Source organism: Sus scrofa, chromosome 1 (assembly GCF_054392235.1).
Source record: "Sus scrofa isolate SSC_HxYL_T2T_F1_AM1 chromosome 1, Sscrofa_HxYL_maternal_Yorkshire_Landrace_v2.0, whole genome shotgun sequence".
In the NCBI taxonomy this organism is placed as follows: Eukaryota; Metazoa; Chordata; class Mammalia; order Artiodactyla; family Suidae; genus Sus; species Sus scrofa.
The window spans coordinates 263508176-263580264 of record NC_139383.1 but is presented as its reverse complement, the minus strand read 5'-3'; the positions used below and the strand labels follow the sequence as shown (position 1 = coordinate 263580264).

At 42.5% G+C, this 72089-nt stretch overlaps 1 protein-coding gene across 2 annotated transcripts; it reads right to left on the bottom strand.

Moving 5' to 3' along the window:
• Positions 1-31981: 31981 nt before the first annotated feature.
• On the bottom strand, positions 31982-71192 carry UGCG (UDP-glucose ceramide glucosyltransferase). Of its 2 annotated transcripts, XM_001925267.8 has the most exons (9): positions 70671-71192; positions 52390-52531; positions 44810-44912; positions 43641-43742; positions 41277-41389; positions 38279-38457; positions 36703-36789; positions 35742-35931; positions 31982-34646 (listed from the first exon to the last, which is right to left on the bottom strand). In XM_001925267.8, exons 1-9 carry the CDS (start codon positions 70766-70768, stop codon positions 34476-34478), a joined length of 1185 nt encoding a protein of 394 aa, XP_001925302.2. In that variant the 5' UTR covers positions 70769-71192; the 3' UTR covers positions 31982-34475. The 2 variants fall into 2 exon arrangements, with proteins under 2 accessions (XP_001925302.2, XP_020923191.1); XM_021067532.2 differs by lacking the exon at positions 43641-43742.
• Positions 71193-72089: the final 897 nt, after the last annotated feature.

Sequence of the window (72089 nt, the reverse complement as noted above, 5' to 3'; positions counted from 1 at the left end):
TGGCATACAGCAAGGCGATTCAGATATGTATATAACTGCATATAATACATTCTTTTTCAGATTCTTTTCTATCACGGTTTGTTCTTGGATATTGAGCGAGAGGAAATTTCCGAGGCCAATGTAAATTCTGTTCTTGGACTAAGTGAAAGGTAAAATAAGAAAATAAATCATGCAAGTACAGAGTTGGGGTAGCAGTGGAAGAACACAGCTTAGCAGCATGAGACAGGAAGAGTGAGTCTCCAGTTCTCCAAACTGGTCACATGATGACCAGAGCATTGTGCCAGATCCAGGCACGACAGAGTTGAGCATTCAGAGAAGAGTGAATAGAGTGAGGAGAGATATAAAACTTCTCGTGTGAAGCATGGTAGCAGGAATTTGAAGGTTTTCGTAGGAGATGAAAAGACTCAAAGGAATAGAAGGTGGACCCCAAATATGTGGGTCCCTCGCACCACTCAGCCTCGGGGGGGGACCATTTACATTTTACTCTCCATAAATAGCAATGCCCAGAACTGTGTGATGCAGGTCTGCATAACCAAAGCACTATCCTTGCTCAACAAAGGATTGGTATTCCAAATAGCAGAAGCCCCTAGGATTGTATTTCAATTCAGTTTCAGCAGGAACCTCACAACTCCTTGGATAGATTCAGAGCAGACACTGGATACCTAATACCCAGCATTGTTAAGTATCCAGCGTTGCCGTGAGCTGCGGTGCAGGTCGAGCTACTGGAGGTATAATAGGGGACTCTGGCAACAGAAACGCAGGAGGGTTTTCCTGGGTGACTTTTAGTATTGTTCCAATCCTGAAATTCACAAATCCCAGAGATCAGAATTTAAATCCCATTTACAGAGTTTCTCTTTGTGGCAGGCATTGTGTTAGGTACTCTATACACCTGATTTAATTTAATCTTCAAAACCACCCTCCCAAAGGGATGCAATTATCCTTAATTTACAGATGAAGAAATTGAGACTGAGATGAATTACCGGTCCAGAGTCATTCAGTTATTAAGTAACAAAGCCAGTGTTTAAACCTGGGATGATGTGACCCCTTGTTTTCTCCTGGACCCACTGGGGATTGGGAGGAAAGCGAACCCCTTCACCCTCTCCAGGACTCATTGGGTAGCACGGTGAGCAGTGTCAATATCAGCCTTATGGACGGGGACTGACTGGTGGAAGTTCATGGGCGAGAACACGGAGCTGCGGGTTCTCTTGACTGGCCAGTGGTGCTCATGTGGTGTAATAAGACTTCATGCGTTGCCAGAGCTGACTTTACTGGATTAGAGTCATATGTTGCTCCATCCCTTGTGCTGATCCCATCCATTCGCAATGCCCCGAAGAAAACGAAGATGCTCACAGAAACACAGTCCCTGATGGAATCTCCCACTTTGGATTAAAGGATAAGAGTCAGGAATCTCTTTATCCTGCCTTTTCCCCCAGGACACTGACACTCAGGTCTTGAAGGTGCCTCTGCGGGCTCATTATCCGTCCCGGGCTTGCTTGCGTGGAGCCACTGACAGACTGGAGCAATTTCCTGGGAGCTACCACATAGCTGATAAACCTGGAGGCGTGATCTTTGACTCATCCATCCATTACACAACTAATCGGCACTACGGAGCTTGGGTGTGCACCGTGTGTCACCACATGCCAGAGCCACGCCTCTCCGTCACTGGATTAGCTGGCCCGGCTGGCTTGTGAAGCCCCGGGAAGGTGTTTGTTGACCTGGAAGAACCAGTGCCTCTCCCATTACCTCATGGGCTGTATCAAGACTGCCATTCCCACGTGCTAGTAATTCTGCAGTGTGAGAATTTGGTTGTGGGCTGATCTTGTGTTGTGAGCAATTACTTTCAATTTGTCTGGAGCCAGCCCTGTTGATATGACTTCTGCTCGCACCTAGGATTAAAGTCTACTTATTTTCAGAGGGCAAACACCTGTCCCCACAATGCACATAGCTAAGGTCACAGTCAGGGACTCTCCTTTTCTTGCAGGCTCTCAAAGGCAGATTTATTCAGAGACTGGCTATTTTTCTGTCTGAATTATCTCCTTGCGCTTAGGTGACTCTAAAGCCCCATCGTGATTCTGTTCTACCCCCCCACCCACCCCAATTTGTCAGTAAATTCAGCACAGGACCATACAAATTGGCACTGAATATAAGGGAATAAAGCAGAGGAAGGCACATCCTATTGAAAACAACAAGTGAACGCATTTTTTTTTTTTAATAGCATCGACAGCATATATGGAAGTTCCCAGGCTAAGGGGGTGAATTGGAGCTACAAGCTGCCAGCCTACGCCACAGCCACAACAATGTGGTATCGGAGCCACGTCTGTGACCTATACCACCGCTCATGACAACACTGGATCCTCGACCCACTGATTGAGGCCAGGGATCAAACCTGCATCCTCATGGATGCTAGTCAGATTTGTTTCCACTGCACCACAACAGGAAGTCCAACAAGTGAAATTCTCTTGATGCCCAATTACCATGCCCCCTTCCCTTTTATTTTTTTTCTTTATCGGCCCCACGGCACATAGGGTTTCCTGGGCCAGGGATCAGACTGAGCCACAGTTGCAGCCTACATGGCAACTGTGGCAATGCTGGATCCTTAACACACTGGGCCAGACCCAGGATTGAACCTGTGTCCCAGTGCTCCAGAGACACCTCAGATCCCATTGCTCCCTGGCAGGAACTCCGCCATGCCCCTTTAAATGGGGAACTGTTGGAACATGTGGCAAAAATCATAGAAAGTAATTGGTAAAAGGCAGTGCCTAGCCATATTTTTCTAGAAGATTCTAACCTTGCCTTGGAATTCACCAAACCAGGACCCTTATGTAAATACTAAAGGACCTTTATTTAAATACTAAATGAAATGTTGAGAATGACTGAAGGAGGGCTAGAGTATACACTGGGGAACAACCCATGGCGGGGTTCTGATCCCCGGCTCTGGCTCCTCCCCAGATGATTCCAGGGACAACTCTGAAGCAGAGAAGGCAGTTTGGGTCTAGGCCTTTGTAGGCAGCCCTGCTTCCCTGTCTCACACCGTGGCCCTGCCCTGGGAGGTCTGCCTCTTTCTACAGGATCCGCTTGCTTCCACCACCTTTCTGCACACGCTGAAGGTGCTGTGTTTGGATGCTGGATCTGGCCGTAGGTGAGTGAGGCTGGCTCTCTGAGTCTCTAACCAGGGCCTCTTAGGGTGCACTCGGCTGGGACCCTTCTCTTCTAGCAGCTGTAGTCATTACAGACGGTGGTGAGATAAAGAGGTTTTCAAGGCTCTCTGGCGAGAAGAGTTCCTGCCTGCCTGAGGTCAGAACTGAAATGACTTCATCTGCACAAGGCTCTGGCATTTCCTGTGCAACTCTTACCAAATGCCTCTGCGGTGGTAGTGACTTGAGATGGTGCTTTTTAATCACTTTTTGCCCAGTAACTCCCATGACATGGTCACAATTTTCTTGTCCTCTGTCATTCATCAGAAAGGCAGGCACGTCGGTGAATAGCTTGCATTCTTCAGCAGCAATCTGTCAGGGAGTTCAGGAGGTGCTGTCTGTTTTTCTATTTGGAGAAATCAGAGGAAGGTTTGATGGGGGAAGGTGCCACCCATCTATTTCCTTTCTCCATCCAGGCAGCCTGTGGGCTACATCACTGGTCATCTCATATATGGGCTGCAGAGGGTTCCTAAGACCGCTTCCCCCTCATCAGAGCCATCCTTAATGGACAGTCCCTGAAAGAGATGAAGCATAAAGTTTGCTATGTGGCTGGGTATATCTATTTATTTTTATTTATTTTATTTTTTTGTCTTTTTAGGGCCGTACCTGCGGCATATGGAAGTTCCTAGACTAGGGGTCAAATCAGAGCTGTAGCCACAGGTTTACACCATAGTCACAGCAAAGCCAGATCTGAGCCTCATCTGCGACCTACAACACAGCTCACAGCAATGCTGGATCCTTAATCCACTCCGTGAGGCCAGGGATCGAACCTGCATCCTCATGGATACTAGTCAGATTCTTTTCCACTGAGCCACAACAGAAACTCCCATGGATAGGTATATTTAGAGAATAAATCCCTAGAAGTGGAACTATTAGGTGATGTGATTTGTAATTTTCATCCCCCCCCCCCACCCCCGATTGATACTTCTACCTGCTGTGGATGAGCGTGCTTCCTTCCCCAAACTTTTGTAAATAAAATGGGTTTTTAAACTTGGCCAATTTCATAGGTGAGAAAATAAAATAAAGCTTGCTTCTAACTGTGAATACAAACCCCTGCATTTATCACCCAAGACTCTCTGGGAGAAGGAGACCTGGAGTCTGCAGATGCTTCCTAGGGGTTTGCTCATCCCAGCCCAGGATCCTGTAGCGAGAAGGGGATGGAAGAGAGGATGGGAAACGGGGAGAGGAGGAGGGGAGAAGAGTGGCAGAGAGCAAAAAAAAAAAGGCGGGGTGAGGAGGATAAGAAAGTATCGGAGCAGTAGGTTGGGGCAAATCAGACCAAAGCTAGAAGTTATATTTCTTAGCAGATCAGAGGCTTCCTGTTCTCTGCCCACTCCGCTTACGTCCCTCCATCCCACACATACATTTCGCCCCAGCAGCCCCACTTCCTGTAAATAGGGAGTTATGTTCTGGGCATTAAAGCATCTTGACTGCTCATGCCATTCTAGAACCTCAGGACAGACATTAGACACAGATGCACCGATTGCCCAAGAATTCCTTGCTTAGAGTGTCGGGGGTGGGGTGGGGTGGTTGGCTGGGGGGAGAAAGGAGCTGGTGAGGCTCTACAAGGAGGTTTCTAAAGCTGATTTATTTGCAATGGAAAAAATGACCACAGGGAGTTCTGGGTTAATCAAAGAACCTCAGAGGGGTTAAAACTATTGGATTAAACATTCTAATCCTGGAGTTCCCATTGTGGCTCAGTGGAACTAAACCCGATTAGTATCCATGAGGACAGGGGTTCAATCCCTTGCCTTGCTCAGTGGGTGAAGGACTCAGCATTGCTGTGAGCTGTGGTGTAGGTCTCAGACACGGCTCGGATCCTGTATGGCTGTGGCTGTGGTGCAAGCTGGCAGCAGCAGCTCCAATTTGACCCCTAGCCTGGGAACTTCCATAAAAAGCAAAACAAACAAACAAACAAACAAAACAAAAAACCTCTAATACTAATTTATATGGTTGGTACAGATGCAGTTACCAGTAAAAAAGAAAAAAAAAAATGGGTTTGCCTCTTTAGGTTGTAACATACAAAGGGGCTTATCCAGATTACCCTGAGTGTTGAAGGTTGATGAAGTATTTTGAGGAAGGGAGATCGCTTTTTTTTTTTTTTTTGCCACACCCACAGCATGTGAAATTTCCTGGGCCAGTGATAGAATCTGAGCCACAGCTGCGACCTATGCCACAGCTGCAACAATGCTGGATCTGAGCCCCGTCTGCGACCTGCACTGTGCTGGGCTGGGGATTGAACTGGTGCCTCCACAGAGACAAGCCAGATTTTTAACCCGCTGCATAGCAGGAGCTCCCAGGAAGGGTGATAAATTGACCAAAGAGTCAGATCTCTGGAGAACCTATAAACAGCACACTAGCTAGTGTCCCCAGGGCCCAGAACATAGCTTGGTAATTAGAAGGTCATATAGGATCCTATGTGGGTCTGGCAACGGGGTGATCCCTGCCCCTCCTCCCTCAGCAGCAGAAGAAGCGAATTGCTCCTCCAGAGCTTCACTACCCTTTGGATCCAGCTCCTCCATCTTTTCTTCCGTGGTCCACACCTCCCTCTAAAAAAATGCCCTTTACACCCCATCTGATCTCACAATCTCTGCTCACTCATACCTCCCTCTTGACAATCTCTAAATGTCCAATGTCTCACGTTCAAAAATCCTCCAAAGACAGAATCTGATGAATTCAATCTGTCACCAGGGTTCCTACTGCCCAGTTTATAGACAGCGCATAGCCTGGCTATCCTTGCATCAGATGCCAATTCAGCAATGGCCAGGCTGGAGGTGTCAGCAAGGTCCACTTGGGACCTCAAAATGAGACAGCCTTGGAAGGCGGTCGTGAGGATGGGGCTGAGGTCATCAGACCTCTTTAGGATGGCTAGACCAAGTGTCTGGGTTTGCTTCCCAGCTCCCACATGACCTTAGCTTCTTCCTGTAGAGCCTTGAAAAACAAGCCCATCAGGTACGCAGGTATTTATTGCGCATTATCTCTAAGGATCTTTACGGCCTTGACAATCTAATTCAGTGATCCCATCAGTCCCCACATAACACCTCTACTCTTCTGGGCTTCTAGTCCTCCCTCCTATACAACTGCCACATGCGCCTCCTATTCCCGATAAGACAGAGACCACTGTCTCTCCTTCCTCATCAGAAAGGATGATATGAGTGCATCCGCAGATGGCCCCTGACTTAGGATGTTGCAATGGAGGAAGCACAGTGCTCCGAGGAAGGCAGGCTTGCTCCCCCTTCCTTACACTGTCACAGAGAAGAGGGAAAAGTGGGGACAGGTATGTCCAGTTCCTCTGCCCTCCCCGAGGTGCTCCCCGAGGGAGGAAGGGTGACTAATTGGAGCAGTGAGGATGTGGATCTCGTCTTTGGGAGCAGCCTGTTCTCAGCACACTCAGATTCTCTGCTCCTTCATGCAGCAAACTCACCAGTGTCCTGCCCCTCAGAGAGCGAGGACTACAACTAGGGGGATAAAGAGTAGGAAGACCAGGGAAGCCACGATCTCCCTTATCAACCGTAAAGCTAATATTTGGATCTGAGTCTATGTAATACCTACAATTACATCTCCATTGTTTTGGGAGCTGGCTTAGGAGGGAGGAGTATGGGTAATCACCTGTTGCCCAATACATGCCATCCCTGGAGGTCTGAGAAAGCACGCCACACCAGTTCTGAGTACAGGATAGGGTGATTTGTCTTAAGGGTCCCTAAGCAAGCTGAGGAATGAAGGAGACCCATCAGGAATACTAGCCTCCTACCAGCGAGTCCCGGTTCCTTGACTCTTCCCAGACAGATGCTGCATCCTTCACTGTCCCCCGTGGCTCAGGACACTGAAGAAATGCACTGGCTTTGGAGTCAGAGGATTGGAACTCAAACTTCAGCTCTGCGGGTTATTCGTTGCATGACGGCACACATGTGAGTCCTCTTCTGAGTCTCAGTTTCTCCCTCTTTAAAGTGGGCCTCATGATACCTGCCTCAGAGAGTCCTTCTGAAGATTTCAATCGGTGAGAAAACAAGTTGGTACCATGTTTGCTAACTCTGCAGATGGGAGTGGTTGTCATCAACCCTACTGAGGATGAGCAGGCTTTCCTAACCCACCCAACTCCCTCTGTTTTTCCTCTTAGGTCCTTGAGGTCCCAGGCTGGAGGTGAAATTGACACAATGGTTTCTTTCTCTCCTCACTTCTTTCTTTCTCTCTTTCTTTCCTTCTTTCTTCCTTCTTTCCCTTCTTTTTTTGTTTTTTTGTTTTTTTGTTTTAATGGCTGCATCCGTGGCATATGGAAGTTCCCAGGCTAGGGGTTGAATCCAGAGCTGCAGCTTCCAGCCTGTGCCACAACCATAGCAACCAGAACTGAGCCAATCTTGGACCTACACCACAGCAACACTGAATCTTTAACCCACTGAGCAAAGCCAGGGATCAAACCTGCATCCTCATAGAGAGAGAGTGTGAGGTCCTTAACCCGCTGAGCCACAATGGGAACTCCCACAGCAGTTATTTCCATGACTGTAGCATTGCTAAGTTTCCCATGAGCCCCTTGATAGAGAACAAAAAAAGAAGAACTGGAGTCTCTGCCAGGCCAGCTGGGGCTAAATTAGACTGGCTGGCGGGAATTCTGAAAAGAGTGGGGAGCCCACTTGTGACTCTTATCATCTGTAAAGTGAATATAATCATTCCAACCTCGGAAGGTTCCTAGAAGGAATAAACAGGCTCGTGGATCTGGCATATGATTAGATCGTCAAATGCTACTTCTCTCCTTTCCTTTAAACTCTAAGATGCTACTCTCAGACGTGTTGCCTACAGAAGGGACTTGTTCTGCATCGGTCCAATTTTTAAGGACCTCACAGCAAAGCCTACCTGGAATCCGCATTGGGAAGATACTGTCATGTGGCAGCTAGATAGATTTGACTGTGATCATTCCTTCAGTCAAAGACCAGGAAAAAAAAATGATTAGCAGTGACTTATTCTTTCCCTTCTTTTTGGCTGCCCTGTGGCATATGGAGTTCATGGGCCAGGGATCAAATCTGAGCTGCAATTGCAACCTATGCCGCAGCTGTTAAGCTGGATCCTTCATCCACTGTGCTGGGCCAGGGATTGAACCTGTGTCCCAGCATTCCAGAGACCCCACTGATCCTGTTGTGTCATCGCAGGAACTCCTAGCAGTGACTTATGCTAAAAATTGGGATTAGGAAGCCGTGTGAGAATTTTGCCCACCATCAAGCTAGAAATGAGACTGCCAGCCATCTCTGCTACCCTGGACCTCGACTCCTGATCTAGTCTAAGCCTCAGTGTTCCTGCCTTGACTATAGTGAAGATCTTTTCCCTGGCCTGGTCTTGGCCTTGTCTGAACTTCTCTCAAGTCCTTTGTTAATACAGCTTCGCCACTGTTGCCAGTTTAATTCTCCCAAGGTGATTATATCAGTTTCTTGCTCAGAAACTGTAACTGGTTCCACAATCACACTTTCTAGATTTCCATTCCTTCTTTTTATGTGTCCTTCCACCTTTCCAATGGAACTAGTACCTAGATGGAATGGGCAGAGTCACCAGTTGCAAGCAACAGAAATCGTCTCTGGATATTGGGCAGTTTGCAGACCAACTGACAAGACCAGAGAATCAGCCACAACTCCATAGTTCCAGGGACCTAAAACCATGCCACCAAACTGGTTTTATGAGAAAAATCACCCAATTTTTCCCCCTGAGACTTAACCAAATGCTATACTTCGGTGTCAGAAATTCAATTTCAGAGCAAATGTGATGGCTGCCAGTATCTGTGGCATCTCTTCACTGAGAACTCAGTCTTGAGGGCTCTGAGAGTCAGGTACTTATTACTTTAGAGACAGGAAAAACCATGCACTACTCCCTCCTGATGTTTGGCGCTTAGAAATCAGTATCTCCGTGGTTACGTCTTACTGATGGAGTCTGGCTTACATGTTTATGTCACATTTGCCAGAAAAGCTGGGAAAGAGAGCCTTTTGGGCGTTCACCTTGGAGGGTGAGGAGTGGGACTTATAAGGTGGTGGATTTCCAAACTATACCAAGGCTGCTCAAAAATCTACTGGGCAGCTAGGAAAGGTGACGATAGCGACAGATAGTCAACCCTTTGTTTGCCCTATACCATTTTTGCATTCCCAGGCTTACCAATAACAGCTTTCCTGACAGAGATAATGTAACTATCCCTTAAGTGAACACAGCCTTGGCGTTCCCTGGTGGCTCAGCGGGTTAAGGATCTGGAATTGTCACTACTGTGGTGCAGGTTTGATCCTTGGGCTGTAGGTAAAGCCAAAAACAAAGAAAGATAGAAAGACAGAAATGATGGCAGAAAGGAAGGAAGGGGAAAGAAAGGGAGGAAGAAGAAAGGAAGAAAGAGGAGTTCCCATCGTGGCGCAGCAGAAACGAATCTGACTAGGAACCATGAAGTTGCGGGTTCGATCTCTGGCCTCACTCAGTGGGTTAAGGATCTGGCGTTGCCGTGAGCTGGGGTGTAGGTCACAGATGTGGCTGGGATCTGGCGTTGCTGTGGCTCTGGCGCAGGCTGGCAGTTGTAACTCCAATTAGACCCCTAGCCTGGGAACCTCCATATGATGCAGGATGGGCCCTAAAAGGACAAAAGACAGAAAGAAAGAAAGAAAGAAAGGAAGGAAGGCAGGAAGGCAGGAAGGCAGGAAGGCAGGAAGGAAGAAAGAAGGAAAGAAGGAAAGAAAGAAAGAAAGAAAGAAAGAAAGGGAAGGAAGGAAGGGGAAGGAAGGATGGAAAGAAGGATGGATGGAAGGAAGGAAAGAAAGCAAGAAAACAAACAAACAAACAAACAAGCTTATCCTCTGCCCTAAAAGCAGACAAGTCAAAGTCTCATCAGTTAGATTATCCAGCTTCAAATCTAGAGTCTCTGGACGATGTGTATTCTTTCTCTAGTTCTCTCTGGGTTCTGTCTTTATACCCTGTAACCTGCGGATTAGATTGTGAAGAGTCACTCTCACCACAAGCCTCCATATAAATTAGTACAGGAATAGACAAGAGGGAAAGAACAATTAGTTATGACACATCAAGGAAAACATACGAGTACACTTTCTAGCCTCTCCCTGCCTCAGTGGGTCAAATGGTCAGAGCTGGCATGTATGTGTCTTCTCTCCACTGCCATCTACCCCCTGCTCCTTTGCCCTCAGTGAGCACATTGGCTGGTTGCTTCTATACACGCTCGGTGCCCTCAAGTTTTATTTGCCTGTATTTGGTTTCAATAGTTTTTGCTCAAACTTTCCTGGACAGAGAAGTAGGGAGAGGTACACGGTCTATCCTAGATTTCAGATACCCCTTCCTGCCTCCATGGTGTGACAGAAAGACTCTTTCTCCTTGATGGGCAGGCGACATCACTCTTGGCAACACCAAGACCCCCTATTCTTCAAGTGATAAGCTTAGTCTTCAATAAACAATGTCACTTGTCTTTAAGGCTGGTTGCTTCTGCGTGACCAGGATACCTGATAGATCCCTGAATCCCATGAACACCAGCCCATTTTCTTCTTAAATGGTTAAATGATTTTTTGGGTCAAAACCAATGAAGTCTGTGATACCCGGAAAAAGCGTGGAGAGAAGGGAAGATGAATTAAAACCCAGAAAATAATGTCTCTTCAGGGAGGACTCTCCTCTGTAATGGAAAGAGCCCAATGTAATTAACCTGCTATCAGGTAGCCTACTGGTCCCCCTGCACGATGGCATCGCTTCAGGGGCTTTGGTTTGGTTTTACTGCTAATAATCGAGTGTTTGGTGATGGTAGCAGGCAGGCCAGCCCCGATAGAGGAATCCATGCTTTTGGGGTGTGTAAACCCTTCATTTTTGCCACCATGACTTCCTCTGCAGTGGAGACTTTTGATGAGAACTCACAGGGGACACAGCCTCACCCCTCCACCTGTTTTGTTAGGTTCTTCAGCCAACTTCTTCCATTAACTTTTTTCCACCAATACATTTTGGTCGTTCCAACTTCTTGAACATCTGGCCAAACCATTAGCCCTTTCCCATGAATGTACACTGTACGTTCCCCACCCATGTACACTAAAGATACAGGCTGAGGCCACCTTACTTTATAGGCAAAGTTGTATCTATAAGAGGACTTTCCTTTCTGTCTTTAGGGCCATCCTTCAGGCCGAAAAGGTTTAGCATCCCACTTCTTTCTGGTGCCAGAACATCACAGAGTCCTCTATTGTAGGCCAACTGTATACTCTTCATGAGATGTAGGTATGTGCCAAGGAAGAGGTGGCGGTGTAACAGAGGCACGCCGAGACGTGGAGTTACCTGTGCTTGTAATGTGTTGGCACCTTCAGGACAATTGTGATGCAATTGTTAAGTTATGCTTGACCTTGTGACTTGGTGGATCAGAGAACATCTAGTCCACAAGGGACCATCCGTAGTGCATGAATTCTGGGTGGCCACTGACAGGAATCCAATCACCATGTGCCAATAACAAGCCAAGACGGCTTCCGCACAGGAAAATAGATACTTGCCAAAGAGTACATGGCTTTTCTCCAAAACCTGGAGGCCTTGGTTGGGGTCCCCTGTTGAGGCATCGTGTGTCTACAAACACATATCAAACACCACCGGATCTGCTGGAATCCTAAGTGCAGAATGTTAAAAGCAGCGATGGAGTATTATTCTTGCTCTGGGTCCTGCTCAATCCTGAGAGCCTTTTAGGTCACATGGTAAAAGCATCAACAGCATGCTTAAATGTGGTAGATGGTGCTTCTAAAATCTAAAGAAGCAATGAGGAGTTCCCGTTGTGGCTCAGCAGGTTATGAGTCTGACTAGTATCCATGAGGATGTGGACTCGATCCCTGGCCTCGCTCAGTGGGTTAAGAATCTGGCGTTGCCGTGAGCTGTGGTGTAGGTTGCAGACATGGCTCGGATCCTGCATTGCTGTGTCTGTGGCGTAGGCCTGCAGGGTAGCTCCAATCCGACCCCTACCTAGCCTGGGAACTTCCATATACCACAGGTGCGGCCTTAAAAAGCAAAAAAATAAAAAATAAATAATTTTTAAAAATAAAGAAGTAATGTGCTTCTCTCTCTATTTTTCTTTTTGGCCACACCCATGGCATGTGGAAGTTCCCAGGCCAGGGATCGAACTTATGCCACAGCAGCCACCAAAGCAGTGGCAGTGACAATGCCAGATCCCTTACCTGCTGAGCCACAAGGGAATCCCTCAGGTTCTCTTTGTAAAAATTGAAGTAGAGTTGAGTTACAATGTTTCATGTGTACAACAAAATGATTCACTTATAGATTTATCTATTCTTTTACAGATTCTTTTCCTTTATAGGTTATTACAAAATATCGAATATTGTTCCTTTGCTGTACAGTAGATCCTTGTTGTTTATCTATTTTATATGCAGTAGTGTGTATCTGTCAATCCCAGATTCTAATTTATTTATCCCCCCTCCCTGCCCCATGCTTCTTTCTTTCTTTTTTTTTTTTTTTTTTTTTTTTTTGCTTTTTAGGCCCGCACCCTTGGCATATGGAGGTTTCCAGGCTAGGGGGCTAATTGGAGCTATAGCTGCCGGCCAACACCACAGTCACAGCAATGCAGGATCTGAGTTGCGTCTTTGACCTACACTACAGCTTGCCGCAATACCGGGTCCTTAATCCACTGAACAAGGCCAGGGATCAAACCCACAATCTCATGGTTCCTAGTCGGATTTGTTTCTGCTGTGCCATGACAAGAACTCCCGTGCTTCTTTCTTAATGGTAGAAATTATAAGGTACACCTACTCCTTCCTTTGAGGGTGATATCCCAATTCCTGGACTTTAATGAGGTGGCAGCCCTGTATATTTTCATGGGCTGCATCTCTCATTTTAGGCACACTTCAGGTATGTCTCTAACCCAAGGTATCTAAAGCACCTGCTACATCCTGGTTATATTAGTTTGATGTCATCAACGTAATAAGCCAACCTCACGTCCTGCGAAACAGGGAGAAAGTCGAGCACAAACGCAATTATGGCACAGAGGCAGAGTGGGCATAATGCCAAGGCAAGACGGTGGAGGTAGACAGCTCCCCCTGCCAGGTGAAAACAAATTTCAACTAACCTTTCCTTCTCATTTGAATGGATGAAACCGTCACCACATCCAGAGCTGCCTACCAGATGTTAGAAACTGTGCTGATTGACTGCAGTGAAGAGACAACATCTGGAATAGCTGATACAGTTTGAGTCACTAGCTTTTAAGAAGCCTCTGTATGTCTTCGAGATCTGACAGTTGCCTAGACAAAACAGGTACCTTAAAAAGGGATACGAAAGGATGCATCACCCCCACAACTTTCAATTCTGTTTTGATTGCACATCTTTTTGAGGATCTTCCAGGAAAGGGATATTGTTTTTGGCTTATTCGCATAGTGGTGAGGGGAAGCTCTCGAGCTCTGCTGCCCCAAACCCTGGCCACTAGCCACACAAGCGCTTGCAATGTGGTTAGCCTATAATGAGATGTTCTGTCAGTGTAAAAATATGCACCATATTTTGAAGACCTCGTATGAAAATAAATATATTATTAAGGCAACCTATATTGATTAGAAATTGAAATGATAGTATTTTGGATATTTTAGGTTAAATTAAATGCCCTATTGGAGTTCCCGTCGTGGTGCCGTGGTTAACGAACCTGACTAGGAACCATGAGGTTGCAGGTTCGATCCCTGGCCTTGCTCAGTGGGTTAACGATCCGGCATTACCATGAACTGTGGTGTAGGTCGCAGACGTGGCTCGGATCCCGAGTTGTTGTGGCTCTGGCGTAGGCCGCTGGCTACAGCTCCGATTCGACCCCCAGCCTGGGAACCTCCACATGCCGAGGGAGCGGCCCTAGAAAAGGCAAAGACAAAAAATAAAAAAATAAAAATAAATAAATGCCTTATTAAAATGAATTTCACTTGTTTCTTCTTTTTTAAAAATATGACTACTAGAAAATTTAAACTTAGATCTATGGCTCATACTATACTTCTATGAGGCAGTACCAGTTGCAGGCTGCATTTGCCTTTCTTATCATGACAGCCCTCGTGACAGAGGTTAGGAAACAAATTTGGAAATGATGCCAGTGGCTGAATTTACCTATTTCAGCTCTATGCTCAACCACGAGATGGCTCTGGGGTCTCATAGGGCCCATCAGGAGGTTGTTACAATTGAAGCATTTATAATCTGATCGACATAAGTCTGCCACTGACTGGGAATCCATAGCTGCATTTTAGTTTCCCATTATTTCAAAGCCAAAGTTTGGGATATTTTTCTCTCCCTACGTGGACATTTATCCTGCTAAATGGCTGTCTCTGTGGCGAAGAGGAGGAGGAAAAAGCAGAGCAGAAGCCGTCATGCTATCACAGTGTCTTTGGTCAGGGGTCTGGAACTTTCCTTTCATGTAAGGAGCTCTGAGTTTCTGAAATAAATCAGGCCTGAGGATCGAGTGAGGGGGTGAGAATCTCTATCGCAGTGGCCCAAGTAAGGTCTCTTTCCACCAGACTGTGGTTTTTTTTGGGGGGGAGGGTATGGAGGGGTCAGTTCCTAAATCGAGTAAAACCTTGCGGTGGGCTGCCTATCTGTTTCACTTCTGGATCTTCTCTCTTTTTTTTTTTTTTTTTTTTTGTCTTTTTGCTATTTCTTGGGCCGCCCCTGCGGCATACGGAGGTTCCCAGGCTAGGGGTCGAATCAGAGCTGTAGCCACCGGCCTACACCAGAGCCACAGCAACTCGGGATCCGAGCCGTACCTGCAACCTACACCACAGCTCATGGCAACGCCGGATCCTTAACCCACTGAGCAAGGGCAGGGACCGAACCCGCAACCTCATGGTTCCTAGTCGGATTCGTTAACCACTGCACCACGACAGGAACTCCTGGATCTTCTGATTAGGTAACTGGATACCATCCAAGAGCCAGACCATTCAGATCAGCACTGCAGCACCTTAGCCAATTGTAATAATTGTAGATACCATGCCTGGCAGTGTTAAGTCTGATGCTTGGCCTGGCTTAGGTGCCCTGCCCCTGTCCCATTACCTCGTGGAGATTATTTCAGCACCTCTAGTTCCTCACATCTGCATCTTTGTCCTACAAACGCAGGCCAGCGTTTCTAGTTCTTCTGAACTGATGTATTTTTCAACGATAGGAGCGTAGTTGGCCCCACATACGGTTTCTGCATCCGAGGATGCAGAAACCCGACTGCACTGTGCCATTTTATTTTATTTTACTCTTATTTTTGGCCGTATCCAAGGCACGCAGAAGTTCCCAGGCCAGGGATCAACTCAATCCAAAGCAGTGACAATGCTGGATCCTTAACCCACTGAACCACCATGAAACTCCCATGACATTTAATGCGAGGAATTTGAGCATTCGCAGATTTGGGTATCCACGGGCGCTGGGGGTGGTCCTGGAACCAATACCGAGGGTCTTGATCTTTATTGGGAGGGGAGGCTGAACTACGTATGATAAATCCTCTCCAAAATCCCTGTCTTCCTGTCTTTCTATTCTTCCTCTCCAGTTGACCCTGGAATCTCTGACTTCTTGGATTTATTTGGTGGGGTCCCTCTTTGAGTCACTTTGCCGTCTGCCAACTGAGAAAAACAATTAGCTCCAGCTGCTAGAGCTCTCATTTTCATCCAATATCTCTGGAAAGAATGCCATGTTGAAAAATGCAGCCTAATCTTTATTTATGTCTGTCTTTCCTTGGCCAAGCCCTTAATCTCACATACATTCTCCAGGGTTTTGCTGATAAATTAGGAAAGACTTAAAGGCTTTTTTAAGGTCTTAGCCTTATTCCTGGTTCTGCGTCCCTGGGGACGTGCTAGGCTATAATTCTGGTTATAAGTCTGGAGACAAGCGGAGAGGGTAAGGATGAGGCATGGAGAGAACTGGCTCCCTCTTGCCAGGTAAATCCCTACAGCAGGATCCTTGTGGATTTCCAGAAAGAAGAGGAGTAGGAGAGGGGAGAGGGAGGGGAGGAGAGGTGGAGGAGGAGGTGGTGGCTGGAGGAGAAGGAGGAGCTGAGTCTGCTGCCAAGAGAGGCTCAGTGGGGATTTGGGATACTCTGAGTCACATGAATTCCCCTAAGTTGATTCTTGGCACCTACTTCTTTCTGGTCCACACCACAAATTTTGCAAAAGACCTGGTGAAGCTATGAATTTCACCAAGGTTTTAATTTAGCATGCTGCAGAATCTAACTTCGACTCTTAGGAAGCAGCAGGGAGCACCCAGCTGGTTATCATATCCAAGAAGAGGTTGTAGGAGACTGGACAGGGAGATACGACAGTGGGATTGAGAGCCAGTCACCTGCAGGAACAAATTGGAGAGTGATGGCCTGGAAAGGTCACATAAAGGCAGGAAGTCAAATGAAGTGCCTGTGGTCCTGTCATGGAATCTTTCTTGGGTGTCAGGCTCCTGGAACTTTTGCGGGGTGGTGGTGGTGTCAGACTCAAAAGGGCACGTGTTGGGATTGGTATGAAACAAAGAAGGATTCTCACTGTATTCCGTGCAAAGTTTATAAGTGCTATGTTCCAGAGGAGTTCCCGTCATGGCTCAGTGGTTAACGAATCCGACTAGGAACCATGAAGTTGCGGGTTCGATCCCTGGCCTTGCTCAGTGGGTTAAGGATCCGGCATTGCCATGAGCTGTGGTGTAGGTTGCAGACGCGGCTCGGATCCCGCGTTGCTGTGCCTCTGGCGTAGGCCAGTGGCTACAACTCTGATTAGACCCCTGGCCTGGGAACCTCCATGTGCCATGGGAAGCGGCCCTAGAAAAGGCAAAAAAAGACTAAAGAAATAAATAAACAAAGTGCTATGTTCCCATCAAAGCTGTACAAAGGGAAAGAAAGAGAAGTTTCAGGCCATATTTGGGTCATAGGGGCAGATAGGCTTTCTGTAAACAAACAGAATTCCTCGCTGGCATTAGAGCAACAACTTTCCTGCCTGTCTCGCTGTCCTGAAGTTCATTCTCTCTGTAAGCTGATTCATCTCCACACAGCAGGCAGGGATATCTTTCTAATGCATAAAGCCTTTAATGGCTCCCCATTGCCTTCAGGAAAAAGCCCAAACTCTTTAACTAGCTTTTTAAGGCTCAGCTCACTCTGGCCCTGCCACCTCTCCATCCTCATTTCATTGTCTCCAGCTCCATCCCTACCCCTAATCTCAACCCTACAGCTTTCCACTGAAAACTGACCCTGAGGAACTGTTCTTGAAAAATGCGCAGCCTTTGGAGTCCCTGTTGTGGCGCAGCAGGTTAAGAATCTTACATAGTGTCCATGATGTTGCGGGTTTGATCCCTGGCCTCAATCAGTGGGTTAAGGACCCGGTAGTGCTGCAGGCTGCAGATCCCAGATGTGGTTTGGATCCAGTGTTGCTGTGACTGTGACGTAGGCCTGCAGCTGCAGCTCCAATTCAACCCTTGGCCCTCAGAACTTCCTTCCATATGCTGTATGTGCAGCTCCAAAAAGAAAAGAAAAGCACGGCATTCTAATGAGGGTGGATGCTGCAAAAAGAAAGACCATAATCACGGGTTTTAGCAGTCCTTTTTATTACTAAAGGAGAAATTATTCCTTTTGTTTGGCTGAGCATCTTGACGGATTTTTGGATGAGCATAGGTGTGAGTCTGGAGGAAATCCGTAGCCTATTTGTAGTTAATTTGACCTGTGCAAACAGTGAGCTGAATACGGATGGGGAAAAAAAGATGAGTGAGAAGATAAAGAAAGGAGATAACCAGTTGAAAGAGAGAGAAAAAGAGAGATAGCACCACTGGTAAGAAATCCTTGGTGGAAGAACAAAGGACTTTTCTTATCTAAGGAGCAATTTTCAGTTGTTTGTTGTGCACTGCAGCTTCGCAATCATAAACCTCAATAAAGCCTGGAGGAGCTCCTGTCATGGCTCAGTGGTTAACAAACCCAGCTAGTATCCATGAGGAGGCAGGTTTGATCCCGGGCCTCACTCAGTAGGTTAAGGATCCCGGGTTGCCATGAGCTGTGGCGAAGGCCAGCAGCTGTAGCTCCGATTCGACCCCTAGCCTGGGAACCTCCATATGCCTTTCATGCAGCCCTAAAAAAAGACAAAAACAAGACAAAACAAAGCTTGGAACCATTTTTTACATCCGGGTTTTCTTCTGTCTCATCCCTACTCCTAGATTTTGAGGTAATTTTAGCCAAGGCTCTTGAAATTTTCCCTAGAGTAAGTCTTTCCTGATTCAAAAGTTCTTACTATTCCATGTCACGCTAGCATCATCCATTTAGATGAGGACAATACAAGAGTCATTCAGCACCACTGTTGTCTTGCATTCTTTGTCATCTTCCACGCAGAGATTTTTTTCTGTGGTTATTTTCTCTATTATTTTCTTGACTAATTTCCTCAGATAAAGTACATGAGTCATATACTTTCCAAGGCCCTATGTGTCCATAGATGCCTTCTTTTTGCCCACATAGAATAATGTTTCAATTGAATGTAAGATTTTCAGATCTTAATCCACGTTCCCCCCAGCAGCTTATAAATAGCATCCTTTTATCTTTCAAGAACCTCCAGTATTGATGACAGTCCAATGATGGCCTCTCCTTTGTCAATAACATGTTTTTTTGGTTTTTTTTTTTTTTTTCCTGGCTGGCTGATAAAAGTTAAATTAATCCTTGAAGCTGAGAGATTTCACCAGGACACTTCTTTGTGTGAATGTTTCCTTTTATTAAACCCACCTGGGGACCAGGGGAGTCCTTTAAATAATCAAATCTTTCTTTGGTTTTCTTCTCTTTTTTGGGGTGGGGGAGATGCCCAGCATCACATGGAATTCTTGGGCCAGGAGTCACAACTGTAGCTTGGATCTGACCCCTGGCCCAGGAATTCCATATGATGGATCTTTAACCCATTGTGCAGGGCTGGGGATAGAACCTGTGTCCTGGCTCTGCAGAGAGGCTGTTGATCCAGTTGCAGCGCCACAGCAGGAACTCCTCTTTAGTATTCTCCTATCTTCTCCTTTCTCCTTCTGGCAGTCCCATTCTTAGACTATTAAGACTCTGCCTAATTGGTCCCCTGTGTCTTATATCAGTGCATTTTTTAAAAACATCGTTAGCATGCTTTTTTTTTTTTTTTCTTTTGCTTGAGTTATTGGAACAACCCCCTACGCTAAACACTCATTAATTTTTGGAAGTTATCATTTGCTTTCATTTCTACTTTGAATTTCTAAATTTAGGAATCATGCTCTTTAGTCCTATAATTTCATTTTTTATGCTCTAATTCTATCTTCTTGAAAGTTCTCATTATGATTTTTCCCTCATTATATTTTAATTGAATTTCACGTCTGCATCTCCCATTAACACTGCCTCTACTTGCCGACCTCTCCTGGCCATTCAGATGGGGCTCTTTCCTAAAAAGGACATGTTCCCTTTGTGTGTAATCTCGTTTGCCTGACAATTTGGCACCTCGGCTGTTGGAATCCCTCACCCAGAGTTGGACGGATCGCCACTGTGACGTGAGCCGGCAGGAACGGGGACAGGAAGATGGGACGTTTCAGTTGAGGATTTGGGTGATGCTGGTGGTGGAGTCATCGTTCTTGGATGCGAGAAAGCTAGACCTCCCTGGCATCGGTGGCTTCATCTCAGGTTCCCCCAGAGACAGTCACAGCAAGGAGGAGGGGTTAAGGCCACCAGATCTGGATCCTCATCCCTAAATGCCATGTAACGAGCTCTTAGCCGTGTCTGGACTCTTCCTTTGGTGGCTGAGCCGTCCTAGCTCGGAGGGACGGAGACGGGGCGTGACTACACAGGTTGTCACTTTCCCAGGATTCCCTAAGAACGGACAAGGGCAGCAGTGCTGGCCCAAATCAGTGGGGCTTTGAAGGCAGACACTGCTTCCTCCATCGTCTTGGCAGCTCTGGTTCCATCTCATTAGCTACAGCCACACTACACGTCCACACAGGCTCCCGCTGGGCTGGTCCATGAAAACAGAGCAAACAGTTCCAGTTCCAGGTATGCTGGTGACAAAGATCAGGATTGCAGTTTCTAAGGGAAAGATGCTTGAAGAGAAAGAAAGCCTGGTTAACTTTTCAACACGTTTTCCTCTCTTTCTATTTCTTTTGTTACCAGACCTCTTGTTTGCCGCTCAACATCTGCTGTTTGCTGGAGCCTGAGTTGCAGGCTCCTGGCGGTGGTGGCGACCTCTGGGGCATACACGTCTACAGGGCTACCATTTGGTTCCTCATCACAATTGCAACGTGTGGAGGAGGAGTTTCCTCCACACTGCCTAGCCACGCTCGGGGACACCAGGCAGGGTCCAAGAATTCAACTTAATTCTGAGACTATCCACCTGGAGACAGTATCAGATTCCGCAGGTTAAGGGCTCAGTCCTGCAAGACTGCCGACCCCCCACCCCCACCCCCGCCTTAGACACCGATTTCAAGTCCAGGTTGTCACCTGTGTTTGACCTACTGGCCATAAATGGGAGAATCCCGTGACCCCCTCCTTGGCTTCAGTTTTTGCTGGAGCATCTCGTAGAACTCAGAGAAACATTTTACTTACTAGATAACCATCTTATTAGAAAAGGAAAGAACTCAGGAACAGGCAGATAGAAGACACATGCACAGGGCAGGGGATGAGGAAAGGGTTTGAGGCTTCCAAGCACAGCACTCTCCCCAGGTTCATCAATCTGGAAGGTCTTTGAACTCTGTCCTTTTGGGTTTTTATGGAGGCTTCAACACAAAGACACAGCTGATGACATCATTGTCTACTGGTCACTGATTCCTCCTCTTTTCTTTCTTTCTTTTTTTTTTTTTCTTTTTGTCTTTTTGTCTTTTGTTATTGTTGTTGTTGCTATTTCTTGGGCCGCTCCCGCGGCATATGGAGGTTCCCAGGCTAGGGGTCGAATCGGAGCTGCAGCCACCGGCCTACGCCAGAGCCACAGCAACTCGGGATCCGAGCCGAGTCTGCAACCTACACCACAGCTCACGGCAACGCCGGATCCTTAACCCACTGAGCAAGGGCAGGGACCGAACCCGCAACCTCATGGTTCCTAGTCGGATTCGTTAACCACTTCGCCACGACGGGAACTCCTTTTCTTTTTTTTTTTTTTTTGGTGGTGGGGGGGCATACCCACAGCATGTGGAAGTTCCTAGGCCAGGAATCGAACCTGTGCCACAGCAGTGGCAATGCTAGATCCTTAACCCATTGTGCCACAGGGGATCTTCCAAACTCATTCAACCTCCAGCCCCTCTCCCATCCCCAGAGGTCAGGGAGGTGGGATTGAAAGTTTCAACTCTCTCTAATCACCTGGTTGGCTCTCCTGGCAACCAACCCCTGTCTTAGACAGACGTGATCTAAGAGTCACCCCATTCACCTAATGAAAGACGGCTTCAGTGCCCTCACGCTTAGGGAATGCTGAGGGGTTTAGGACCTGTGTGCCAGGAATGGGGATGAAGACAAAATATGTTTCTTTCTTTTTTTTGTCTTTTTTGCCATTTCTTGGGCCGCTCCCGCGGCATATGGAGGTTCCCAGGCTAGGGGCTGAATTGGAGCTGCAGCCGCCGGCCTACGCCAGAGCCACAGCAACGCGGGATCCGAGCCGTGCCTGCAACCTACACCACAGCTCACGGCAACGCCGGATCGGTAACCCACTGAGCAAGGGCAGGGACCGAACCCGCAACCTCATGGTTCCTAGTCGGATTCGTTAACCACTGCACCACGATGGGAACTCCCAAAATATGTTTCTTATCATAAATCACAACCATTACAATCACTTCACCGGGAGCACAACAAGATAACGTCCTAAGAGCTAAGTCTCAGCCCTCCTGCGCCAGAGGCCACCACCCCTGCTCCACTGTCCATGACCTTGTGTAAATTGCATCCCGGGGGGATAGACTTCCCCTGAAATGTTCCTCAAAGGGGGCTGGAAGGTGCCTGCATCAGAATCTCTGGAGATGGAGTTTCCACCATGGCTCAGCAGTTAGTGAACCCAACTAGCATCCACAAGGACTCAGGCTCAATCTCTGACCCCACTCAGTGGGTTAAGGATCTGGCGTTGCCATGAGCTGTGGTGTAGGCCAGCACCTGTGGCTCTGATTTGACCCCTAGCCTGGGGACTTCTATATGCTGTGGACTTCTTTATGCATCCCTAAAAAAGAAAAAAAAAAAAAAAAAAAAAAAAGAAAGCTGGGAACATGCCAGTCTGGGAAAACTCCTTGAGTGTTGCTCACGTCATGAGTGCATCTCATTCCACAGAACATGGAACAAATGCTGTTTCCCTGCTATAAAGTCTCGCTTCTCACAGCCTTTGGATTTTGGGCACTCTTCTTGCAGGAAGGCGGGCCCGTGACCTGAAGCCTTATAACTGTCTGCCATACCTTGCAGCTCAGTCCATGTGTGCTGTGCTAGCGTTCTGGACAGTATTACATGGGCTACAATAGCACAATTTCTAATCGTTCAAATGAATCAGGTTGATTTCCTCCTTGAAAGCTAGAATGTTTACTCTGAACCACCAAGGGCCGAGGGGCAGTTGTCTTAGGGAAGATTGTGTGACCGTCTCCACCAGCTTGTGAACCATTCTTTCCTCAAGCCTGGAAGGAAAGAAGAGCTCCTTTGTCAACTGGGTAAGGAAGCTTTCTTTTTTTTTTTTTTTTTTTTTGCCTTTTCTAGGGCCGCACCCGTGGCATATGGAAGTTCCCAGGCTAGGGGTCAAATCTGAGCTGTAGCCGCTGGCCTACACCAGAGCCACAGCCATGTGGGATCCAAGCCGCGTCTGCGACCTACACCACAGCTCACGGCAATGCTGGATCCTTCGCCCACTGAGCAAGGTCAGGGATCGAACCCGCCACCTCATGGTTCCCAGTCGGATTCGTTAACCACTGAGCCATGACGGGAACTCCAGAAGCTTTCATTTTCACTTGGCGACCACAGCCTAGCACTGGAGAGCCTTATCATAGTAACACTCCGCTTTTATTGAGAATGTAGCTTTGCCTATGCATTATTTCCTTTCATTTTCAGGTTGACCCAAGAAAGAGGTACCACTGGTGTCCACTGAAGCACAGTGAGGTAGAGAGAGCAAGTGGTGATGCTTGCTGGCAGGTGCACCCAAGCCGCCTGGCTCCACAGTTTGCATTCCTAACTCTTACGTGATTAGCTATAAGCATAAGATTCATGATAAAGGCATACTTATCTTTATTTGTTCATTAATTCCTTCAATATAAAGGACTTTGTGTCAGGTGCTAAGCTAGGTGCTTGGGACACTCCCTGCCCTTGACGTCTCCCAGTCTAATGATGAACACAACTAAGAGGCCAATTAAAACAATGAGCATTACGTGCTTGGATGTAAGTGAGAGGAAAGGCTGTGGAGGCACAGACACGGGGGAGGAGGGGTACAGAACCCACGGTTAGAGAAGTCACAGAGAAGGGGAGGCCCAGGGCAGGAAAAGGCAGGAAGTTTTCTACAAAGAGAGTGTATCTGAGGAGGTTAGGGCCAGTGGCAAGGGCTGGAGGGGTTGACAGGGAGGGGATCTTTCTTAAATGGCCTCTCCAGGAGTTCTTGTTGTGGCTCAGTGGGTTAAGAACGCGACACAGTATCTGTGAAGATGTGGGTTCGATCCCCGCCCTCGCTCAGTGGGTTAAAGATCTGGCATTGACACAAGCGCCGGTGTAGTTGGCTGATGAGGCTTGGATCTGGTGTTGCTGTGGCTGTGGCATAGGACAGCAGGTGCAGCTCCAGTTTGACCCCTAGCCTGGGAACTTCCATGTGCCGTCCTTAAAAAAAAAAAAAGAGCCTCTGTAAGGGGAAAGCTTGAGCTTTATCCTGTCAAGCCTTTCAAGTGTTTTAAGAGGAAGAGTAACAGAGCCAGCTTTTTTTTTTTTTTTTTTTTTTTTTTGCTATTTAGGGCCAAATCCTTGACATATGGAAGTTCCCAGGCTCGGGGTCAAATCGGAGCTACAGCTGGTGGCCTACACCACAGTCATAGCAATGCAGGATCAGAGCTGAGTCTATGACCTACACCAGAGCTCACAGCAATGCTTAACCCACTAAGCGAGGCCAGGGATCAAACCTGCATCCTGGTGGATACCAGTCAGGTTCATTAACTGCTGAACCATGAAGGGGACTCCAGCTTCTCTTTATATTAAGAGGATACTGGTGCCATAAGAAGGGTGGCCTTCCCTGCCACTCAGCTCTTTGATCACAAAGGCCCAAGTTCAATTGGCACAGGTGCTGCAAACATCCTGAACAACAGCGTATGTGGTTGGAAAGTTTGTAAAGAATTATGAAACTGTTAGGTGCATCTCTATGGTGTAAATAACTAAAACTGACTTTTGAAAAGTGTAGAAAATATGGAGTTCTCGCTGTGGAGCAATGGGGTAGCGGTGGCTCTGCAGTGCTGGGATGCAGGTTTGATCCCTGGCTCAGCACAGTGGGTTAAAGGATCTGCCATTGCCACAGCTGCAGTATAGTTCACAACTGTGGCTCAGATCTGATCCCTGGCCCAGAAACTCCATATGCCCTCCCCCCCCCCAAAAAAAGAAAAAGAAAAAATAATCTACAATATTTTGTAGAAAATATGAACAGATTATTATCAATGAAACAAACTGAAAATGTTCTAGAAGTTCCAGGCCCCCGAAGTTTTTGGGGTTTTATATTTTTGGCTGTATCTGCAACATGAAGAAGTTCCTAGGCCAGTGACTGAACCTGAGCCACAGAAGTAATCAGATTCACAGCAGAGACAATGCTGGGTCCATAACCCACTGAGCCACCAGGGAACTCTATCCCTGAAGTTTTATAGATAAATTCTTTCAAACTTCCAAGGATCATAAACTCCTGGCTAAATATTTTTTTTCCTAGAGCATAAACTAAAAAAAACAAAAACAAAAACGCCCAAGTGATTTTGCAGTTAACATAAACTCACTCTACAGGTTAGAAAATATTTCATAAAATATGATCAAATAAAGTTCAGAAATTGGAGTTCCCATCATGGCTCAGTGGAAACAAATCTGCCTAGTATCCATGAGGACAAAGGTTTGATCCCTGCCTTGCTCATTGGGTTAAGGATCAGGCGTTTCCATGAGCTGTGGTATAGGTCACAGACACAGCTCGAATTCTGTGTTGCTGTGGCTGTGGTGTAGGCCAGCAGCTCCAGCTCCGCTATGACCCCTAGCCTGGGAACCTCTACATGACACAGGTTCGGCCCTAAAAAGACAAAAAAAAAAAAAAAAAAAAAAAAGTTCGGAAATTATTAAAAAAAAAAAAACAAAACAGTACCCCAAAGCTTTAAGTAAGCTTTATTTCAGAAAGATAAATATATGTAGACTCTGAAAATAATGTTTCTTCAGAGCTGAAAATGGTTCTGTGTTAAAAAGGGAGAGAAATAACATTTGGGAACACTGATCTTGGATCTGGACACTTGTGTGGGTGGTTTGGTTGCACAAATGCTGATCAATTATTTCCATGCCTATCCCATTTTATCTTGGAGAATTATTATCCTAAATGCAAAGATTTTAGCAATATGTTTTGGTTGGCAATATAAATTGTTTTATATGGTGAAAAAGAAAAGTGTAAAAAGCAATAAGAAAGCCTGAAGACTCTCATATCAATAAGATTAAGAAATGGAAAATTCCAACGGCTAAAAATCGTAAAGACAAAAATACGCATTCTTACCAGTCATTTAAAAAATCTGTGATGTAATTGGGGAGATACAATATTTTCATCTGTCAAACTTAAAAAGATTTAGAAAATGGCAATTCTCCACTTGCTTAGGATAGAACATGATGGAAGATAGTGTCAGGAAAAGAATGTATGGCTGGGTCCCTATGCTCTACAGCAGAAATTGACGCAACATTGTAAATCAGTTACACTCTAATCAAAAAATAAAATAAAGGGGGAAGAAAGAAAACGGCAATTCTGAGCACTCACAAGGATGCCAAGTGAACAAGTTACACACACCCTCTCATCAAACAGTTCAGCAATATGTGTCAGAACACTGGAAGGAGAGATTAATAGTGTTTTTCATTTTTTTCTTTATTTAAAAAATTAAGCTGTAATTCACATGCCATAACATTTGCCTTTTAAAGCGCACAATTCAGGTTGCCATTGTTGTTTTGTATATTCACAATGTGCAACCATCACCACTATCTAATTGCGAAACATTTCATCACGCCAAAAAGAAACCCTGTGTCTGATCGGCTCAATCCCATCCATCCTCCAGCCCCTGGCAGCCACTAATCTACTTCCTGTCACCATAGATTTGCTTATTCTGGAGAAATGGAATCATTACTATGTAGCCTTTTGTATCTGGCTTCCTAGCATATTTTAATTTATTTATTTATATTTTTAGGGCCGTATCCGCTGCATATGGAAGTTCCCAGGCTATGGGGCGAATTGGAGCTACAGCTGCCAGCCTACAGCACAGCCACAGCTCACAGCAACACCGGATCCTTAACCCACTGAGCGAGGCCAGGGATCGAACCTGCAACCTCATGGTTACAGTCAGATTTGTTTCCACTGCACCACAACGGGGACTCCTACTTAGCATAATTTTTTTCCAAGGTTGTGTAGTGGCATGTATCAATGCTTCATTCTTTTTTGGGTGGAATGCTATTCATTGTATGGGTATACCACACCGTGTTTATCCATTTATCAGGTGATGGACGCTGAGTCGTTCCCACCTTTGGCCATTATGGTTAATGCTGCTGTGAACATTTATGCTCCAGTTTTTGTGCGGTTATAGATTCCTTGTTTCCAGTTCTCTTGGGTGTATACCTAGGAGTGCTTTTACTTGCATACATTTCAGTGCTTCCATAGGAAATGTGTACTATTTTTATGATTCAAAAAGCAATGCATTACCTTAAAAAAACAAACAAGAAACAATAGATTTACAGGGTGTCAGGGACAGGACTTGCCATGGTCACGTCTGATGCCTGGCTCCTCAAAGTTAAAAACAAAACATACAAACAAAAAACAGAACTAGAAGATTCCAGTAGAGTGAAAGAGGAATGTAGCATTTTTCTCACATGAAGAGAAATCTTTTCATCAAGCAGGGGGGTGGAAATGAAATAGCAAATGCACTGCTCACACAATGAGCAGGTGAGAAGATGTTAATATTTGAACGAAAGTCAGTAAGTTTCTTCTCACTTAACAATAACAAAACATTACTGAATAACTATTATGTGAAAGTATTGGGAGGCAGGGAAGGGTGCAAAGAGAAACAGGTTACTTTGTCATCAAAAATGACGACTGAGAGTTCCCTGGTGGCCTAGCTGTTAAGGACTCGGCATTGCCATTGCTGTGCTTTGGGTCGCTGCTGTGGTTCCTGTTCTATCCCTGGCCCAAGAATCTCCGATGCCCTGGTGGGCATGGCTAAAAAAATAGCTACTAAGACACGCCAAGTTCAGACTCTTAAAAAGCTGGAAATAACTTGAAGGCACAAAGTAAAAGCAAAATGCCTGCTAAAAAGAAACAGACGGTCACGTAAGTACACAGCACCCTGGAGAGATCCTGGAATGAATGTGAGTGGAGGGTTAAAGGGCAGAGGATTCCCAAGCAGCAGACCAAATGAAGGTGGAGGGAGGGAGAGGAACCTTCAGGCTACGGAAAGAGCATGAGAGCAAGGAAGCACCAGTTCAATTTGGAGAACAGAGGCTGGGGGTGGCATGGGAGAGAAGGTGGAATGAAGTGAGAAAAGGAAGGACTTTCAGTGATGCTGAGGTGCATGGGGTCAAGAAGGAGAAGCCAATGGAGTTCCCGTGGTGGCTCAGTGGTTAACGAATCCGACTAGGAATCACAAGATTGCGGGTTCGATCCCTGGCCTCGCTCCTTGGGTTAAGGATCCAGCATTGCCGTGAGCTATGGTGTAGGTTGCAGACGCGGCTCGAATCTGGCATTGCTGTGGCTGTGGTCTAGGCCGGCGGCTACAGCTCCGATTGGACCCCTAGCCTGGGAACCTTCATATGCCGTGGGAGCGGCCCAAGAAATGGCAAAAAGACAAAAAAAAAAAAAGAAAGAAAACAAAAGAAAAGAAAGAAAAGAAAAGAAGGAGAAGCCAAGTTCAGAGGTTAAGCTCTAGGACATGATAGAAACAGAGTAGGGAGTAAAGGAAGAAGAAAAAGATCAGAATATAAATGTGCAGACTATGGGCAAATAAATGGACAGGGCTGAGGAGTTAAAAACTTTATTGGATGCTGATCATGGTGTAGACAGATGGGTCTTAAATAGTCACAGGACTGGAAGATTGGGAGGGATGATATATCTTCATTGTCTTTTTCTGACTTGAATTATTTTATTTATTTATTTTTTGCCACCCTTGTGGCCGGCGGAAATTCCTGAGCCAGTGATCAAACCCCATACCACAGCTGTGACATGAGCCACAGCAGTGAAAAGGCCAGATCCTTACACTAGGCCACCAGTGAACTCCCTGACTTGAATTCTTAAGAAATTCTTTTAGCCTAGGATCACTGAGACCTTAGGTGGAAAATGCATCACTGTTGTAATTTCCAAATATCTGTTTTCATAGCTATCATTTCCTCCTCACATGCTTCTTAAGCCCCCATCATCTGAGGTTTGTACTTTCCACTCTACTGAACAGGCTTCCTAGGAGTGGCCTTAAACGGTTTTTTTTTTTTTTTGGGGGGGCACATGAGCCAGATGGTTATTCTCAGGGTTGGGAGAGATTTCTGGCTCTGGCTGAACATCCCACCCTTTTCTCTTTCCCTGAAGAAAATATAAACAAGAAAAACCATCCATAAAGAAGCTGTGTTCTCACGCGCTGACGCTTCACCTGTCATTATGAGCCAATTCGCAATGGCCTGCGAGCCAAGTCTGGTGACACTGCAGGAGGAATGTCTGCTCTTGAACTCACTAGCCTTCCTCATTCTTTTTCCGTTCAGGACCCCACGGAGCACTGCCTTTTTGAAATGTCTCTAAGGCACTCATGGCGTTCCTTTTACTTCTTTCTTCTTTGAAAGGGGACAGGAACTACCCATCACTTTATATACATTGCCCCCCCCCCCCATTTCCACATGGTCAACAAGTGGAAAATGAAGGAAATGGCCTCAAATCCCATAGCTCCCCAAAGGCTTGACTCAATATCAGTAGTCTCTTTTCCTGGGTGTTTTTCTCCCATGGTGTGTCTAAACAGGCCCCCAAGATTCTGCCCTGAGCTCTCATCCATTGATGTTCTGTCCTTGGTCATCACATTCACTGTCTTCAACTGGCACATTTATGGATGTGACCCCCAAGTCTCCCCGCCCTCTTTTTTTTAGGACCGAACCGGTGGGCATGTGGAAGTTCCCAGATAAGGCATTTAATCAGAGCTGCAGCTGCCAGCTTAAGCCACAGCCACAGCAACACGGGATCCAAGCTGTGTCCACGACCTACACTACGGCTCACGGCAAGGCCGGATCCCCAGTCCACTGAGGGAGGCCAGGGATTGAATCCACATCCTCACAGACACAATGTTGGGTTCTTAACCTGCTGGGCTACAGTGGGAGCTCCATCAAGTCTCCACTTCTAAATCTACTCCCTCGGTGCTCCAGGGCCACCTGTCAATGGTGTAACATCTTATGTTCCTCCCACTGGCCTGATGTTGGAAGGTGACACAAGTTTCAGGCTGATGCCAAGGGAAGGGAAACAAAGTAAAAACAAGGTGACAATGGGAGCTTTGGAGGCCATAGGGAACAACAGACATTTCCAGTCCTGGTAGAAAGGAATGATACCCTGCAACTGTTTAATTACAAGGCCATGCTATTAGCACAGATGTCTTAATGACTAAGAGATTAAACAGCAAAGCATATGAAACTAATCTGAGTCTCTGCAAATCTCTCCCAGGATAGGAGAGGGGTCATGTCAAGTGTTTAGTACATTTTTAAAAAATGTATTATTTTTAAAAATTCACTGTTTTTAAAATTGGAGTTATAGTTAATTTACAATGTGTCAGTTTTACGTGGACAGCAAAGTGGTTCAGTGACATATGTAAATATATTCTAAGATTCTATTCCACTGTAGGTTATTACAAGATACTGAATATAGTTCCCTGTGCTGTGCAGTAGGACCTTGTTGTCTATTCTGTGTAGTAGTTTGTATCTGCTAATCCCAAACTCCTATTTTGTCCCCTCCCCCTTTGATAACCATGTTTGTTTTCCATGTCTGGATCTATTTTTTTTTAAGTGCAAGTGATATATATCTATGATATTCATCCTTTCTCTGTCTTACTTCACTTAGTATGATATTTAGGTCCATCCATGTTGCTACAAATGGCCTTATTTCACTATTTTTTATGGCCAAGTAATATTCCACAGTAAACATGAACCATATCTTAAGTTATTCATCTGTTGATGGACATTTAAGTTGCTTCCACGTCTTGGCTACTGTGAATAGTGCTGCTATGAACACTGGGGTGTATGGATCTTTTCAAGTAAGAGTGTTCTCTGGATACATGCCCAGGTAGCACCTTTTGGTTCTTAGGCAACTAGCTGCTTATGTATTCACAAAATTTGTTTTTAGAAAATGTGGAGATAGTAATTCTAAGCTATCTTGGAGAAATTAGTATATTTAAGGCAAATTACTCAACTAAACACATTCTTTGCAGCTTTGCAGAAATAACTACTCTTCTGCAATGTTTTTCTTTCCAGCAAAAGTTGATGTAATCATTAAGTATAACTTGAATAAATAATCCAAACAGTATATCCTACTAAACTTCAGAAGGAAATGTCTGAACTATTTTCTTCCAACTGATCATAATCTTGTGGTTACGTTCTAATCTTATCTATCAAATAATATGTGTAAGGCATTTACCTTAAACCAGTTTATAATGAATTACATTTCTTGTTTGGCAGGTTTGAATCTGGTTCTCTAGAACAATTTTTAAGAGTTGAAATATTTCTTTTTTTTTTTTTTTTTTTTTGGTCTCTTCTAGGCCCGTGCCCATGGCATATGGAGGTTCCCAGGCTAGCTATTGGAGCTGCAGCTGCTGGCCTACACCACAGCCACAGCAATGCCAGATCCAAGCTGCATCTGCAACCTACACCACCACTCATGGCAATGCCGAATCCTTAACCCACTGAGAGAGGCCAGGGATTGAACCCGCAACCTCATGGTTCCTAGTCGGATTCATTTCCGCTGTACCACGACGGGAACTCCCATTCCACACTTTTCCTTGGGTCTGCCTTTCCTGGTTGTTGGACTGCTAGGATCACAAAGGTTGTATTTAGATTGGAAGCACAGGAGGGAAGGGACTAAAGGACCACAGAGTCTTTTCTAAATGTTATGATGGGCCAGTGCTTCTCAAGTCTGCCTGCAGAGGACAAAGAGCAGTGCTCAGGCCCCCATCCAGAAAAATTAAACCATACTTTCTGTGGACAGGGCCCAGGCACCTGCATTTTTAAAGAAGTTCTTCAGGTGAGTCTACCAGGCAACCAACATAAAAAAAGCCTGGCTTTAAGTCCTAAGTCTCACCTTATGTAGCACAGGTAAAGGGAAGATTTCAAAATTAACACTACAGATGTCTTCAGATAATTTTTTTTTTTTTTTGGTATTTTTAGGGCCACACCCAAAGCACATGGAGATTCCCAGGCTAGGGGTTGAATTGGAGCTATAGTCACTGGCCTATGCCACAACCACAGCACTAGCAGATCTGAGCCACATCTGCGACCTGCACCACAGCTCATGGCAATGCTGGATCCTTAACCTGCTGAGCGAGGCCTGGGATCCAACCTGTGTCCTCATGGATGTTAGTCAGATTCGTTTTTGTTGAGTCGCAACGGGAATTCCTTCAGATAATTCTGATGTGAATGGTGGAACATGTTAGATTACTTATAACAATATAAAATGAAAGGAAAGACAGGAGACAAAAACACAGTATTGCTAATGTTTTGATTGTATTCAAATTTTTATTTTTTGAACAAAAAACTTAAGACAATGATTTTAAATAATAAACATGGTATATTCTAGACACTTGGTTTTTTTTTTTTTTTGGGGGGGGATGGTTTATTAAATTGGGACTCCTACAGTTCTGTTGTGATGCTTTCTTCAACATTTATATTATTTCTTACAGTTGTATCATCACTCTAAACTTGCTAAACAAAAAACATCACTGTCTCCTTCAGTGAAGCTTCACTTGAAGGAAATACTCCACTATCACATAAAAAACACATATACAGAACAGTCATTTTTTTATATTTACAAACACAAGAAGTCTGTCCAGCCATTTTGGTTTTGTGGCTACACTGCCCATACCGGGATCGGCAAATAGCTAAGTAATTAATAAGCAAGATTTCACTTCAGCAGTGCAAAGGATGGCATCAACCAAACTTCGTTAAGACAAACCAACAGATTACAAACATGGTCAGCAAAATTCAGTTTGTGTGATAGTGACTTAAAAAAAAAAAAAAACTTAAACACAGAGTGGGTCACAACTAGACCGGTTTTCACTGTGCAGTTTTCCTCAGGGAACAATACTACCCCCGTTTCACGCAGAAAGGAATATGCATCAAAGCCTTTGTTCTGAAGAAAATGCCCTTCAAACAAATTCATCATAAGGCAAAGAAGAGAAAGGAACAAAAAAAAAAAAAAAAAAGAAAAAAAGAAAAAAAAGTGAATAAAGCAGTTTGGCCCAGAGAAAGCTTGTATATTGTGTGTATAGGCTGCATATACACATTCACAGATATACCATGATTTCAACCATGCAGATACTTACTGGACAATTAAATGAAATTGGCTCAGTGAGGTGAAAGAGTGTTCATCAAAAAAAATAATAATAATAAATACGTAGTTATGGCTAATATGTGACACATCAGGCTTGGACATGGAAACTGGAGGAACTTAAAGAGTCTAAAGCTGCCATGTGGCCAGTGTCAGCCCTGCGGGAGGCGTTCATATGGACAACATGCCATCCAATCCTGAAGAAAAAGCAAAAAGTCGGCTACCGAAAAAAAGGCAAAAATAAAAAAAAAAAAAAAGAAAGAAAGAAAGGCTTATGCACTGTCCTTTACATGTTTGCCTGTTTTTTTTTTTAAACAAAAACAAGTCCAGTTCACCACAAGATAAGCACAACCTGACAAGCAAGTTTAGCGGCATGATGGAAGAGAAGAGAAACACAGCATGCATGTACAACCAGCACTGATCTAGTCTATTTTGTCATACAAACTGGAAACAAAAGTCCAGTTTAAATAAGACTAGACTAACCGTAAATTAAAAAAAAAAAAAAAAAAACACACACAGTAGACTTAGTTTGATACTGATTAATCTGAAGAGTAAAACTCAGCCTGTCCCCTCCTAATACTCTACTGCAATTTATTTATTGATGGCTAGAATATTTATTTACTTAAAAAAGATATTAAATACCTGTATCATGAAATTACATTCTTTTTTTTTAACAATAAGACATACTGTGTAAGAAAATAGCTCATGTGTGAAATGTGTCTGAAATGCAATTTTCCTCACAACTATCAAAACATCCACTCACACTAAAATAACCACCCCCCAAGAACGTTAAGGAAAGACGGGGGTGGGTCAGGTGAAAAGCAGGGAAGGAAAGATTTACCAGCACAGTGATTAACAATGGTTCAAGACAGAACCAACAAGAGTTGGTCAAAAAGATGCCTTTAAGACATGGCTACCATTAAAAACCAAACTCAATCACTTTTGGTTCATTGCAGTGAGACCAAAAAAATATTTCTCACAGATTCATATAAATACTAGACTCCAGCTCTCTTGTTATTATTATTCTCTGTAAAGTTTTTCCATTTGTTTTTGCAAGGCCTAGCTAGCTACCATATTACAATTTATATTTGCTCTGCAACGACTACAAGAGGTAGGCATAAAGCATGAAAAAGTTTCTCAGTTGGTACATCCCTCGGGCTGTTGGCTGCATAATAACCTCTTACTTTAGACATGCAAAGGGATTACCTTCTAGTCTTTTCTAACCCCCTATGCAAAGCTGCGGCCACCCCACACATGATCCAAAAGAGTGTACTCACCAAGAAGAAACTTTCTCTACTGAAGGATACTGTCATAGTGTTTGTTGCAGAACATTCATATACATATATATTTATGTATGTATGTATTTTTAAAAAAAACAAACAAACAACAACAAAAACTGAACCCAGGTTCCTAGAACCAATTCTCTTGATTCTCTACTTCCACAAAATAAACTATAACCATTTGGCCAAGACTACGGATGTGTTTTTTTTTTTTTTTTTTCCTCCTTTTCACGGATGCAAGTGCCATGCAAAATAAATTAAAGAACAGATACCAAAACATACATGTGATAAAACTACTGAAGGTAGATTTTTTAAAAGCATTTATATAAACATAATTTATAATACTTCTCTTTTTTCCTTTATGTACAGTCACAGAGTTGCAGTTATACATCCAGGATCTCCTCGGCTGTGCCTCCACAGCGCAGTCTGTAGCGGCCAGTTCTCCAGCTTATTGTAGGGTCCCATAACGCCGACAAAAAAATGTATATTGTCATGGATTCACGGATGAACCAAGCGACCGCGTAATCAAGTTTTGAAAAACACAGTGCGCCGCCCTAGGAATTTTTTAAAAAACGAAAAATTATTTTACTGCCAGACCAAAGGCACAGTTAAAACAAAATGAAATTCTTCAGTTTCACCTTGATTTTTATTTACTTATTAATTTTATTTTATTTATTTATTTCAGGGGGAAGTTTCTGGGTCAGGGATGGACCCCTTGCCACAGGAGTGACCAGAGCGGCTGCACTGACAATGGTAGATCCTTAACCTGCTCTGCTACAAGAGAACTCTGTGTTTCACTTTTATACCGTATATAAAATCGAGTCTCCTTTTTTTTTTTTTAACACACCAATGTAAATTAAGAAAACCGGCAGTATAATTTGAATCATCTTTACATTTCATTCTAGCACAACATGAAGCCACAGAACATTTGTATATGCTTAAAAAAATAATAACATATGTAATACCCACATTAGATCTCCCAATTATATTTACACAGATGGAAAGTTGAAAATAGAATAAAATATTTGGTTTTTTTTAGTGTTTAGAAAGCTTAATCCTGGCAAATATAATATTAATTATACTGCATCAATTTGTTTGACTCGGACCATGCTAACTAATGGATTTGTCCTTTGGATCATCTTAACAACTGCATGGGTAGGAATTATAATCATGCACATTTTACAGATGAGAAAACTGTAATAGAAGAAGCATAATTTCTTCCAGAACGTAACCACTGGTCCTTTGTAAAACTGAGGCTGCCTGATGTCAGAATGTGTGCTTTTGAAAGTCTCCTTCTTTAGATGACTTAACCATCACGCGCTAATGATTAAGAAAATATTAATTAGGAGTAGAAGCAGCATTAAAATAATGGCTATCCTAACATATGCTTAGTTGCAAGACTTATTGATTTGCTAATACCATTTTTCTGGCTCCTTAATAAAAAGTGATTGTATAACCAACTGAAAGTTGAAAATCAAGTTCCGTTTTTGTGTCCACATTCCACTAAGGAAAGTAATGCTTAAACCTGATTTTAACCTTCACTGGGAAGCTAAAGAATGGCTCAGATGGATTTTTTTCAACGTTTTCTAAATCAAAAGCGTTTTAGTTCCAACCAAAGACTGCCAGCCTTTTTGTGTCTGTCCACATACCTGGACACCCCTGAGTTGAATGTAGTCAAATATAAACCACGCCAGGCAATGACACATGAAAAATACCATAATATCCCATCTAAATACATGGTGGGCTGCCCATCCAATAATTAAACTGGCAACGAAGCATTCTGAAATTGGCTCACAAATTATTGTAGCAGGAAGCATGTTAATTCTCAATTTGGTCCACCTTAAAAAAAAAAAAAAGAAAAAAAAAAGGATTTTCTTTTAAGTAACAGCCTAGGTAAAAAACTATCAATTTTTTCTCACAATGATCAGCATTTCACCTGTTATATAAAGGTCTTTTATATAATCTTTAGAGAGAATTTAGTGAATATCTTTTCTATTTTTAGTTAGTAACTCAAAAGTCTATCAATACATTTGTATATCGAGTTCCTGCCATGGCTAATGGGAAACGAATCTGACTAGTATCCAAAAGGATGCAGGTTTGATCCCTGGCCCTGCTCAGTAGATTAAGGATCTGGGATTGCAGAGAGCTGTGGTGTAGGTCACAGATGCAGCTCGGATCCCCAGTTGCTGTGGCTGTGGTGTAGGCCAGCAGCTGTAGCTCCAATTCAATCACTAGCCTGGGAACTTCCACATGCCTCAGGTACGGCCCTAAAAAAGTTAAAAAAAAAAAAATTGTATGGTCTACACTCTGACGAATAAAAATCATAAAATTCAAAGCATAGAAAATGAGAAAAGCATATAAAAAAATTCAGTCTCAACATCTCTTTTTTGAACACTTTCAGTGTTATATAGAAAAGGAAATATATTCAAACATTAAATTTATTTTAATAAAGAAGTTAACCCCTCTTTTCTGAAATTAACAAATCAGATTTTTAGGTTTTTTTTTTTTTTTTAAACAAGTTAAGACCATGTAAAAATTACTCCCCCCTCCTTTTCTTTCAATAAAGTATATTTAAAAAAAAAAAAAAAAAGAGGAAACCAGTTGATTTACCTGATCATTCTGGATTGAAATTGAGAAATCGAATATGAACCGGAGTTTTGCATTGCAACTTGAGTGGACATGGCAAACCTCCAGCCTCTGAAAATTAAAACAATCGTTAAATGAGCTATGATGATGAACACATGCAAACATGATTGATTTTGTAGTTATTCATCACATAAAGTGTAAGCAGCACTATTTACAAGAGCCAAGATATAGAAGCAACCTCTATCAACAGAGGAATGAATAAAGAAGATGTGGTATATATACTGAATGGAATATTACTCAGCCATAAAAAAGAATGAAATCCTGCCATTTGAAACAATGTGGCTGGATCCAGAGGGTATTATGCTTAGTGGAATAAGTGAAACAAAGACAAATATTCCATTATTACTTCCACCAATATTCAGAGGTGGACTCTGAAAAATAAAACAAATGAATGACTAAACAAAAAAGAAACTGACTCACAGATTTAGAGAACTGGTGGTTACCAGTGAGGAGAGGGAGAGGCAAAATAGGGATAGTGATGAAAAGATACAAACTACTATGGATAAAATAAATAAGCAACAAGGATACAGCACAGGGAAATACAGTCATTATTTTGTTTTAACTTTAAATGGTGTTTAATCTATAAAAATATTGAATCACTATGTTGTACACCTAAAACTAATACTGTAAATCAACTGTTCTTTAATTTTAAAAATATTAAAAAAGTGAACAACTGCCAGTGTTCAGGGTAAGCTTGTCCCAGAATAGCACCCTGCGTAGGATGTATTATACTTACAGGTTTTAGCCATTTCCGAGGCCCATGACAGAATCGCTTGAACTGGAAGGAACTACAACTCCTCAGTTCACAGTTTAATAAACTTAAAATACAGACTTTTTGCAAGTATTAAATGGAGTGGGTTCTGCATTTAACTGTTTAGTCTCTGAACAATTAACCAAAAAAAGGCAGGGAGAGGGGCATGTGTGTGTGGATATTCAAGAAGAAATGTAAACAAAAGGTTATATTCTGTATCTCATGGGAAACACTATGAAATCATGGCCCCCATGAACACCATCAGGAGAAAAATTTAAAAACATTTCAATTTTTAAGACTGCATCTTTTCAGTAAATTATCACACAAGGAAATGACCTCCTTTAAAAAAGCAAATGAACATCATTTTGTGATAGAGAGATGTTATTAAGTCAGTCAGCTGAATCACTGGGTGGCTTCCGAGCAAAGTATCAAATAATCTACTGAGAAATTAAAAAATCTGATATCATACCCTTAAGTTTTCAACCACTGGCTTATGACTGCACTGATTTTTAATTTTCCTAAAACATGTAAAAATGTATATCCATAATAATTAAAATTCAACAATTTGAATTTTAATCACTTCAAACCCCATTAATCTGAAAAATATAGAGAAATTAAAATATTTGTTTCATTAGTACATATCCGAGTAAGAAGAATTACTTTCTAAAACTTTTAAATTATGCTAGACTCACTAGCAAAAACTAAAATAGCTCTTAATCCATGGGTTTAACAAACAGAATAAACCAGCAGGAATAAGGAACCAAAAATACTACAGCCTAGTTTTCTTACCGGTCAGCTATTGCTTTAGCCATAAAGTAATCTTCAGCAATGTATTGAGCAAAAGCTATAAGCCCTCCTGCTTGATCTAATACATCCTTTCTCATTAAACAAGACATTCCCGTCACACATTTGAAACCAGTTACATTGGCAGAGATATAGGACCTTGGATGAGAGGTTCCAAAATACACCTGCCAAAACAAAAACAAATGTATACAATTAGAATAGAATTTTAAGTTAAAAGTATAATTTATAAGCATAAATTCTTTTTCCTAATGAATTTCAGTATGACTGGGTGAATATTCTATTACTGTTGCGTAAACTACCTGAATCAAAAGTAATTTAAAATAATGTTCATAACAAGTAGAACTTTCTTATCTGACCACCCACTGCTGTTGCTATCATTGCTACAAAGTATTTACTTCTAGGAGGGAAAAATATATTTTAGTCTCAAATAGTCTTCTTTAAAACTCCTAGATTTCATGATTTATCAAAGTAAAACTTAATTTGGACTAAAACAAGACAGGGAAAAAAATCATTGACATATAAAATATGAATATTTAATGTGTCCGGCTTTCAGAATGTTCATGTAAACACACACACATCTCCTTATACAGGTGTACATACGTATGTATATACGTGTGTGTGTGCGTGCTTATATCCACACACATGTGCACACATACATACACACAAGTTACAGGTCTAGCAACCTATGGAACAATCCTATTTCTGAATTCCTTTTTTTGTGTCCTTTTACAGCTAGATGCTTCTTGTCCTTGAGTCACTGAGTTCCTTACCAATTTCACTATTTTTAATGTATTTTTCATCAACAGCATGGATATTAAAATTCTGTGCTCCTTTTTACTGCCCTTTCCTTAGATGTGCTTTGAAGTCAGAAAGCATGCAAGCCGCTAAACTAATGGTAGAATAAAATGGTCATCACCCAACTTATTACACAAAACCCGTATTTATTATTTATATCTTAGATATGCTGCCTTTTCTAATTAGTTATCTCTGTTATCTGAGGGGGACTGGATCCAGGAGCCCCACACCAAAACCTGTGTAGATGCTCAAGTCCTTTATGTGTAAAGGCGCACTATTTGCATATAATCTACACACACCCTCCAGTATACTTTAAGTCCTCTCTGCAAATTCTATGTAAAGAGTTGTAAATACAATGTAAAGGCTATGTACAGCGTTGTAAATACAAGGTAAATGCAATGTAAAGAATTGTAAATTTAATGCAAGTAATAAAGTAAACAGTGGCTGACTGATAGCAAATTCACATTTTGCTTTTTGTAACTTTCTGGCATTTCCCAAATATTTTTGATTCACGGTTGGCTGAATGTGCACTGGAGGCACACACAGATATGGAGAGTGACAGCGGCTTGAAATAGAAAGCAGTGATCTTTCTCAATGGCAGAAGTCACATACACAGTATTGAAAACGATAATTAGCAGAGGTGATTAAGAATGTGACTCCTGCTACCTAACTTGCATTAAGTCCAGACTGGAATGAAGCCCCAGTGTCTATGGGATTAAATTAAACCAAATTTGTAAAACCAGAGGCACCCATGTTAAAACCTTAAGCAGTTATTAGGTGAGGTTTTAAGAATGAGGTAAGACCAGGTTACTGTGTTGAGGCTCCCAGGATTTCTTTACAGCGTGGAATGATTCCTCCGGCCTAACTCCATGCATTCTACGTATGGCAGAGTGCCCAGCAATAAATCATACAAATCACAGTTGGATACAGAAATCAAGTTGTATATTTCCAAAACAAAACCACCATGTGGCACATAAGAATAAAAGTTACTTATTTTAAAGTAAACCCAGAGTTTATTTACTAAATAAAAACTTTGGTATTTAAGACTAATGATTGCTTGCAGCAGGCAAATATACTCATAGGCAATATTAAGAAAGACCTCATGATTCAAATTGCCAAAGGTTAAAAAGAAGTTTCTACAATGTACCTTTACCCCCCCAGATGAGTGCAAGTCAAAAAAATATAAATGAAGTATGCTCAAACGCAAGTTGGTACACTTGGTGACAGAGACGGTATATTCCTCCCTTGTAACACAAAGACAAGTGGTTCCTTCTAAATGTTTAACCATATAGGGATGGTTAAATATAGGATATACATATGATAGACTATGATAGAACCATACAAATTGCTTTTATTGAAAAATTATGAATAATATGGGGATACGTTTATGAAGTGACAAAAATAAGACAAATTATTTTGAGTACTCTCTCAACTTGGTTTTTTAGAAGTTACATAGAACAAAAAAATCCTAGTGCTAAAACGCTAAAACAAAAACAATCTTAGTTTTTAAAAACAGAAACTTGCTCAAATTGATAGGGTTCTGGGAGTGGTTTTTTATTTATTTATTTGCTTTTTAGGGCCTCACCCTCAGCATATGGAGGTTCCCAGGTTCAGAGTGGAATCGGAGCTGTACCTGCCCGCCTACACCACAGCCACAGCCACACCAGATCCAAGCTGCATCTGCAACCTAAACCACAGCTCACGGCAACGCCGGATCCCTAACGCACTGAGCGAGGCCAGGGATCGAACCTGCATCCCCATGAATCCTAGTCAGATTCGTTTCCGATGTGCCACGACGGGAACTCCTCAGACTAGATCTTTGAAAGAACTATGTAACATGCAGTTTTATGTAATAGTCTGGAACTGAACTCTAGAACTGAAAGCAAAGACTCTAAGGAAAAAGAATACTCTGTGCTCAGCTGGTAATAAAACCATGAGATGTTTCGGGGCACACGTGTTCACTGCCAGAGCACAGCAAGTTGACCTGTGAGTGATTCCAGGGGCCCAGGCATTTCTCCACCAATGAAAACAGCTACTCTCAACTGCCGGGATGCAGAAGTTACCTCGGACTTAATACAGTTAACTGCAGGTGGCTGATCCCAACGCTTAGCGCCGTCTTGAGCGTCTGGGAGACGAGGGATCTGACACCGAGAATATTGAGAGTATTATTTATGACCATTGCACTTACCTGTTCTAATGTGGCGGCAAAGCCCTGTCTGTCTGCTACATATGGCAGCCCGTGGACCAGGCCCACTTTCTCTGTCATCTGGTTAACCATGTCTGTGAGTGTGTCTGGAATCACTATGATATGAAAGAAAAAAAAAAAAGTACAGAGGGAGAAAGGAAAAAATTCCTTTTTAGTAAAATGTCCACTAATGTAAAATACACATCGTGAATGCTTAAATTATTCTTTTTTTGTCTCTTGTCTTTTAAGGGCTGCACTCACAGTATATGGAAGTTCCCAGGCTAGGGGTTGAGTCGGAGCTATAGCTGCTGGCCTACACCACAGCCACAGCAACTGGGATCTGAGCCACATCTGAGACCTAAACCACAGCTCACGGCAATGCCAGATCTTTAACCCACTGGTCAGGGATCGAACCTGTGTCCTCATGGATACTAGTTGGGTTTGTTAACCATGGAGCCATGACGGGAACTCCCATGAATTCTTAAATTCATAATCAAGTCATTCTCTATATTTGGATCTAATAAAATGAATCTCAATCACCTTTCTGTGTAGGATAGAAAATTTCAAAAAAGGCTAATTTATGATCGAGGATTTATTCTCAACATTTGCTGCTATAGACCTGAGAGGTACCAGAGACAGGGTCTACCTTGAAAACGTCAACAGGCCCTGTTGCAGAACCTCCAAACTGGAATTACGGACAACGTGTTCTAGTGGAAAAGGTACAGGAGCAGAGGCCAAAGGACCTCAGAGGTCATCCTGGCTCCTCGCTTCCAACTAGAGGAAATGAGCCTCCTCTTTCTTAGAGGAGATGAGACATTCTGTCTCTTACAACTGTCAACGTGAACTGAATTAAGAATTACACATGACAGAGGTCTGTACACTGAAAACACAGCAAATGGACGACAGTAAGAAATTTAAGATAGGACACATGAAAAAGGAACATAGTCTCTGGCTGTGAATTGATAGATCTGCAATGATCTAAAAATCAGGTGTGTCATGCTTACCATCAATTTTCAGCTGTGCACATTTTAGGCGGGCAAAATTTAAATCACTGTCCCCTTTTCATACAGCCAAAACCTCATATCCTTTTACCCGACTTCATTTTTATTTCCTTCAAGTATTTAAGGACTAAATCTATTGTACAGAAGTGTATTTGGAGGAGTTCCGGTAGTGGCTCAGTGGTCAATGAATCCGACTAGGAACCATGAGGTTGCAGGTTTGATCCCTGGCCTTGCTTAGTAGGTTAAGGATCCAGCATTGCTGTGAGCTGTGGGGTAGGTTGCGGACGCGGCTCGGATCCTGCGTTGCTGTGGCTTTGGTGTAGGCTGGCAGCTACAGCTCCAATTGGACCCCTGGCCTGGGAACCTCTATATGCCACAGGTGCGGCCCTAAAAAGGCCAGAAAAACAAAAAAAAACAAAAAAAAACAAAAAAAGTGTATTTGGACCTTGAACACACATACGTAGTCTGGGCAGTGGCTCTCAACTGCTACCCTGCAGGGGACATTTGGCAACATCTAGAGACAGCTGTGATTGTCACAACTAGGGGAAGGGCACTACTACATCTAGTGGGTAGAGGCCAGGGATGCTGCTAAGCATCCCACGGGATGGCCCAACAATAAAGAATAACCCAGCTCAAAAGTGTTGAGGCTGAGAAATGTGAGGCAATTAGAATATAAAAAATGTCACAGAACACTGAAATTATTACAAGTATACATGCTTAAAAATGCAAAAATACAAATGATACTTTCTATACATAAGGCCTCCTGCTACAATCAGCCTAAGTAAAATGATATAAATATATTCTAATAAATGCATATAATTGTAGTAAAATTTACACTTTTTTTTTCCCTTTGGCTGCACCTGCGGCATATGGAAATTTTGGTGCCAGGGATGGAACCCGAGCCCCAACGGCGACCTGAGCCACTGCAGTGACAATGCTGAGTCTTTAACCCACTGAGCCACCAGGGAACTCCAAACAGGCACCTATTAACTTCTGTCCTTTGGCATGAAACAGTATATTGTGCATGTCACAAAGAGATTAAAATAAAAGTTAAATGTCACATGGATAAGGAAAAATTTACAACTACGAGAAAGCTCACAGACTGTGTAACAGACCATGACAAATTTCTTTAAGAGTTGGAATTTTCTCTTCAAAATGAATACATTTTCATACATGTAACAGTCTAGGTTGGCATAAAAAACTTAAAATCTTAGTCAGTATAACTTGCTATATTACCATGAAATAACAGTAAAATGAATTACTTTATGAGGCAAACAAATAGGGTTGATTAAATTTATTTTCAGACTGCTTTGGGCATTTTATCATTAAATGAGTAGTTTTATAAAATAAATAAGAAAAGCCTCACCTCTTATTCCACTATCACAAATCCATATAAGATCATACTTTGCAACTTCATATCCTGGCATTAAATTATTAATTTTAGGATTAATGCCAACCTTTTTGCCACCTAAAAATTTAAAAATACAGCAGTCAAAGATTTGTGCAACACTGAAAATATTTTCTATTATACATAGTAGACAGAAGTGAAAAATACCTGGGTATTTAATAATTTAAACAAACATACTTTAACATTATGTTTCATGTTTCTTATTATGCATAATAATATATTTAGGAAAAACTGTTCTTTCTCAAAAAGAAAATTACATCATTTATCTTTGAAAATGTATTAGTTTCAGCTTTCTAATTCCTAAGTGCTTGCATTAGTAGTAAATATAAATGAATATTTAATAGCAAACACATCTCCAACAAGTCTGTCTTTATTTATTTATTTATTTATTTATTTATTTCGTCTTTTTGCCTTTTCTGGGAATGCTCCTGTGGCACATGGAGGTTCCCAGGTGAGGGGTCTAATGGGAGCCATAGCCACCGGCCTATGCCAGAGCCACAGCAACGCGGGATCCGAGCCGCGTCTGCAACCAACCCCACAGCTCATGGCAATGCCGGATTCTTAACCCAAGAATCGGGCAAGGCCAGGGATCAAACAAGAATTGGGCAAGGCCTGAGCAAGGCCAGGGATCGAACCCGCAACCTCACGGTTCCTAGTCAGATTCGTTAACCACTGAGCCATGACGGGAACTCCCAACAAGTCTTTAGAATAAGCCCGTAGGCTTTTGGAAAAATGTTCTTTTTGCCATGTTACAAAGATGAATTCCATCACTCATTCCCAATTATAGTCTATAACAAGACACGGAAAAGGCCACAGATTAAAATTATTAAAAAATAAAAATAATAGATGTTCCTGTCTGATTGATGATAAAAAGATAATTTAGGATAATTTTGTTAATCCCAGATATGAAAAAAAAAACACTTCGTTTTTATAACTTACGTTTTCTTCAAAGGACAAAATCTACATCCAACACTACATGTTACACTACATCTAACAAACACGTATAAAGCAAACACGCTAGGTACTTCGCTGGGTGCCTGACACCCCAATCTGTAGTTTAATGCAAAGACGATGACTGATTCTTAATATGTTAAGGCAAAAAAGGTACTGTAAAACTTGCTACTTACCTATGAACAATCTAGCATCGACATTTGGATATTTTCCAAGAAGCTTCTTACATACATCAATGGCCGGATCATCATGATCTTGGACACAGAGGAGCACTTCATACTAGCCAAAGAACAGACTTCATGTAAATTCACCTTTTTTTTATGAAGCTAAGCATTTATTATGAGCATTTACTGATGGATTAAAAAGCATTCGGAAAAACACGCAATTGTACAAACCAGGTTTAAAAGTTCAGAGCGTATTCACAATGGATACAAACACTTAAGTGATGATCAAGTGCTGCTTTAACGGGGAGCAGCTTTTCCAGAAGGGGCCCCTCTGCCAGCCACAGAAGAATGAAGACATTGGTGGGATGCACAGCTGAAGTCCTGCCATTCCCAGACAGGCCTGGCCTCATATACCGGATGCCAAGCTTCACCACAGCCTTCATCTCTGAAGAATCACTAAATAAAATGCTCACGAGGTGCCTGGCAGTGTATCAGCAACACAGAAAGCAAGTGAAATGAACACACTTTCTGTTCTCTGTAGACGCTTGGTCTCTGAACTTCATGATTTCATCAAGGTGCTAAAAATTACAGATCAAATACCACCATGAGAAATGTAAAGGGCTTCCCCAAATGCTTCACAAGAAGAGGACAAAGCGGGGTTCGGTTTTTTTGCTGTGGTAAGTAAAATTATGTTCATTAAAAATGTATCATCCTGAAAAGCATACCTAGCCTTTTAACTATGAAAACACCCAGGATTTTATTTTTCCCAGAGCTATGTTTACTCTTTGATAGTAAATTACGGAAGTCATTTCTTAGCACTTGACTGGCTGTGTCAAAATCACCCTGGGACAGTTTAAAGAGAATCCTGGGCCCCATTCTTAAACTTTTGAATCATTCTTAACCTTTGATTCAGGTTTATTTATAACATTTTGAGCTCAACACCTAATTTAGCAGTTAGTAAACTACCAAATTTGTAAAAAGTGTTTGTCTTCCATATAAAGATGCTACTCTATCATCTTGTGGGAAATGTACTCTAAGCAGTAATTTTTTTTTCAAAAGTCATGATAAATTCATACTGACTCAACAGCAAATTTCCTACCGAACTCTTTCTAAAACAGACTGAACATGTTTAAGCCAAGGAGGGAGGTTAATCATATCCACAAACAAATAACAAAGCTACGTGCTCTAAAAAATACAAAGGGCTAAGCACACAATTTTTGAGGTGTCTAACATACAAGGACTAATTCAGGGAATGAGCAGGACTGTTTTACTTACTTCCATTGATAAGTGCACACAAGTAAAAAGTGGAACTAAAATGTGTACGGCATCCTTGAGCACAATAACTAGTTACCGGTTGACTTAATATCTACTATCCCAGCAGCAAGTGGTAAAACAGAATTTAGTGGTTGAGCATATAAGGATTAAGGCCAATGAAGATGGTGTGGCTAACAAGGTAAGATTTTTTTCAAGTGGAAAAAAAAAAGTTTTCTCAATAAAGTAGACGATCAAACAATGCACACTTTCCACATACTTTCTATCTACTGTTATTACATACATTCTATCCAATATCTACTTTTCAAGGTGACTGACCAAAACTGCCACCTCAGAGGTACTGAAGTAATTAAGCAACTTTCTGGCCACGGGTCTCCAGAGACCAGATGAAAATCTGAGAACAGGACGGACACCATTCTTGCCACACCTGAAGATTTCTGCAAGGGTTGACCCTGAGTCCTATAAACCATCAGCCAATCTCCCGACCAAAACATCTGGTTGAGCCACCAAAAGGCAGTGACTTTAACAATGCAGATTAGAAAGGTTAAGTGACTTTGCAAAGGGTGGAAGGAACAATTAGTGTTCCTACTAGAGTAAGCTGCTCAGCCAGGCCTGCTTGAAAAACTTCCTTGTTTTCCAAACATAGCATAGATTTTTTTAAACATGATTTTATAATTTATGCTGTTTTACAGCTATAGGTGATTATAGTGAAAGAAAATGCTTGTAAGGAATGCAATTCCATAAGATATTATTAAAAAGCTACTCTTAGCTTTTTCCCCAGCAAGAGAACATGTAGTATGTAGTACTAGAAATCTATTCGATGGGAGGAAAAAAGCTATACTATGTTGCAGCAAAAAAATTTTGAGAAGCATACGGTGTTAGTATAAGGAAGGGAGGTAGAGTTTATCTTTATTCAAATGCAAGATTTAAAGTTTTTGTTTTTATTGATTACACCTCTTGAACTTAATTTCAAATAAAAAACAAATACTTCCTGATTAGTCAGAGCGCAAATGAAACTGAATCCACTTTATGTAAGAAATGGCCAAACTCTTATTAAACACATAACTTTTGCTCAGTTGTTTCTGATATTGAAAATTACACTAATTTGGAGGTAGAATTCCAAGTGTTTGTTTGTTTTGCTTTTTAGGGCTGCACTTGTGGCACATGGAGGTTCCCAGGCTAGAGGTCTAATTGAAACTATATCTGCTGGCCTTCGCCACAGTCACAGCAATGCTGATCTGACCTACACCACAGCTCATGGCAACACCAGATCCTCAATTCAGTGAGCGAGGTCAGGGATGGAACCTGAAACCTCATGGTTCCTAGTCAGATTTGTTTCTGTTGTGCCACGACAGGAACTCCCCAAATGTTTTTTAAAGTGTTAGATTTTAACAAGGAATCTTCAGTTTTCAGCTAGAATAATCATCTCTGTGTCTTTACAGTCTGATCAAACATTTTATTTGCTAGGAATCTCTATATTTGAATAGTTAAATCACCCCAACTACAATGCAAGTGGTAAAACACAAGATACTAAACTGGTCAAAGCCTTTCTTAATTAACAGCAAAAAAATTATTCAGATATTTTATGCTATCAAAAGACTCAGATATAAATACATGTTCAAAAATACAGTGTTAATTAAAACTATTATACTTTAAAAATACTTCAAGAAAATGTTTATAAATCTGAAAGGGATATAAATTACAGTAAACTCCACTCTAAATATACAATAATGAATACATTAAATCTAGAAATAACTCCCAGAGTAATTTAGATGAGGTTAGCTTCAACTCTTTAGTAAGTTTGAGTAGGTATATATGAATGCTAAACTGACTAATTTTCCCGTTTTCTTTTCAGTGAAATGACTAGAAGGCTAAGTACAAAAAAGGTACAGACAATCCACAAACTGGGATTTGGTCCTTTGATATTTAAGAACTAAACATCTGAAACGGCAATAATCATAAATGCTACTTTTTTCTTTTATGAATAAGTTTAGATGTATAAAATATTAGATTTAGATATAATAATATTAGAAATAAACTCATCGATTCAGCCATGTGGACATGAGAAAGGTAAACTTACTACATTAATCAATATAAAATACCCTGGAGTTCCCGTCGTGGCTCAGTGGTTAACAAATCCGACTAGGAACCATGAGGTTGCGGGTTCGATCCCTGCCTTGCTCAGTGGGTTAACGATGCAGCGTTGCCGTGAGCTATGGTGTAGGTTGCAGACACGGCTTGGATCCTGCGTTGCTGTGGCTCTGGAGTAGGCAGGCGGCTACAGCTCCGATTCGACCCCCAGCCTGGGAACCTCCATATGCCATGGGAGCGGCCCAAGAAATGGCAAAAAGACAAAAAGAAAATAAAAATAAAAAAATAAAAAGTACATTAAAAAAAAAATCCTCCTAAAATGGAAAAACATTTCAACATGTTAACCAATTACATTGCCTATCAAATAGGAATATCTTAATCTATAAATAACTACACATGTTTAAAGAAAAAATTTATTGGAGTTCCCGTTGTAGCGCAGTGGTTAACGAATCCGACTAGGAACCGTGAGGTTGCGGGTTCGGACCCTGCCCTTGCTCAGTGGGTTAATAATCCGGCGTTGCCATGAGCTGTGGTGTAGGTTGCAGACTCGGATCCCGTGTTGCTGTGGCTCTGGCGTAGGCAAGCAGCTACAGCTCCGATTCAACCCCTAGCCTGGGAACCTCCAAGTGCCGCAGAAGCGGCCCAAAGAAATAGCAAAAAAGACCGAAAAAAAAAAAAATTTATGATGATATCAGAATGTAAGTTCTATAACAGAACAGACTTATATCCCAAATGCCTAGATCATTCTCTGGCACAGAGTAGGTGATGAATATATTTGTTAGGTTAATTCATTTGTCCGAGGGTGACTTCTGAGTGAAAGACAGATGCCTGAAAGATGTTTTATAGGAAAACTGCTCTGCATTCAAAGCCTTGACAAGCTGTATTAAAAATTTACCTGCTTTCAAGAACTAGGTAGTTTATATAGTTTTTCAAATTTATTTGGTAAATCCCCAATCTTTCAGACTTGCCACATGTAATGTGCTGCTCTTTTGATAACTGACCCTATTTTCAATCTTTATTGCCACCATGGACAATAAAGAATCCAAGTATGGCACTGGACTTGTAACATTTTAAACCCATTTTATGTTTGCAAAAAAGGAAAGAAAATCACAATTACTATAGCCTCACTTGATTACTAACTCTAATGGTTAATTTCAAAATTCTTCACATGGCCAGAATTTACTAAAGTAACACCATCAAGCCACTTCGGACACAGATTATTTCATCTTCCTCCTACAGCTGAATTTCTCCCACAATGTCTTCTGCGCTGATGCCAAACGAGTACTTGATTTGGTGAAAAATAAACTGTATCACTTTTTCATTCTTATATTTTTTCTAAGAAATATTTTTTCCAAGAAATAAGTATGAGTATAAAGTAGATTTATTAGATATTCAAAGTATAGATACCTTTCAAGGCACTTAGTATAATAATCATCTCATCAAAATTTAAACCTAGAAATTCAGACAAGTGCCAGTAATGAGGCTTCTTTCACATGTATAAAATTTAAAACTTTAGAATTTTAACATTTTATATATATATGTCTATTTCCAAATGGCCTATAATGTTCCAAATCAAATAACAGGAAAGGGTTATATCCAGAATAAAAACATTTCCATAATTTTACAAAACAATGTTCACGTCTGACAAAAAGAGAATATTAAAGTGTTCTGGGCCTAGCAGTCACACAAATGTTCATTGCATGACACAACAACTCATGTGTTCACACTTGATGACACAAACAACTCGTGTGTTCACTCTCAGATGTGCGTGATTTCAGTGGTTTAACTTCAGTCTCTTGTAGAACATTTGCCATTGCATTTGGACATTTAAAGAACAAATAAAATGCTGTAAGAATGACGTTTTCCTTTAGACTGCAGATATTTTGCACTTTTCCTCTGCTTTCTAAATGTTCTATTTACACAGTTAACAATTCTTTTAAAATCAGGAAACGAAACTGTGAACTAAAAAAGAAAAAAACAATCTCCTGCATATAATGTTACTCATTTTGTCAAAACAGCTTTCTCTTCAACCAATTTAAATGACTTAGTGACATAAGTGAAAAGTGAAAACTAGAGCTCTGGAGATAATTCTGAATTATAATTTAAAAAAACTTCATTCAAAAGAAGGAATCAATTATTGATGCATCCCAAATGTTCATAATTAAGAGATACATATGTTCCTGGGGTTATTTTAAGAAACTCTTTAAACCCACACTGACTTCCAAAACTATTTAAATTCTATGACTATCATCTTCCAAAAGCTGCAACATAAAAATTCTGTAACTAAATTTTAAGAGTGGTTGAATGGGGGAGGGGAAATGGTTGGATGATGGTTAAAAAAATTGAGATGTGAGGTTAAGTTTCCCACAGATAAATGCATATGGGTCACGCTATGTTCTGAGATTTATTCATAATCAATGAAAACACTCTTTCATTCATACAAATAAATTCTCCTTTGCATTTACCTACATAACGAGAGGCTTGAAAAAAAATTTCCATTTTTCTTACTGCAAAGCTTATTTGACAATTTGATTTATCTCATTCTTCCTGAGTTATCAAAGGACACATTTTTGCATATTTAGTTTGGAAAAAAATGAAATGCATATCATATTTTTAAAAAATTATACATTAAATTTACTGAACAGATAATGCATTCCAGAGATTTGGAATCTCTGAATCTACTAAATATATATACATAAACTAGAAGAAATATATAATTTTCTGCTTCAAATTAGCTTCAAATGCCTAGATTCCTCAACTCCACAAGTGATAATATAGCAACCCTAAAAAATAGCTGAATGATACTCATGTCTACATACTTAATAATAAGAGCTGCTTTAAGGCTATCACGGCTATGTCTTCTCTGTTCTTTTCACTGGCTACAAGAAAAGAAAGAAAAGCATGAAAACCAGTCGACAAGAGAAGTGTGGCTATATTGTACTAAAGAAACAGAAGGGGACGTGTCTCCAAGCAGCCAAAAACTATGGAAAAACTGAAGCAATGGGGATAAAAATTGAGACACGTGAGTAGAGACCACATAGGGAAAGGGCAACTGGACTCCAAATCAGGCAGGCAGAAATCTCCAGACATATTTTCCCAGGTAATCTACCACCACCAGAATGCCCTTGCAAAAGCAGTGCCTCAAACCGGCAATTTAAAAAGCTGCCATATTGGGAGTTCCCGTCATGGTGCAATGGAAACGAATCTGACTAGGAGCCATGAGGTTGTGGGTTCGATCCCTGGCTTCACGCAGAGGGTTAAGGATCTGGCATTGCTGTGAGCTGTGGTGTAGGTTGCAGATTCGGCTCGGATCTGGTGTTGCTGTGGCTGTGGCGTAGGCTGGCAGCTGTAGCTCCGATTACATCCCTAGCCTGGAAACCTCCGTATGACATGGGTGCGGCCCTAAAAAGACAAAAAGACAGAAAAATAAAAATAAAATAAAATAAAAAGCTGCCATCAAGCTAAATATAAAAATTAAGGAATATTACGTTTTCCTAAGAAGCTAAAGGCAAGAAATAAAAAGAATACTCCTATCTAAGAAAACTAAAGGCTCCAAGGAAGGGAGTACAAATGAGTTTATAGTTAAATAGATCCTATAGGTAAAGGATATAAGCAATACAATTAGGTATTAAACCCCAGGAAAATAAAGGAATGCAAAAACAAGGTACTGATGAAGCGCCACCTTATCACTAATTCTAACCTCGAAAGCCAGATTATCATGGGGATTGATTATTATTAGTTCGAGCAGTTCCTACATCCCATTTCAGACCGCTTAACCCTTGCTTTTTCACTCTCACCATGACTTTCGTGGAATAAGATTTTGATGCTCAGATTACCAGGCACTTAACAATGTCTGAGTTCCAGGAGCTTTGCTCTGGGATCTCTAACTCGGACCGACACATGGGGTAGTTGGGAAAGGAACCTATAACCTTTCATCAACTTCCGTTCTGTCCTGTGACGAACCAGTACTGCTCCTACTATTGCTCTTACTACTACTATTACTATTATTGAAACTACCACTACTACAAGGACTGCTGCTACTACTATTATCATTACTGCTGCTGCTGCTACTAAAGCGTAAATTTTATGAGGCCAAAACCATTATAAATTTTAATACCTTCACTGATACTATCATAATTCCTCTGTAAGTGTTTCCTATGGGGAAGAAAAAAAAAAAGAAAGAAAAGGCATGATCTAGCCCATTCCTATGGGTACAAAACTGCACTTACTTTGGGATAATCCAATTCAAAGAACGTTTCCAAGTTGTTGATCAGGTTAGGATCTACTCCTTTCAGTGGTTTCAGAAGAGACACCCCTGGGAGCTTGCTATATGGCTGTTTGTCCGTTGCCTTCTTGTTGAGGTGTAATCGGCTAAAAAGCAAACGATATGTATATTAACAGACATTTCTGGAGAATACATTAGAGTCAAAATTCACATGAAGTACGTATCCAGTTACCAATAGATTACTAAATTCTAAATTAAATTTTTTTTTAAACTGACATCTTTCTAAAGGGATAGCTGCAAATGAAGGACAGTAGAACCAGGTAAGCTTCCAGCTGGAGAAAACCAGAACTAAGCAGAAGGAATGTGCAAATGACGGCTAGAGCTTAAGACAGTTGCTTATTGCTGCCCTCTCAGTATCTAGAACTACGTCAGGCTTGGACCAAGCATTCGATAAATACCTGGTAAAGAAATGAATGTCAGCCCACACACTGACTGCCCTTCCTCCCAAACTGCCATCAAAGTGGGCAAAGAACTATGAAAAGAGCAGGGAAAAAAAAAACACCCTATCCGCTCCAGAATAATATGAAAAGTTAGGACCTCCCCCACCCAAAAAAAAAACCTGAGAAATTTCTACAATAAACAATCCACACAACACCTGGCTAGGTGTTGCAAGGCAAGCAGGAAAATGGGATAACTAGCAGAACTCCCAATGTTTACAAGCTCAGAATGGCAGGGATGGAATGGAGGGAAGATGAAGGGAAAAAAAAATAATCTCCACGAGGAGGGCAATGTCTATTACAGACACTGGAAGACAGACCAGTGCCACCAATTCACGGATAAGCTGGTCAAGGTTCTCAGGGCTGGTCCACCCCAAGGGTGCTGCAGCACAGGGCTCTTCATGAGGGAGGCCACATCCAAGAGAGAGACTGAGCTCCAGTTCGTGTCTGGTGGTCACAACAAAGACAGGAGATGCTGTTCAGCAGCGAGCTCAAGTTTCTAGAGGAAGTCACCCACTGCGTCTTCCCTTCTCATAAGCAAGCCTCCAAGCACTCAACAGTAATCAGAGGCTGGCACAAACATGAGCCATCTGCAGGATATTTTAAGATGCACGTTCTTCCACGTTTCAACATCTCGGAAATCAATGGCATCATACAATTGCTGGCAGCCAGATGGCAGTCCGGCCCTAGCAGCATGAAAAGCAACCCTTCCAGAAGATCAAGAAAACGCCAGGATCAATGCATCTTAGATTTGATGAGATCCACTATTCATCTACGAAGGCTGTCTGGAAGTACACCAGTACCATCGGCCAAAGCAGTGAGCCACAGGCTCACTCCCCCAGTTAAGGCAGGGCTGTGCTGCAGCAAAACATCTCACATGAAGCTATAATACATCTTTCCTGAAAGAAAGCTGGTTACTACCTACAATGGAAAAAAAAAAAAATGTAAACCAAACAAAAAATTTAAAGAACAGTGTGCTTTCGGTTTCTGATCCTCGATACCAAATGCCAGAAAATAATGAGCACCATCTAGAGCAGTACTGCTTGGTGGGGCGGCCAACCACAACTGCTTTTTTTCTGGCCAGGGATGAAAAGAAATGGAGAGAAAGTGTTTAGAAATTTTTATAGCAGTTTGACATTGCCATGCCATCCAAGCAGGGGATTGGTAATTTATTTTCATTGTCGTTGACCAAAGTATCAGTCTGTGAAAGATTGGAAACTTTTAAAGAACTGATCCTTTGCCACAGAGAGTTTGGAAAATATTGATCTACAGGGTTCATCTAGAGGGCTGGAGAGAGGTAACACTATGATCTAAAATTTATATAACCACAAATATGATCACTATTCCACTTCTAACAAAATAGCAGACTAGATGTCTGGAGAAACCCACCCAGAACAGAACATCTAGATTAAGAGGGGGGAAAAGTTTATATCAGACATTTAATTGGCTGAAATGGTAATATACCCACATGATGGTTCAAATCACTAAAAATGCGAAGAGGTGCACATGAATATGAAGCCTTCCTGTTCCCCTGTCTCCCATCCGTCTTGCTCCCGTCATCACCTCCTTAACATTATCAGCGTCCTGCTTCTCTTTCCAGAGATTTTAAAAAATGCATCTGCAAGTCAAAACCCACACAATACATATAAAATTCTTCTATAATATTTATATTTTCTCCCTTCCTTTTCAATATAAGAACACTAAAAGCATGTTTTTAAGTAAATGACTGAACTGCCGGGAAAATAAAGGAAAGCGCCCAGGTCAGAAATGAGGAGAAACCTCTGAGTGAGTGAGTATTGGCTGAGACTTGCCCTGGGACCACCCAGGGGTCCCTAATGACCTAGAGATAGTGACAAGCCTGGGACAAGAAAGAGAGAAAATCTGTCCTGAGAACCTCGTATAAATACATGGAATCCCTGAAAGGCAAAGTAGAACACTCCCAGCCCACAAAGGGAGGAAGAAGGTGCCTATCTTTGATTCAGTCCTAAGTGAAATGGAATAAAAACAAAAGGTCTCCATGGAGACCACCTAACAACCACGTGGGTCTCGAACCCAGAATGCAAACTACAGGGGTTGCTTGAACAAAACCCAGGAGACGGAATGAGAGAGACCATCGCATGTGACCATGAATCCATGCAAAGAGCCACGCAATGTCTAGAAAAGAAAACGGGGGTCACGGACAGAAACGCAATAGACAGAGCAGAGAGAAGGTGGCATACAAACAGTTCAAAAGACAACTGGAGAACTGGAATCTGGATTTGAAGAAATTCTCCAGAACGTGGAATAGAATGAGAGGCAAAGACACTGAAATCATGAAAGAGTTTGAGACCTGGAGGATAGAATAAGAAGTCTGGGAGTTCCTGTTATGGCGTGGAAACGAATCTGACTAGGAACCATGAAGTTGTGGGTTCAATCCCTGGCCTCGCTCAGTGGGTTAAGGATCCAGCGTTGCTGTGGCATAGGCTGGCAGCTGTAGCTCTGATTTGACCCCTAACCTGGGAACCTCCATACACCACAGGAGCGGCCCTAAAAAGAAAAAAAAAAAAAAAAAAAAGAATAGAAGTCTAAAATCCCAGCAAATCCCAGTAATTTTAAACTATTATATGATCAGGAAGTGCTATTAAACTGAAACAAAACATGGATGTGAGGTGACGACCAATTACAGAGAAATCTAGCCCACAAACACACTGTATTTGGTGAGGCTTTCAATGGAAAACAATTTAAACTGCTAATGACTAGATACTCATGTTGCAATAGAACAAAGGGTGGGGAAAAAAATGTAACTGCAAAGTATACATGTAAGGATAACTTGATCCCCTTACTATACAGTGGGAAAATAAAATAAAATAAATAAAATTTAAAAAAAGAAAGGTTGCTAAACTTCTCCTGGGGAAATGCAGTATACATTACATCGAAACATAAAATAAAATAAAAATAAACTGCTAAAGAGTCTAGTGTTGATCCTATTTTCCCCTTCTCTCTCTTTGTCTTCATAAGACATTTTGCTTTAAAAGCTAACAGAGATCACCTCCTATCCTTTCATATCAAGAAAGCAGCATTTTATCAAAGACAGGATGACATGTCAGACAACAGCGAAGTCCTCCCCAGGTTCACAGTGAAGCAAACTGACAAATACTATAACCTAAAATTTCTCCTCAACTCTCTCTCAGGACCTTCAAAGAAATTGTCATTTGTGCCTCCCTCAATACCTATCTATTGATCAATTGATCCATCCATTCATTCATCCATCCATCCATCCATCCATCCCTCTCTCTCCACATTCCCCCCGCCCTCTAACACACACACACACACACACACACACACACACACACACACACTTTTCTCTCCACATCCAAAGGCTCATCCTGTAGCGTGCCCCTTACGCTATAAGAATCCTACTTTGGAGAGTAGTACTGTTTTGATTTATGCAATACAACTGATACAGCCCCTAGTTCCAAATTACTTGAAATGTTTACCAAAACAATAAAAGAATATCCACAAAGTCACACACACACATACACAGTCACACAGCACTCTGCAGAGCACACAGTGGTGCACCATGACTACTTCACATTCCTTTATCCAGCAAATCTATTTCAAGCCCAAATGTATACCCGGCATTGTCCTAGGCACTGGTGACACTGTGACGAACAGGTGAATGCCACACTGTTAAGAGCTGCGGTTTAATGAGGGGAGGTGCCCATGTACAGAAGCTCTTCTCCTTCTAAAACTTACAGATGTCAACAGAGCTACGCTCTGAAGCAAGAACGTATTGCTTCTTCCTGCCACACAGAGAAAGGATGCCGATGGGTGCCTTGGCCATGGCTGGCGTTTTGTAAACCAATCTGTATTTTTCAAAACATGAGCAACAGCCCATTTGCTTGCAGTTGCAAAAGTTGCCTGAATGGTGGGGACCCCCCCAAATGGGCCAGTTTCAGGAGTGGCTCTCATAGCATCCTGCAAGGTTTACAGGTTTCAAAGCAGTTTTTATTTAAGTATCTGAGGTCAGGGCTTCTGCAGTCTCTAGACAGCATGAACGTGAGCTTACTGTAGCCACATCTTGCACAGGATTTCTTGTGGGTGCCCATTTCCACCCTTGGCCTGATTGGGTGACTTGCTCTCTTCCAGGATCCTGGGTACAGCACTTTCTCAGTTTCAGCTGCTATGCTGGGAATCCAGTTCTACCTTCCTATCATGCAACTGGCTTGCAGCCTTGACCTTTTTTTTAGGGGAACGGGGGAGTACTCTTTTAAAATACATAATACATACCGTAAAGTCCTATGTAATACTCAGTTCGAGGAATTTTCTCAAGGTGAAATATCCATGTAACCTGTACCCAGATCAAGAAACAGTAGGACCAGAACTCCAGAAGCCTGTGCCCTTCCACTGGCTACCTGCTCCTTAAGGTAACCACTGCCCTGACCTCAAACACCACAGACAAATTTGGCTGGTTTTAGAATTTATCCAGGAACCCTCTAGGTCATACTCTTTTGTGTCTGGCTTCTTTTACTTCACCGTGTTTGGAGAGTCATCCTTGCTATTACAATTAGCTCTAGTTTATTCATTCGCATACAGCACAGTGTTCCTTGGATGCATACACCCCACTTTCTACCGACTTTCTGTTGATGGATTTCTGGGTGGTTTCCAGCTGTGGGTTATGACAAATGGTCTGCAACTTCGTCTCTAAGCTTACAAGAGTATAAAGGCTCCTGGCCCCCCTCTGCCACGCCTCAGACCTTCCGCTTCTGGACAAGATGAAGAAACAGGGACTAGATTTACTCTCCCTACCTGAAACAGTTTTTCCAAGTCCACCAAAAAATAGGAAATGATTTTCGTAAGATACTGGATACCAGGCAAAGAAGTGATTCCTGAGACAAGACAAAAAAACCATGAGGGGAGTCCTCCAATTGCCTCAGCTTCCTGCTTGGCGACAATTTCCAAGCCAGGAGATTCGTGTTTTTGTTTTTAATGTTTAGTATACAAAATGGCCATAGGGAGAAATCACCGCTTACGGGATCAGTGGCAGAGCCTAGGAACCTACATTTTTATAAGCATCCCAAATGATCCGCATGCAAGTTAGCAGTGCGCCACACTTGAAGGCACACCACAGTCGACTGTAAAGCCTCCAGGGTCCAGCAAAACAATGACACATGGTACGTTCTCAATTTTAAAAAATACTGAATGAATGAAGAGTGAAAAACGGCTGGCTAACTAGAGCTCAGAAGGTAAGGTTAGTCTAGAGATTGAAAAAAGACAGGAGAGGAGTTCCCGTCCTGGCTCAGCAGTTAAGAAACCCGACAAGTACCCATGAGCACTGGGGTTCGATCCCTGGCCTCGATCCATGGGTTGAGGATCCAGCGTGGCCGTGAGCTGTGGTGTAGGTCACAGAGGCAGCTTGGATCCCGAGTTGCTGGGGCTGTGGTGTAGACTGGCAGCTATAGCTCTGATTTGACCCTTACTTAGCCTGGGACCTTTCCTATGTCTCAGGTGTGGCCCTCAAAAGACAAAAAAAAAAAAAAAAAAAAAGAGTCCTCCACAGTTTGGTAACTACATAAGCTCTCCTAGATGGAGCATGCCATTAGCAGAGACCACAAATCAATATAACCAATAATATAGAACCGGTAATGCACGAAGGAGACTAGCATGAGTAACAAGAAAAAAAAAAAAAAAAGAAGAAAGAGAGTCAGGAAAAAAGTCACAGAGGTTTATTTGGTGAGGCTGTTTTCCAAAGAGTTCAAGAAAAGACAACACCGAATACTGTTGAAAGGACAAGATAAGAACTGGAACGCTCACTGGATTGAAATGTCCACAGAACTGAAATGTCCACTGGAATGTGTGAACACTGCTGACCTCAGAGCACTCCGGTCAGGGGCAGACAGATAAAAAGTTAAGAAGCAAGTGAATGGGAGTGAGACGCGGCAACAGTGAATTAACACTAGTGTCTCCTAAAATCTGACAGGGACCGAAAGGGCCAAAGAGTAACTAGAGAGCAAAGGGGTTTTCAGTTTCATTTTTAACAATTTTACAATTTTAACTCTTAAGTTTATATATGGTTGGGAAAGAGCTGGTCAAAAGGTCAAGAGAAAGAAAATAAACAATAAATTAATGGCCTGCTAGGGTCCACAGTATGAAGCGGGAGTTAAGGCAATGTGACAAGAATGAGGATAAAGGAGTTCCATCGTGGCGCAGTGGTTAACGAATCCGACTAGGAACCATGAGGTGGCGGGTTCGATCCCTGGCCTTACCCAGTGGGTTGACAATCCGACGTTGCCGTGAGCTGTGGTCTGGGTCGCAGACGCAGCTCGGATCTGGTATTGCTGTGGCTCTGGTGTAGGCTGGCAGCAACAGCTCCGATTGGACCCCTAGCCTGGGAACCTCCATATGCCACGGAAGCAGCCCCAGAAAAGGCAAAAAGACAAAAAAAAAAAAAAAAAGAATGAGGATAAAATGAAGATTTTGAAGAGGTGCTGCCAGTCCTGGGTGTCAGAGCTAAAAAGGGACACAAAGCATTGCCAGATACCCGAGTAGGTTGAGCTGAGATTTGAGACCATGAATGTGTAGTAGCACTAATCCACACGGCTGCGTGATGACCTCCATGGGATTTTGAAAGCTGAGAAGCTATAAATTATGAGATGCAGTTGGGATAACAGGGCAGACTGATGCGAGGGAAGGCAAGGGGCAAGGTAATGAAGTGATGAATTGTAACGGGGAATTAAATGGAGCCAAGAGGAAGCAGATGGAGGCCACACCTGTGGATAAAAGTGCCTAGGGCAGTTGTTCTTAGCCTTGACTGCACATGAAAATCAACTTTTTTTTTTTTTTAAATTCTTGACGCCCAGACTAAATATATCAGCATCTTTTGGAAAGACATCCAGGGGGCAGCGTGTTTTTTAAAAACTCCCCCTGATGACTTCAAGGTGCCAAGTTGAGACCCACGGACCTAGGAAGACTGCTTATTACAGACAGAACAGAAGAGGGCTGAGGTGGAACCTCAGAAAGATCAGCTATGGGGTAGATGGAAAACAAGAAGCTATAAAGGAGCTGTGCAAATGGCATGAGCATGGGGAAAGGTTGTGGAAGAGAGTAGCAAGTTAGTGCTCTCTCCATCGTGACCTAAATGTTGTCAATTACCAGAAACTTAAGATTCATAGCAACTGGAGAAATTCCCATACAGACACCCTATCCCTATGGACCACTTCCAGGGTTATTTTTAGGTTATCACAGGCAATACCTATAGCACACTGGTTTAAGAGCCCAGGCTGGAGGGAGACAGGCTGGATTCCGTACCAGCTTCATAGCGGACTAGCCATGAATCCCTGGGCAGATTACTGCTTTGTCTCAAGTTGTTGTTCTTGTTTTTTGAGTGTGGGTAACAGTACACATAAAGTGAATTGTGAGAAAACCTCATAAAGCAGTTGGGAGAAATAGATGAGATTAGACCACAAAATCAGCATTCACTGACAGCTATTATTGGGAACTTTTGAAAAAAACTGCTAATTTTAAGGACATTTGCCACTAAATGTAACTCATCTGAAGTACCAGAGTTCTGAAAAGAGATTTAAAGGTATCAAACATAGATATGGCCAAGAGGAAGGACTGGAAATGCATATATGTAAAGATACCGCCTTAAATATGTATATGAAGCTTAGACTATTATGTTGGTTTTCCTTTTAAACATAAAGTCAACTCTTATGTATTAACAGAGTAAAAGGGGAAAAGGGGACTCATCGAAAGTCTCAGATCATGGTTAAAACAGTTAAGCCAAAACATGGAATAAAACACATTTAATCCAAAGGTTAAGGCATAGACAATATTTAAGCTAAAATGATTATTAATTTTTTCTTTTTATTTTTTATTTATTTATTTATTTTTGGTCTTTTTTTGCTATTTCTTGGGCCGCTCCCACGGCATATGGAGGTTCCCAGGCTAGGGGTAGAATCGGAGCTGTAGCCACCAGCCTACGCCAGAGCCACAGCAACGCGGGATCCGAGCCGCATCTGCAACCTACACCACAGCTCACGGCAACGCCGGATCGTTAACCCACTGAGCAAGGGCAGGGACCGAACCCGCAACCTCATGGTTCCTAGTCAGATTCGTTAACCACTGCGCCACGACTGGAACTCCTAATTTTTTTTCTTTTGATAGCTACACCTACAGCATATGGAATGGCCAGGGCTAGGGGATGAATGGGAACTGCAGTTACAGGCCTACACCACAGCCAAAGAATGCCGGATCCAAGCCAAATTTGTGACCCAGGCTACAGCTTGCAGCAATGGCAGATCCTTAACCCACAGAGCCAAGCCAGGGATCGAACCCACATCCTCACAGACACCATATTGGGTTCTCAACCCCATGAGCCACAATGGGAATTCCTTAGCTAAAATTATATTTACGGTTAAAAATTACACCCCCAATTTAGGAACTAATTTTAAAGTTCTATAGGCATCATCCAAAAGTGTAAAATCAATGCAAGTATGAGAATGAGAAACATTAAATGTCACAAATCACTATTGCCTGACAACGACCTGTTACTGTTCTCTTAGGTGACCTCTCCTTTAAAACCACGGATGGGTTCTCAGTTGGACAGAGGTGTTACACAGTCCTGGCTTCTTGTAATTCCTCCATCCTCAGAGCCTTGGCTTAAAGTGTAGGATCTCACAGCCACAAGCATCTCCCTTCCTTCCGCCCTGCTATACGGAGAGGTTGCCACCGACAGAGTTGAGAGGCAAAGGCAAGATAACTTCCTCAATGCAGCAGGTACAGTGTACAAAGCAACTACTGGTTACTATGTAATTCAGTCAATCCCACCTTCTATCATGAAGATATTCAGAAACATTTCAAAGGAGACTATTTGGTTTTGTTGATCAGGGACTCACCACGCCTAACAGTCCCTAGAGCAACAGTGAGAAGGCAGCCTTCCTACTGGGTCCAGGCCTGGGTCCCCGCAGCCCCTAACACCTGGAAAGCTCTCAGTCAGTGGCAGCATGTCCAGGGCCCAAGACCAGCAGAACCACAACCTGGGATTTTAATAATATTCTCAGGTTTCTTGAGAAAGAACTCCACTCCTAACATGGATGTCCATTTGATTTTCAGAAATTTGCTTTTATTACATTTTCAGGAACACATTAGGCAAAAAAGGAATGGACCTCTTATATACTAGTTAATGGTTTTGATTTGCTTTTTTTTTTTGCACCACACCAGAGGCATGCAGAAGTTCCTGCACCAGGGATCGAACATGCATCACAGCTGTGACAGCACCAAATCTTTAACCACTAGGCCACCAAGGAACTCTGGATTTGCTTCATTTTTGAAGAATAAAATGATCCTGAAACTAAGTGAGCAATTTGCGGGAGACAGGAAAGCACAGTCAATTTTCAATACGTATCATTTTCCCGAGGTGTTATTTCCAAATTACATTTTAACTCAAGAGCTGGAATCACTGGCAAAAAAAAAAAAAAAAAAATTGAATTCAGGTAATTAAGGCATGTCACTGTCAAGGACAGGGAGGGGCAGGTGCTCACAGCAAGCTGCTGGCAAGCTGCTGTGGGGCTGTACCTGCCACTGCAAGGACAGGAAACAGAAGTGCAGGCATCACCTGGGGTGCTTTCTCAGGGTAACTTAAGTCTCAAAGGTCACAAGAGATGAATCACAGGCAAGAGAGAGGCCTTCAGGGTCCTGCTTTCTCTTAGGAGCTAGAAGGACATCTATTCAGGGAACACTTCAAAGAACGCCAAGGGATGGTAAGAAATATTCAGGGGTTCTTCTGGACTTTCTAGCTGCTTTTGTTTGATGACTCTTAAGTGTCTCTCTGCACAAGGGTTTTCGACTTGTGAGCAGATGGGATCGCCTCATTTCTCCAAGGTGATTTTCGCCTCCTGACATCTCAGTCTCCAAAATTGTTACTGCCCTTTCCATCATTTGAGCTTATTGTTTTGCCTTCTCATCTTTCAGTCTTCTCGCTTCCCCTACTCAACAGCTTATTTAATGGTTTGCACCATTTTAAAATGACTCATTTTACAGTATTGTATTCTAATTGAGTTTTGAGCAGGAGGGAAGCCTGGAATTGGGGGAAAGCTCTTAGGAGAGAGGGCTGGCCCTTCCCCTTCATCAACTCCCCTGCAGCAACAGGAAGATAGCACTACCCCTCCCAGAAAGGAGGCAGCAACAGGAAGATAGCACTACCCCTCCCAGAAAGGAGGCACAAGAATCTCACTCTTAGCTTCTAAGGGGGAATATGGACTCTTGAGGACAAAGTTCACCTTGCTTAACAGCCCCAGACTGGGCTGCTTTTATAGTTCTGCTGTGCAATTCAGTTGGACCAATTTAACTGACTCTGGGAATTTTCTCCTCTGCTCCCTACCATCAGACTTGTTAATATTTCATGTAAAATTAAGCCCTATCAGCAGATCCTCTACTTTATAGAGTTCATGCCAGCAATTTCTTTTGGTAACAGGCCCTGCTGTTGCTACTTATGACTGTGCCCTGGAAGACTGTTACTGTGTTTATGCTCAGAGCCTCATGACGGATGTGACTTTCAAATAGCACATAGCTTTTAAGAAATGGTGCTGCATCAAACTGGGCTTCATCAGCAACACGAAGCACACTGTCTGGTGTACCATTAACTCTGTAGACACACGATTCTCCAGAGAACACAAAACGACCAATAGGGAGTTACTTTTACAGGAAAACACAAACTATTTCCAAGGGACAACAGACTTAGCCAAAAAAGACTCCACCACCAGAAGAAAACAAAGAGGAGAGCTTTATGAATTTTGCTCCCCAAACTGCAACTCCCTGACCTTTTGGTGACAAAAGAGTTAGCTCTGGTGCATAGGAAACGAATAGACCAAGGTGTTTTGTTAACAGCCATAGCTCTGAATTCCCTGGAGGACAGATCTAAGTGTAAAGATGATTAATGGCATGAAGACATTCCCTTTAGGCTTGGGCTGGGGTGGGAGAGGAAGAATTCAGAATCAACAATTTAATCTGTAAGTGAACATGTTGTTGATGCCACCCTGTTTCTATTTTAACCCACAATTCGTTAGAAACAGTGAGATAAAAATTCCATGTGGTCCAATTAATGTCATTAAAGATCATGGCCACTGAACGCGTCCCAAATTCTGTCCCTCTGCCTCCAATAACAATGGCCAAGTGACGCTAAATTAATAGGCAAACAAACATCTACCATTACTACTGGGAAAAAAATTCAAAGATCATTTATTTGACAGGCAATAACGGAGTGCCTAGCCGCACTGAAGACACAATAGTAAACAAGACCCTTCCCTACCCTCAAAAGCGTATAATCTATGTAAGGAAAGAGACAACTGAACACACATTTGCAATTTGGATGGGTAAATTCAAGATGCCAAGGAAGGACATAAGAAGGCAAGGTCTAACCCAGTAAGGAGTGAACAAAAGTCAAGAGGACTTGAAGGAGTAGGAGTCAGTTAAAGGACAAGGGGACGGGGCGGGGGGGGGGGAATTCTAAGGAGAGTATATGTCACATTCAGGGGAATGTCAGCGATTCAATATTGCTGAAGAAATAGGTACATGAGGATGGCTCAGCTCTTCAAGAACTGCACGTGTCTTGTTAAGGCAATGAATTTTAACCAGGTCATGGGGAACCACGGTAGGATTTTAAGCACCTGACCCAAGATTACTGCTCCAGAAGGATAAGGCTAATAAGTAAGAACATGAAAGCAGACAAAGAGTAAAGTTGTAGGTTCAGATTCCAGAGGGTAGAGATAGCTCAGCAGTCGAGGGTAGAGATAACGTGTACTGAACTAATGATAGCAGAAAAGGAATAATGAATCAAGAGAACCATCACTACATATTAAAACTCAATGGTAATGGCCATTTTCCTTTTTAAAGTTAGCACAACATAGTCCAACTCTGTAGCTTTCCCAGGCTCAGGTTAAAGGGGCTCAACTGCCTCATTCACGCACCTGCAAGTGGGTCTGGCAGCTATGACCCTGACTGATCAACATCTGTCCCTGACTGATCAACATCTGTCCAAAGTCCAGGTGCATCTACAGGACTAAACCCAGAAAACAAAGCTCTCTATTTACATTCTACTAAGGCTCAGGACACTAATGTATTAATGAATCCAAAAAAAAAAAAAAAGTATCATCTAAAAATGATACAATGATTTGAAATGCTAAAATCTATATTAAAAACACAATTACTTTCCGACAATTTATCAGTTATCCTGATACAGTGAGTATTTAAATTCCATTCAAAAGCCGTGTGGCTGGTATAAAAGATGCTCTACTAGAAAAATTAGGAAAAGCAGAATTAACTCGAGGAAAATGTCAGGAAAAGGACCTCTGCTTTAAGACTGGAGGGTAGTTAAAACTTATGGATACAAGAAGCATTTCCACTACACCCTGGCACCTCCGGTCAATTAATAGAAAAGCTAGAGCTGGAGTTCCCTTCGTGGCTCAGAGGTAATGAACCTGACTAGTATCCATGAGGACACAGGTTCAATCCCTGGCCTCACTCAGTGGGTTGGGGATCTGGCATTGCTGTGAGTGTGGTGTAGGTTACAGACACAGCTTGGATCCCGAGTTACTGTGGCTGTGGCTGTGGCTGTGGCTGTGGCTGTGGCCGGCAGCTGCAGCTCCAATTCAATCCCTAGGCTGGGAACTTCCACATGTCGTAGGTGCAGCCCTAAAAAGCCAAAAATAGAGCCTAACCTAAACATTTGGACACTACGTGGTAGGGGATGATAAATCCAAGGCGAGCGGGAGTGGAGGAGTGAGCGAATAGAAAAAAGCAAAGTGTCTTGCTTAGATACTCTTATCTAGCAGCATGGCGCTTAACGGCTAACAAGGAAAGAAAAAATTGGCTCTAGACTTTTTCACCCTCCAAGCTATTAAATCACACTAGCTGTCAAAAAAAAAGGGAGGAAAAAAACCTGTAAAGATCACTTAACTAACTTTGCCTATGGAGGATATAATCATTAGAATTTTTTTTTTAAGGAAAAAAAATCTTCAAAATAAGAGCCTTGAATTTCAAATGCTCTACTCTGAATGTTATCTTTAACATTACAGGCAGGAGTTCCCGTCGTGGCTCAGTGGTTAACGAATCCGACTAGGAACCATGAGGTTGTGGGTTCGATCCCTGACCTTGCTCAGTGGATTAAGGATCCGGCATTGCCGTGAGCTGTGGTGTAGGTCGCAGACTCGGCTCGGATCCTGCGTTGCTGTGGCTGTGGTGTAGGCCAACAGCTACAGCTCCAATTAGACCCCTAGCCTGGGAACCTCCATATGCCGCGGAGCGGCCCTAGAAAAGGCAAAAAGACAAAAAAAAAAAAAAAAAAAAAAAAAACATTACAGGCAGAATCCCACAAATACCTGCCGTCTAAAATATGTTTTGAAATGACTAAACCTCAATCTAAAATCTCGGAAGGGGCAAAGTGGTAGGTAGAGGTACCAGTGAGCAGAGAAAGTTCCAAAATACTGAAAATAACAGTTCTCTAGTTTATAATGCATCTCAATTTTTTAAATTGTAGGCTTACAGGAATTGTAAGATATGTGTGAAATCAGAACACAAAATTTCACTGAATAACAACTGTTCACAATATTAATCACGTTCAACTCGATTTTTTTTTCTTTCCTTTTTTTTTTTTTTTTTTTTAATGGCTGCACCTACGGCATATGGAAGTTGCCAGGCTAGGGAACAGGTGCAGGCCTATGCCACAGCAATACCAGACCTGAGCAGCATCAGCTTGCCGAAACCCATTTGATCCTTAACCCATTCAGTGAGGCCAAGGATTGAACCCGCAACTACATCAACTCTACACTAACCCGCTGTCAGCTCCATTTTTAAATTACAGGCCAATACTTAGCTTTTTATTTCATTGTAAGAATATACAGTATAATAGAACATTGAATCTAAGTTAACTAGGTATCATATACACCGTGTTTAATTTTTTAAAAATAACCAACTGGTTTAAAACAATGCTTTTTCTAAGCAATTTCACTACAACACTTATATTACTTAAACATTTTTAAAAATTAGGAGCTCACAGATCCTGCTCTTTAATCTGAGAACCAGATAGGGAGCCCTGTAAGTTTCTGAAAAGAGGCTCCATTTCCACCAGTTGCAAAGCACAAGGTTTTAGGAGAGTATCAACATCTAATTAATTTATTCATACTTTATCTTACTTCAAAAAGGATGAGAGGACATAGAACACATGTTCAGAAAATATATTCTTCAATAAAACAGAGAATGCTTAGCACAATATTTTAACCAAAACATCACTGCCAGTGTTCTTTAACCCTGCATGTCAAAATGTTGAGATTATCAAATTGCAATTTTACTAAATATAGTGGAGAGGAGAGGAAAAAAACCTTAGTGCTCTGCCTGAAAACAACTCAAATTAAATTGAGAAATATCTTTACTTCAACAGAAAGGAATCAAATTAAACACAAAAATAATTTTGAAGGTGGCACAAGATGAAAGGAATTTAACTTTTCAAAAGGTAAGACTTTATACAGAAATTAAGTTAATTATTTTTTTATGTTCAGTTATTCATTTCAGAAAGATATTCACCAAGATGCCTGTAATTAGCTAGGCATTCTAATCTGATATAAACTAATTGCATTTTCTTTATTATATTTTCGCATGACTTTCCTGGACCCTGTTACTGTCAATAAAAAAGGTAACTTTGTGGAGCACTGGACAAGAAATACAAAGACTCTTTACAGTATCTTTACTAAGCCAAGTGTTTTGCACTCTTCTCAAAAACTAACAGTACTTTGAGAACACTCTGCAGTTCATCAAGCACAAAATAAAGCAATTCTGAAGTTTCCACAGTCTAAGAGTATAAACACTCCCAGATGGTTATTTGAAATATTAAGCTACATCACTAGTGTTAATTAAAGAAATGTGACCTCATCATTATGTGTACATAATAAGACGGAGCATACACCATGGTCCTGTGTTGAAAGAAATCAACTTTCTTCAAATCAAGCTGTGAATTTAACAACTCCACTTTAAATACAAGATTCCAAAAAAAGGCTCTAAGGTTTGCCTTCAAGTAAAAATATATAAAAACTCAAAAGTTTGCAAAATAATGAGGAGCTAGCCTCAGCAGTAATACGGAAATAAAGGTAATAGTACTTCACTCATTAAAACAGTGGATACTGGTACTCTTTACAAGGGTGAAGTGTAAAACAAAACAAAACAAAACAAAACTAAGAATATTCAAAATACTAAAAGAAAAGCAGATACTAACTATATAATAGTTGGGGGGGATGGAGAAGATACAAAAATGTTAATAGAATCAGGGGAAAAAAGACTTGACTAGTACAACACAGTATTCTCCATGTTAAATATATGTACAAAGTTGAAAGACAAAAGAAACAAGCTAGGAAAAAAACTGCAACACATCACAGAAGGACAATCTTCCTGTTAAAAAGATTAACACAGCAACAGATTGCAGCACAGGCCAAAGCTTATGAATATGTAATTAACAACTAAATGTAACTAGCATTAAATATACGAACAACATTCAATGGAACTAGTAATGGAAGGAATAAAAATAAACACAAAACAGCAAAAAGCCTGACACTTAGTAAAGGGAAAACTGGAGACCATTATACAATGTTACGGGGGACCACGATTAAACGCAATCTTCCCACAGGGCGGTATGTATCAAAGTTTAAAGTGTGTACCATTTCTGGCCCAATCATTCCTCTTTCAGAATGTAAACTAAGGAGCTCACTGCTCAAAGATGTAAGGGTATGAATTCATCACAGTGTTGGCTGTAATCTTGACAAACTGAAAATAACCTCAATGTCCATCAATAGTAACAATGTATATCAGTAGCACATAAGTGAAAATGTCACGCATCTATTAAAAATGATGGAGACAGGGAACTATACCCATTCACTTGTGACAGAACATGATGGAAGATAAAGAAAAAGAATATGTATATGTATGTATGTATATATGTGTGTGTGTGTGTGTGTGTATATATGTGTGTGTGTGTATATGAATGACTGGGTCACTTTGATGTACAGCAGAAATTGCCAGAACATTGTAACTCAACTATACTTTTAAAAAATTGTCAACAATGATGGAGTGATCATACATTTATTGACATGAAAAAATTACTAATGACATTTTGCATGGACACTCCAGGGATGTCTTGTTCTTCAATCTCATTTCCAGCACCTAGAACAGTGCCTCGTACAAAAGAGCTTCTCAGAAAGTATTTATTTAATACATGAATTTTAAAGCTGGTTAGAGAACAGTAATCCTAATACAGTCCCTTTTTCTCTCTTTCTCTCTCCCTCCTTCCCTCCTTCCCTTCCTTTCCTTGCCCCCTTCCCCAATGTAACTGTGAGGACAGTCACAAAAGGTTGACAGGTAATGGAGTTTTGGTGTGTGTAACTTTCTTCTTTATTCCTTTCTGTAGTGTCTAAAGACCCTATATAGTGAGCATGTTTTATTTTTATGATTGGAAAAAGTAACAAAATTGTTTTCAAAGAATTCATACATTTAAACCAGCTCCAGAACGTTCAACGATTACAGCTTACAAACTCCAAAATCTAAGATCAACTATCCAAGAAGCATTTTTCTTGCATCTTCAAAGAAATATCACTATGCCTTGTACAATGGTAGCATCTTTGTCCAGGACCAGGAAATGCCACACTATACTAGTAAAATGCAGCATTTCCAAAAGGAAAAGCACACTTTTTCTGTAGCGAAAAAGAGAAAAAAAACTGTAAGTAATTAACTGATTAAAGAATTCTCCTCTACCAACATATATCTTATTCTAATTGGTGGTAAGGTAACTATCCACAATCATCTATTTCTCTGGCTAAAAAATCCGGCGAATCCAAGAGCAATGTGCTCTATGCCAATTCTTTCATTTCCTTACGAAGGCTTTCTTCATTTTAAAGATATTTAAACAACTGAAATATCAAAAGTAGCTGCACACGCTATGTCATATTCATTCCTTTATCCGGTTTTATTTTATTCAGTCTTCAAGAATATCCGAAATAACCTTATTCAATTATTATCTGTCTTTCCCTTCTGGCATGTAAGCTCCACGAGGACAGGAATTCTGTCGTGCTTGCCACTGTGTCCCCACTGAATGGCATCTAATGAAAAGGTGTTGGGGGGGGAGGGAGACACACAAATCTAACCAAGACAATAAATAAAGACTTGGGGGGGGGGGAGAAAACCACACTGAAATGTACAAGCTGACAAGACTCCAGGCTATAACGCCAGCTCAGAGGCTTGGTGACATTTTCCAAGGTGGACAGGTGCTTCACACCTATCTAAAGACATAGAGCTCTTCCAGGAAGAAGAAAATCCACAGGGAGGTTTCCAGGTGGCTGAATGCCGCTCCCAGAAGAGTGGAAACGATTATTACCATAATAGAAATGTGGCCCAGGTCGAGAGAAAAAAACCAACCAAACAACAATACACCATACATTTGGCCCAGATGAAAAATCACACGAACCCCCAACACAGTCAAGCAGCCTTCCGCTCGACTCGTAAAAAGAGCACAGCCTCCTTTCCCCTGGCTGTGCAGTCGTCGGCAGCCCAACCACCCCCTCACTTGCCACTTTTCTCTCCCAAGGAACCCCCCCTCCCGCCCCCGCCGCCCCAGCTGGTCCAAGGGGAGAGGGAATGGAAGGAAGAGTCTGAGAATTAGCTTCCTCCACCCTTATCCGAGCCCAATTCCTTCCAAAGCGAAATCCTGTCTACTCTCGCCGGTCCCCGAGGCCTCGACCCCCGCTACGGGTTCCTCCGGTTGCCCCTCACTCACGTGTAGATGATGGCCATGAAATGCATCAGCCACAGCACCAAGAAGAGGACGAACCCGAAGACGGCCATTCCCTCCAGGGCCAGGTCCAGCAGCGCCATCCCCCGGCCCGGCCCGGCCCGCTCCGGCCGCCGCCGCCGCGGACAGCGCTCCCGTAGGAGGACGACAGGGTGGGCGCCCGGCGCGGGGGCGCAGAAGGGGAGAGGAAGGTGGGGAGAGGAAGGGGAGGAGGGGGTGGGGACGGAAGGGGCGGGCAGGGCCTGCGCGCCCCCGCCCGCGCGCACTGGCCCGCGCGCTGGCCTGGGCGCGCTCGCGGCTACAGGCGCTGCGGTGGCCGGGCTCGGTGATCAGGGAGGCCGTGGCCCCACGCTCCGGCTCGCCTCTCCCCCGCCTCGGCGCCGCGGGCCGGACCCTGCGCGCCTACGCCCCCTCCGCCGCTGCCCCTTCCGCCTTCCCGCAGCCTAGTGGCTGGGCTCCTGGCAGCACAGATCCGAGCCCTGCTCAGCCGCCGCAGCTCCGAGCACTAATCGAAACCCGCGGTGGCGCCCCGACTCCCTGGTGCACCCCGCCCCGCCCCGGCCCTCCGAGGGGCGGTGCATGCGGCTCCTCTCCGCCCACCCCACCGCCCTCGCGCCCGTAGCGTCACGGTCGTGAGCGCGCCCCTGGGTGTCTTCTGCCGCCAGAGGCGGGCGGGGCTTTACCCCAGCTCCGGGTTCCGGCCGCCGCCCACCTCTCTGCGTCCGGTGGAGGCGCGCGGGAAGGCCAGCCCTGCAGTCCTGGGCTGTCCTCTGTCGGTGAAGCGGAACCCTGTGTCCAGCTCAGAGACTGCTTTCCCTTTGTCCGGCTCTGGTGTTCCAGGGCGCCCAGGAAAAGACCTGGGGTTCCAGGGGGCCCCCCGAGCCGTCTCGCAGACCAACTCCCCAATGCTGTGTCCACAGCCCCTGCGCCGGTCCTTGCTCAGAGCCGCTTAGGCCCTCCTCCAAGCCACGTTCCTGGGCGCTGGGGTGTCCCATTGCATTCCTCCCTCGCTGCTTTTAATGCTTGTGGCGTCTTGGACCACAAGGGACCGTGAAAATAATCTCCTACTTCACAGATCTCTAAGTACCTTAGAGACAGCGTGTAACATACAAGAAATTGTCAAACTCAGAATGTAAAGAATCAGCTAATATTGAAGTTCCTTAAGGTTCCTGCCCAATATGATAGCCATAGGTGGCTACTGAGCCTTAACATGAGGTTAGTAGGAATTGAAATGTATTTTGAGTGTAAATCATATGCCGGTATCAAAGACATCTCCTTAATTTTATGTTGATTACATGTTGAAACGATAGTTTTGATATATTGAGTTAAAGTATTCAAATTATTTCAGTGTTTTACTTTTTAAATTTAGCTAGCTACTGGAAAAATTTTAATTACACAGATAAA

Excerpts from the sequence above, each read along its gene's own strand:
- UGCG (XM_001925267.8), bottom strand. The coding sequence starts at position 70,768 with ATGGCGCTGCTGGACCTGGCCCTGGAGGGAATGGCCGTCTTCGGGTTC. Across the intron at positions 36,790-38,278 it reads GCTAAAGCAATAGCTGACCG|AGGCTGGAGGTTTGCCATGT; the intron begins GTAAGAAAACTA and ends TTTAATTTTCAG. Across the intron at positions 34,647-35,741 it reads TTCAACTCAGGGGTGTCCAG|GGCGGCGCACTGTGTTTTTC; the intron begins GTATGTGGACAG and ends AAAAATTCCTAG.